The 72089-nt window shown below is 32.7% G+C and overlaps 1 pseudogene; it reads left to right on the top strand.

Moving 5' to 3' along the window:
- The first annotated feature begins 14872 nt into the window (after window positions 1-14872).
- On the top strand, window positions 14873-43147 carry LOC149547587 (dynamin-related protein 4C-like; annotated as a pseudogene).
- Window positions 43148-72089: the final 28942 nt, after the last annotated feature.

Genomic DNA, 72089 nt, shown 5'->3' on the forward strand with positions numbered 1-72089 from the left:
GCTTGAAACATTATTTTCATTTTCCTTTGCATGACCCTTCTATAGAGAAATTGCATTTCTCAGATCATTCATTTTCCATCACCATCGAGCACGTTTGAAATGATGGAGATAGTCCTCATTTTCTACCCGCACGGGCCATACGCAGATCGACTCTCCCGTTGTTACTGTCCGAGTGTAATATCATTTGATGGCATACCTAAACATAGGGAAATTGTCCATATATTGCATGCATGACTATTGATGGTGTGGAGCTTGGCTTTGCACCAGCTAGTCTCACTTTCTCCAGAGGTTTGGAGATTTTTGTTTTACAAAATTATTTCTAATCTACATGCTGCAATCTTTCTTTAAATTCCTTGAAATGATAATGGTTGTGTCTTTTCAATTAGTTTCGGGCATCTATTGTATGTTTCCATGGTCAATTGAAAGCTGATCACGTTTGGTCCATGAGTATGCAAAATTATAATGAAAGTGGCACTGCAATCTCCTCCACCTTCTAACACCATTTTTTCCTTGAATGCTAGCAATCAAGAGGGAAATTTTGTGAAGATAAATATTTCTTGTTGTATGAATAAGCGGCGTAGATGGTGAAATAGTTATGGAAACCATTTATCATCGAGATTCTTTAAAACTTTTAGTGGAGCTTTAAATAATTTTGACAACTTTTAAAAGTTACCAATACAACTTCCTTTTATGAAATTGATTTCTTCACTAAAAGTTCTAAATAATTTTGAGAACTTTCAAAAGTTACCGATACAACTTCCTTTTATGAAATTGATTTCTTCTTTAACAACTATTCTGCATGTATAGATGAGTGAGTGGGATAGAAATTACTTTAACCATTCAATGAATTATCACCATCTACATTCATGAGCCTCATAAATTTATCTCCATCTGATTAGATCCTTTGAAGTTGTCATCAGTTACTTCAAAGACTTATTCAACTTTTATATAATAGCGAAGATTAATGATAATCCGTGTATTCACCAACTTGGCCATTTAGTATTATGGTCGATGTAGTATCCTCATTGGTATCATCCATCTGATTAGATCCTTTGAAGTTGTCATCAGTTACTTCAAAAACTTATTCAACTTTTATATAATAGCGAAGATTAATGATAATCCGTGTATTCACCAACTTGGCCATTTAGTATTATGGTTGATGTAGTATCCTCATTGGTATCATGAAGATTATTTCTATTCTCACACTATTTTAAACTTCCTTGATAATTAGTTTTAGTGTTTTGGATGACTTTAACCAACATGATAAATTGTTAGGGAGTTTATTTGTGTTGGCCTCTTCATGTTGTATTGGCCATTTAAATTTAATTTACAAAGTTCATGAAATCATTGATGAATAGATTGTCAATATGGTGTGATGATTTGAATAAATAGATTTATTTCTTTGGAAGAATTATGGAAAAGATCTTTACAAGAAATCATATGTTGACTAGATTTCTAAAGTAGGTAAACAAAATGTACTCAACTTAGATTAGTTCAATAATGAATTTAAAACAAAATTGCAATTTTTTGATAGTTGAAAAATAGGGTCTTACAGTTTGCTCTAACTGGGGACATGGACCATGAGGGATGCAGATTGAATCCAGAATCTTGGTTAAGGACTAGTTCCTTAGACATTGAGTTTTAGAGTCCCAAAAGAGGAGGTAACATTAGAAGTCATGGAGGAAACCTAAGGAAGCTATAAATGGGACACAACAAAAATTCCAACTATTCAGGAATGAAACTTTATAATGATTACACAAATTTGTTTATCAGTTGGGAGAAGTAGGAACCTTTGTAGAAAAGTAGTATACATTTGACTAATACTTGTAGGCTTAATACTCTTACCAAATACTCACATATGAGATATCAAAACAAATTCAACATTGGACCAAACAACTATATCTCATTGTACATTGGTGATATTTTTTGAATTGCATTGGTATCCTCCTGCATACTACTCGTCATAACATTTGACAACTCACTAATCATTTCAAGGTCACTTTTTTTAAGATCCCCCTAATAGTTTGTATCAAGAGGCATCAAACCAACCATGAATTTGATAGACTTGATATAGCTTGTGATGAGAATAATTTTACACCAACTCAAAATTTGAATCTAGTCATGGAATTTGAACTTCTTTGGAAACACCTATAACAAAGTATTTCTCTACTTCATGAGGGTCCTTTTGATTTTTCTTCTTCATAAAATTGGAATTACAAGACATTGAACATCAAGATGGAACTTTACAAGGTTTTATATTCAAAATAGAAGGTTTCAGTAGTAGGAAAAAATTTTTAATACTTTTTTTCAATTCTTCCTAATTGCAATCTTTATCTATGAACTCAAATTCCACAAATTCAGGTTGCATGCATGAAAAAGAGTGAAAAATGGACCATTCACCTTTTGTCGTTTCAAGTTGATCTTTAAAACTCATATCAACTGAATCAATCATCAAATACTCATAAATATTTTCATTCTCTTGCTTCATTGGCTCTTCTTCAAGACCCTCTTTAAAAATTGGAAAGTTTCATATTGTTCTTACCTGTGACCTTGAAAAAGTTTGAACCATATTTCTCTTTGAGATGATCTTCTACTCTTTTATTGATCATATCACTTTCTAAAAATCTCTCAATATATTCAAATGTAAAGACCTTCATTTCTAAAACTAAGGATTATATCTACAATGTTTTACTTCTTGTTGTTTATCTATTGGTAATAGCACTACATGATTGCACAATAGATCCTTGAGAATTACAATTGTTAGAATGCTTAGAATAACTAAGGGGGGAGGAGGGTGTATCATTTATCCAAGGTCCAAATGTACCAATTAAACAAATTGTTGGTGTAAATAAGTATTTACTATTTACACTTACTTAAGTTTACTTAGGTTAATGCATATTTTATTATTTATTTATTAGTTACCTAGGAGTATGTGCACTCTTGTGAGTTTTCATGTTGACATCACCACACCTCTTTTAAGCACATGTTGTCTACAACACAAGAATCTTCTACACACATATGACACTTATTCATTCTTATCCATTCATCTATAATGTTGGATAAGGTGCTTATTTGTCAATACTTATCTCCTGGTTGTTTCTAGACACATTCTAGGTGCTTCCTAATAGGCCTTTATATATAGGCACTCCTAGTAGCTTTTGTACATTATAGAGAGTTTTCTCAAATTTATATTGATCATACTTTTTTGGTCTATTTCTTGTGCTTGTTCTGAGCCTCTTGATCTTGGAACAATATTTCCCTAAGGAAAATTCTTATACAAATAAATAATTATACAACTTCATATCATAACATTCAATAGCTCATCCTCTATACTAAACTTTTAGCAAACATAAACTAGTAGTTTGTTGTCCTATATATAACAAACTTGCTGAATGTAAACATTAATAGTAAATCACCACAAATAATATCCACACAAGTTTGACATTAGGATTTAACCTAGAAACCCAATTTGGGAAAAAATACTAGTAACATGTCACCAATCTTTTCACTCTTTTGAAGTGAGATATAATAGGACACAACCCTTTTAAAGGTTCCAAAACACATTGTTAAATGTTATCCTATTAAATGATTTAATCACCCTATTAGGAGTGGCCTGGTTAGAGGACTTCAGAAAATTCCATTAGAATGCCACATTGATAAAAGGATTTGCATATGATGGTTAGGTTGACCTTGATAATGGTTAAAAAGTAACAACAAGTTTTGATATGGAAAATACAACTCACTTTGTAAACTCAAATCTCAGTTTGGCTCAAATGTTGATCACCCTGACTAGCCTCCATTTTCATCTCACTCTTTGATTTTCTTAGCAACCCTTCAAGCAATCACACTTCTCCTCTTTTCAACTCTTCACAACCATCTGCTTTAGTTTTTCAGTCAATAGCATCAACAACTTCTTCAACCCTCAACAACTCTTTAACGTTAGCCCTTATACCTCCTTAAATAGGAAATTATGGTCTTTTGTGACTTAAATAGAGCCATAGATTGTAGGATTATGATTACATTCAACACATACAATAAATTTAAATGTTCTAGTTCATCCATCCTTTTCTTCAACACACTTTCCATATTCTAAGAAATTGACTCTATTAGCTAGAAATTATGATTTCTCATAAAGTATCAAATATTATTGCTCAACAAACATTTTCTTCTGACACTCAATCATCATTAGGTTACTCAATTGCTACTGATTTTTTGTTTAGAAAATATATTGATGCTTGGTTAATACAAATTCTTAGTCAACACTTTTTTTTTTAACACATACTGTGGCTTAGTCAACACTAGCATCACTTGACATATACTTCAAGTTCCTTAATCTTTTATTCTATTGTTTGGTCATGCCTATGCATTTGGTGTATATTTAATTGCTTTTTTAGTGGTTTAATACAATTGTCTCCTTCTCTTCTAGTATGATTAAAAAAATCACTTTATCTTATCGAAGTCTAACTAATCAAGTGTCCATTTATAGTTTCCTCTTCATAACTCAACCTTTCCTCTAGGTTTTTTTTCTATGACCAACTTCTCAAATCCTCTTCATCAATCCTATAAATATGACACTTAGATTAGATACAAAACTATCTCATCAATGAGGTTTGACATCAATTACAACATAATAATTATTCTAATTGTAGTTTGCCACAATCTCCCTCTTTGGAAACTTGGCAACACCTTTAGTTACTTTATAATCCAAAACATGTATTGAATCGAGGAAACTCCCTCTTTGTAGAGTATCAGATTTTCATTTATATCCTTAGTTTCTCTTGATCTCTAAATATATGATTGTTGATTAGTGTCCAAACACTTAGTCATTTACTAGTTATGGATGCACAATCATTATTGCAGCCAAGTTATCAAGTGAAGGTCGGGTATATAAGGACTTTCTTTTTTGCATTACATGTTGAGAAAGTTAGTGATTGCCAAGCAACCTTGTTGAGGCCGGGGACATATGTAAACTAAGCTAATATAGTAGAGATGGGGTAAATAGGAAGCTATTTTTTTTCAAGAAAATAACAAGAACCATGTATATGGAAGTCGAGTGCCAATATGAATAATAGAGATGACCAAGTGTCAACACATTCAGATGCTAAGAAGACTAATTTTTTTATATGAGTTTATAATTGCACAAAAAAATATGTAGATCATTTTGGTTTACCTCTATATGATATTTAATTTTTGTATAGATAATTTAGATGGAGATTATGTGTCATTACATAAGGTAATGATCCTAAGGAATGCACATCAGGGAGAATACACAAAGTTGTGGTGCCAAAAAGATGAACCATTTTTTTACTTTAAAATTTCCAATAACACGCACACGGTATGACATGGGCTTAGGTTAGTTGATCCCAGGTCATAGCTACTCCCCACTATAGCACGTATGCACTATGGGATTCTTCATAGCACATACGCTCTATAGTGCCTACGCTTTATTGAAAATCAAATAGAACAATAGAAACCCCTATTCTCTCTTCCCTCCGCTCTCTCACTCCTTCCCCCCCCCTTTTATTCATTCCTCTCTCCATTTCTCCCTCCCTCCTTATCTTCTTCTCTCTCTATCTATCTCTTTTTCTCTCTCTCCCATATCCCTCTCCCATTCTCTACTCTCTCTCTCTCTCTCTCTCTCTCTCTCTCTCTCTCTCTCTCTCTCTCTCTCTCTTATGTCTTATCCAACATACTCTTTGAAGCCCCATACTCTAATCCCTATCATTAAACCCCTACTCTCTCTCTCTCTCTCTCTCTCTCTCTCTCTCTCCATCCTATCCCATACTCTTTCCCCCATCCCCTTTTTCTCTCTCCCTCCCTCTCTCTCCCCCTGCCTTATCTTCTCCCTCCCTCTCTCTCTCTCTCTCTCTCTCTCTCGTGTTCTCTCTCCATCCTTTATCTCACTCTACATCATATCCCCTATACTCTCCCCATCCTCTCTCTCTCTCTCTCTCTCTCTCTCTCTCTCTCTCTCTCTCTCTCTCTCTCTCCCCCCCCCTCCCTCAATCCCACCTTCTCCCATCCCCTAATCTATGTCCCTCTCTCTACTTCTATGCATTCCATCCCATGTACTCTTTGGACCCCCATCCTCTACTCCCTCCCCCCCCCCCCCCCTCCTCTCTAAACTATATCTTTATCATGTTGGGGATCAAGATGTGGGCTTTTCGTTAGTTTCCAATTCAAAGGATAACTAATTTAACATTCCAACAACAATAAAAATTGTCCTCTGCATCAATAATCACACAAAGTCATGAGAAGTTAAATATTCCAAGAGTTCTTCAACCACTAAATAATTGAACAAAAAACAAACTTCTTCTAACTTTAAACTTTAATGATATTTCTTTCTAGCATAATGCATTATAAATGAATTTTTGTTTGCAAAAAAAAATGATTTGGCTTCCATCTCCTTCGAATATTTTTTATGGCTACAGTTCACCTTCCTCACATGTCTTTCTTTTGTTTGATTAAATTATTTTTTGTAGATTCTACAATACATGTGATCTTTATCTTCCTAGGATTTATTCTTACAACTCAGTAATAACACCATTCTTGAAATTAATTTTTATCTATTTCCATTAATTATTCCTACAAAATATTTAAGCTAATCTTTCAATGGTCACCTCAATATTTTAAGGTGTGACTACTAATATCCTTGCATGCAACATTGTTTATATACATACAACTTTGCAAATCATTACTTTTCTTTTAATGTAGTGAGATCTTCAAATGATTGTAAACTTCTACTACTTTAAGTTGTTTAAAATTTCACTAGTGTATTTAATAAATTCCCCATAGGTTGTGTACCTCTTCCATGATACTTTCCTTGAAAATATCCTCTTATAGATAGTAGCTCAATACCTATGGTAGATATACTTTATTTTTCCTCTTGGGGAGACTTCCTTTAAATTTGGTGCAAGAATTTAATAACTTCTAATCCATTCCATATTTATTCTACTCAAATTAGGGACTATAGATTTAAATTAAAAAAATAACATCAACACTAGTTAGAAAATACATGATACAATCTCTTTCTGAGAGAAATCTTATTTTTTAATAAAATGTCAAAATTCTTAAGCTTGGTGATTATTTTCACAATAGAAATAATATTGACCCAGGATCTTTATTTATTTTAGGTATTCCACCTTAATAATATAAGTTTGTTTGGCTTTGATATTGGATCTCTAACTAGGCAGACATTTGTCCCTGTAGGATCTTCCTTAAATCCTTTGTCATTCGTTTTCTTGCACTTAATAGCCTCTTGTTCTTCCTGTTCTTTTTTGTTGTTGAAAAACCCTAAATTTTTTCTTCTATTTTTATTTTGCATAGTGACCATGGTGTTTGATCTTTTGAGTAGTTTATTTGAGATCTATTGAATCTAGTTATAAAAAATTAACTTTCTTTGATACAAAAAATATTTCCATTTATATGAAACTATTTCCATAAAAAAAATGAACTTTCTCTAATACAAAAATATTTAGCAAGTAATTATTTTACTAATGATTGGTTAGCGTTGGAACAAATATTTATTACTTAATTAACAACTTTTAGAAGCAACTAGAAACAAACTTGATTAGGGTTGTTAAGTTCTTTTTAATCTCGATCGTCAATTGAGAATAAGTCTTGATCATTGGTTTTCCAACAATAGTATTTAAGAGTTTCAAGGAGGGCATTTGGAGAACACAAGTTGTAGAAGCATATGTAGTGTTAGCAAATGAGTTTGTAGTGAGAGAAAATAGCCTTTTTTGTTAGCAAGGGCACAATGATGGCGTTGGGGATAGAAGTGAGAAATATCAACAAGAGAAATTGGGAGGTTGTCAAATTTCTACTAGTGAGAGGCAAGCAATTTTGTATCTCTTGATTTGCTGAAGCTAATATAATTCCTCATCTATAGAACTAGTTTTCCTTTAAGGGGTTTTCCAAGGATTATTTGTCCAAAAATATAGTGTTCATTATGTTGCTTGTATATTTTCATATTTTTATAAGTGAAGTTACAATTGTGTTATTTTTTGATATTAGCTGTGAATTAACTTTTGGCAATTTATCAATCATTTAAGATAAGAGATTAATAATCAAGGGCTGCAATAGGATTTTCCACATGGTATGAGAGTAGTGTTGAGGGTAGAATATTTTTTCCCTAGGAAATAAATTAAGGGTTTATTAAAACCTAGATTGATCTCTTTAGACTTATTAATCCCTTGAGATGGTTTTAGCTGATTTGGTAGATCAGGAAAGATTGTATGGTGCTTCAAATTTTGTTGTTTGGAAAGCCTGAATTTCTTTATTGTTGAAGAGAATGGTATCAAGGTTTATGTTACCATAGTTTTTGTTGTTGTACCTACAAATGCAACCCAAATTTCAACATACAAGAAGAAAGATTCCAAGGCAAGGAGGATAATCCTCAAGATGGTATCAAGGATCGTATTTTTCTACATATCTCAAAGCTAGATATAGTGAAGAAGATGTGGGATGTCATTCTGAATCTAGACCAAAATGCTATCAACAATATGAAGATGATTCTTAGAGAGAAGTGGAAGAATACCTGAATGAACTAGGGAGAAGACATTACAAGTTACCTCACCAGGATTAGACTTGTCAAGGATAAGTTATTAGTCGTTAAAGATGGTCCCAATGATGACAAGCTAGTAAGAATAGCAATAAATGGGTTTACTAAAAAATGGACTATCTTTGTTCAGGTTTTCAGTGGATGAGGTACCCTACTGAGTTGGTATCAACTATGGACTGATTTCACTTATGAGGATTTTAGAATAAGTCTTGTCAATGAGGCTAGTGATAATCAGCAAAGTGAGGTGAAATAGGGAGACATTTCCTTTGTGGGGAAAGGGAAAGCAAAGAATGGGTCTAGAAAAGGATCAAATTTACAAAGTGATAAGAAGAAGAAGGACCTTTCTAAGGTCAATTTCTCTAGTTGTCATGAGTATGGTCACTATATCGGTAATTTCCCAAAAAGGAAGAAGGCAAAGAAGTAGGTGGCAGCTTTAGCAAGTGTAGAAGAACTCTCTAGTGTAATGGAAGATGAATTTTCACTCATATGTTGTATGGTTAGCTCAACCTCACAATGTGTTTGGTATATAGATAGTGGGGCATCATTTCATATGACAAGAGTTAGAGATTAATTCTCCAACTATAAGGAGGAGAACAACAATATCCAAATTTCTATTGGAAAGGGTCTATTCAATTTCAGAGGGAGAATGGAAAGAGAATTCCACTTCATGATGTGTTGAATGTGCCAAACTTAGGTATGAATTTGATTTTTGTGTATATTCTATAGGATAGAGGGTATAACATACTCTTTAGAGGGACTCATGTGTTGATTAAGCATAAGGATTGGAAATCACCCATTATTATTGGAGCTAGGAGTGGTCACCTTTATAGGTTGAAGTTTTATACTCCTAATGAACTCATGAACAAGAGTAATCCTAGAGATCTTAGAGAGATATGGCATAGGATGGGTCATATTCATCAAAGAGAACTCAAATTGCTTCATGAGATGACAACACGTATTCCAAAGGTGAGCACAGAGCATGATGATGTATGCAAGGGATGTGAATTGGGGAAGTTTGCAAAAGCATATTTTCTAAGGAGTGATACCAGATCTCAAGGTGTTTTTGATCTAGTACATTTAGACATATGTGGACTGATGTCGACAAATTCTCTCAAAGGATATGAGTACTATATTACTCTTATTGATGATTTCTCTAGGAAGACCTACGTATACTTCTTGAAGACCAAGAATGAGGTTTTTAGTTGATTCTAAGAGTTCAAGGCTCTTATGGAGAACTTGACATGAAGCAAGATAAAGGTTCTTTGGTCATATAATGAAGGTGAGTACAAAGGAAATGTCTTCCAGGAGTTTTGTACTAGGGAAGGAACCAAGAGAGAGTGGATTGTTCCTTACAATCTACAAAAGAATGGAGTTACTGAGAGGAAGAACCATTCTATATCAGAGGTGAAAAGGGTTATGCTACATAACTAGGACATGCCCCTATATTTATGGGCAGAGGTGTGTATTACAATAGTCTACATTCTAGACAAGGTTCCACACAAGGTGGTAGGGAAGATGATACTAGAGGAATCTATCATAGGAAAGAAGCCAGATGTTTGTCACTTAATAATATTTGGGAGTTTGGTATATTATGATATTCCAAGTGATATACATACCAAGTTAGATTAGACTGCAAAGAAGGGGTATTTTTTTGGGTATAGTAAAACCTCAAAGGCATATAGGATTTTTATTCCAAGGACCATAAGAACTATAGGATAGATGTGATGTTAAGTTCATGGAGGACAAGGAATTTAGAAGGTCTTGAGATTTTCCAATAGATGATCAGAGTGTGCAACTAATAGAAGCTCCAAGACCAAGTCAAGGGAATTAAAGATCAAGTATAGTTACTAATACAAGAATAGATCTAGGTGGTGAAGATTCATAGAGTATGGAGAAATAGGTACAATAGGAAGTTCATCTTGAAGACTTAGAAGTTGATATTTCATCCTTTACAGTTGGTAGTAGGGACTGCGAGGTTCAAGGTACAAAAAGGGATACACAATAATTAGTGGGAGCTCCTATGAAGAGTACTAGGTAGTGGAGACAACCAACCAACCTTCTAGCTATAAGGAGGTTGCATAACATCAAGTATGGCACAATGTTATGGTTAAGAAATATAACTCAATTATGAAGAATGATGTGTGGGAAGTAGTTCGTAGACCAATAGATATGGTAGTAGTTGGATCACGCTAGATCTACAAGATAAAGCACAGTGCAGATGGTAGAATCAAGAAATAAAAGAGAAGGTTTGTGACAAAGGGTTTCTCTCAGAAGGAGAGAATAGACTATGAGGAGATATTTTCTCTAGCGGCCAAGTATGCATGTATACTACCTATGATCTCATTTGTAGCATAGATAGGATGCAAGATCCATCCAATGGATGCCAATACAACATTCCTTAATGGTACATTGAAGGAGAAGGTCTACATAGAGCAACAAGAAGGCTTTATAGCACAAAACAAAGAGACTCACATGTGCAGATTGAAGAAAGCCCTATATATAATCAAGGAGGCTCCTAGAGGGTGACACGAGTACTTTGATACATACTTGCAAGAAATGGACTTTGGGAAGAGTGAAGTGGATGCTGACCTCTACTATGTGGTGGTTGGGGGTGAGGTTCTCATTCTTGTTCTTTATGTGAAAAACCTGTTTCTTACATGTGCACTAGGGCTAATAGAGGATTTGAAGAGGGACCTTGCAAATGAGTTCAATATGGAGGATTTGGGACTTATGCACTACTTTCTAGGCATGGAGATATGGCAAATAGATGGAGTGATTTTCCTTGGTCAATGGAAATATTGCATTGAGATCTCGAAGAGATTTAGGATGGATGATTGTAAAGCCATGTCTACACCCATGATCATGAATTGGAGGAAGGTAAACACATCTAGGGGAAAGGATGTAGATACTACCTTATACAGATAGTTGATTGGTTTGCTTATGTATTTGGTCAATAAGAGGCTAGATAGAGCTTTTGTAGTGATCTCTCTTAGTTAGTTCATGGTTGAACCAAAGAAAGTGCATTAGACAGGCCCCAAGCATGTGTTGCATTACTTGTATGGTGCAGTTAAGTATGGGATCATCAGTTGTATCTTGGATCAATTGGAAGTAGAAATTTGTGGCTCTGAGTTGAGCAGAAGCAGAATACATAGTAGTTAGCATGGTGACATGTAAAGCTATATGGCTTCAAAAGTTGTTAGTAGCCTTATTTAGCTAAAAGGTTGAGACTACTGTGCTACACTAGGATAATCAATGTTTTATCAAGTTGTTTGATAATCTAGTATTTCATGATAGGTCCAAACATATAGACATCAGATATCACTTCGTTAGAGATTGTGGATAGTGGGGGGTTGTTTAGTTACAGTACATACCTGTAAAGGAGTAGGAAGAAGACATTCTAACTAAAGCATTAGGGAAGGAAAAATTCATTTTCTTGAGAGATAAATTGGGTGTCATGCAAAAGAAATTCCTCGCTAAGAGGAAGTGTTAGTTTTGATTAGCTTAGACAATTGTTCATCCATATGCTATTATTTTGCAAGTAATCATTTTAGTAACAAATTAGTTAGAGTTTGGAAAAAAATTGTTAATTAATTGACCACTTTTAGAAGCAACTAGAAACTAACTTGGTTAGGGTTGTTAAGTTGTTTTTAATCTTGGATGTTGATTGAGAATCAATCTCAGCCGTTGGTTTTCCACTAGTAGTCGTATAAAGGGGGTTAGGGAGGATTTGAAAAACACAAGTTGTAGAAGCATTTGCATTGTTAGAAAATGAGTTTGCAGTGATAGAAAATAGTCTTGCAATGTTAGCAAGGGCACAATGATAGTGTTGGGGATAGCAGTGAGGATTATTAGCGAGAGAAATTGGGAGGTTGTCAGAGTTTTTCCATTGAGAGGTAAAGAATTGTGTATCTATTGATTCGTTGAAGTAAATATAATTCCTCAATTGTAGAACTAGTTTTCTCTTAGGGGTTTTTCCAGGGACAATTTGTCTGAAAATATTGTGTTCATTGTGTTGCTAATTTCTTCCAATATTTTTATAAGTGAAGTTGCAATTTTGTTATTTTTCAATATTAGTCATGAATTAATTTTTTACAGTTTAATAACTGTTTAAGATAGGAGATTACTAGTGGAGAGGATCCACTACTTGAATGCGTTCCAATAGTTGTGATAGGAGTCGTTCACTTGATACCTACACTTATTGACTTCATGTTCAAATTTTTTGACAACATTGTACCAATACTTGTGACTTTAAAGTTGTTAGTACAATGCTAACTACCCAAAATTGAATAAAATGTACCCTTAGTTATAAAAATTAACCAATGATGTGATGCCACATTAGCTGTTCAACCATGGGTACCCTTTATGCACGACCATTGGTCTCACTTTTTTTTTGGGCTGTATTAGACAACTTGGCAAAAAGTATGCTGATGTGGCATCATAAGGGTGGCGTGGACTTGAAACCTTAGTTATAACTAGACGACTCACCAAATAAGCTGTTGTAAAAGAAAGGAAGTGATTTTAAAAATTTATGTAGGGTTTTGATAAACGCAAACTTAGGGTGTTCAAATAATGAGTCGTCTCCCCTAATCAATATCTGCAATAGAAATTTTCACACAATGAAGGTTAGCCGGTGATGTTTAAGGCAGCTCATTATTTTTCCCTACAACAGTTTTTTTTCATCGAAGATATTGATGTCTCTTCTTCGAGGCAATATTCGCACCACCTTAAAATTTTGTCAATTAAAATAGGCTCTTACCGAAAAAAAAAAACCTAATAGCAAAGCTTGTAACATTACAAATATAAACAAGATAGATTAAATTTGGCGAAACCACACGGACTTGTAGAATATTGTCACTTTTTTGTCAAATAATTACAGAATAATTCTACTTAAGTCTTCGATTGTGTTGTGACTTCAATCGAGATTATCAGTATTTGAGCTCTGCACAATATACCAAACAAATGACACACAAGCTTGCAGGTGGATATTGTGCAGGGTCTTAGCAGGTTACGTGTCACTGCCAAAACAATAGCAAAAATTCTATAAATCTCTGCGCTAGAATTTCATGTGTAAAACTTGTTTGCCTTCGTTCGTTCTCGTATTACCAGGCAGCTTTCCTTCTTGAATTTACAAGAGTAACTAATTTTTTTCCTCTCTTTCTGTTAACGTTTTTTCCCCTCTTCTAATAATTTCAAACCATCTGTTATTGGATTTTTTTATACAATCACCGGGAATTCGTGCTCCCATCGTTCTCTTGCAATTTCTACTAACCGCTTTCTCTTAATTCAGTGTGCTTTAGACCTTGTTTTCTCCAGGCTGATAAGTTTGGACAATTTGCCATTGGGTTCAGATTTAGAAGGATAAGTTATTCTTAACCTTCTGTCAACATTTCCTTTCTCGTGCTAATAATGGCAAACAATATTCATGAATATTGTTTGCCATTAACCACTTCCTTTGTTAATCCTGTAAAGTTTGAACTAAGTATTTTTAAGGCTAAAATGTCTACTTTTTTCTTTTCCTTTTGGTTGATAAACGAGGACACCAATGCAATTCACAATCTAATATGAGGTGCACAAAAGGTGGGCACCAAAATAGCTTAATGATCCAGTAATTTATCAGAGCTGCTCTTGTTACTATTACTAACAACAGAATGTCGCGAAATGTCGGTTGCAATGCTATTTCGGGTTTTATTTGTCTCCCACCTTAGTTGAATTTTTTATATTTTATGGCTTTTGCTATTCTTCTTTTTGGTTGAATTGCCAAATCCTTGAACTGCATGAAATTTGTCTGCAAAATTATATTTCCTTGAACTTGATGAAACTTCGGTGCAAAATTAAAATGTCCGGTTAAACTCTTTTAAGAACGAATACAATCGGAATGTATTTTCGTTGTTATACGTGTTTTCTTGCCACTACCTAACTTAATAACCAATCGCTATTGTTTTACAGCATTAAAAATTGTAGTTCTCTTTTAGGTACTGCAAAATATAATCTAGCCTAGTTTTTCATTTGAGGAGTTTTACAGGTCGCCCAAAAGCCTAGCTTTTAATCTGAAGAGAAAATTGCCCCGAGTTTATAGAAAGTTAAAAACTCAAAGCCTTGAAACATAGAATTGGATCCTCATTGTGCATTTACCAAATTGCTTGTTTCATCGTGACATTTACTATTCTCTTATTTAAACATTTTGTTTATTAGTATGAAGGCCTTTTTAATATTTGTTGTCTATGTTTCTATACCCGATAATGGCATTAGCTGTAGAGGATTTTAAAACATTTTTTTTGTCTAAAAATTGTCTGTTTTGATGCACGTAGAATGGCGCAAACATCGGCTGGAAATCGAGAGGTAATGTCTTCGATACTTGAGAATCTACATATATTTGAGAAGGGGGGAACTCCATCTCTGATTGAAAGTTACAATGAGCGCATTCGCCCCCTGCTGGACGCCGTGGACACATTGCGTGGTCTGGGTGTAACAGAGGAAGGTATTCATCTTCCGACCATTGTTGTTGTTGGAGACCAGTCATCTAGGAAGTCAAATGTTTTCGAATCTCTAGCTGGCATTAGCCTTCCAAGAGGTCAGGGCATTTGTACCAGAGTACCCCTGGTTATGAGGTTGCATAACTGCAGACCGGCAGACGCTAAAATCGTCATTGAATACAATGGAAAGAATCGGAGCATTGCAGAATCGAGCATAACAGAAACCCTCAATTCAGTAACAGAGGAAATTGCAGGAACTGGAAAGAGTATTAACGACACCCCAATAACACTCAATGTGTCGAAGCCCAATGCTCCAGATCTCACCATGGTAGATCTTCCAGGAATCACAAGGGTGCCTGTGAATGGCCAGCCACAAGATATCTACGAGCAAGTATCAAGCATCATAATGCAATACATAGCTCCCAAGGAGAGCATAACATTGAATGTATTGTCTGCTGCTGTGGATTTCAGCACATGTGAGTCGATAAGAATCCAACGAGTAGATGAAAAGGGGGAGAGAACATTGGCTGTTGTCACTAAAGTAGACAAAGCCCCAGAGGGTGTGCTGGAGAAAGGCACAGATAATGCAGTAAAAATAGGTCTCGGGTATGTGTGTGTGTGAGAAACAGGGTAGGGAATGAAAGTATTTCTCAGGCCAGGCAAATAGAACATGAACTCTTCACAACAGATCCCTGCCTTTCTAAAATTGAAAAGAGTATGGTTGGAATCCCTGTGCTGGCCGAAAGGCTTATGAAGATTCAGACAACAAGTATCAGTAAATGCTTACCCGATATAGTCACAAAGATTGACGCCACGCTCTCCAAGAGGCAGTCAGAACTGAATGCTTTGCCTCGAGTTGTCTCTAATTTTGCAGAAGCCATGACAGAGTTCATGAGACTCGTGGGTTCTATCAAAGGTATGCTGCACAGGCTTGTTGTACAGGGGGACATTGAAATGTTTCCAGATGAACCTGAGATGCACTGTATTGCAAGCCTCCACAGGATGTTTGAGAGTTACTTGGAAGGTCTATCAAGTGCATTTACAGAAACCACTGATGAGTTTCTGGTTGAAGAAGTAAAATTGCTGGAGGAAGCTCAAGGCATTAGTCTTTCGAACTATTGAAAATTAAAACTATAAAGAAATATGGTGACAGCAGATAACAAAATTATTTCATCTATCTAAATTATTTCATCTATCTGGCTGCACACAAACAACCAATTACATAACCTCTATAAATTACATAACCTCTATAAATAGATTATTTCATCTATCTGGCTGCACACAAACAACCAATTACATAATCTCTATAAATAGATTATTTCATCTATCTGGCTGCACACAAACAACCAATTACATAACCTCTATAAATAGAGGACTTCTATCTGGCTGCACACAAACAACCAATTACATAACCTCTATAAATAGAGTACTTCTAGCTGTTTAGACCTTACATGTGGATCATCTAATGTGACAGCACAAACACTTCACTTAACAATCCTGCCATGTGTTTGGAGACAAATTCAATTGTCAATCCTGCCATGTGTTTGGAGACAAATTCAATTGTCCATACATGTGGTGGAGTTAACTACAGTCCTACAAAACTGATGACTAGAGAATGGGGAGCAGCAGTCAACTGTTAAACTGTTAAACAGAATAGCAGATTTGGTGCAACAAACTAGTAACTTATTCCAACACGAACTTCTTACCGCATTCCGTTTTAGTAATTCTTTTGCAAAGACGGATCAATTCTGTTTCAGAAAGGAGTAAGGATATAGCCATAAAGGCTTGCGAGTATATAAACAAGGTTGTATGCCGCGTTATTGATATGCAAATAGAATGTTATCCGGCCCTCCATTCAGCATCCCACAGAGCTTTTCAAGATCTTATTGACAAGAAAAGGGAGGAATGTGTGCAGTTTGTGGAAGATACCCTCGATATGCAGAAGACCATTTTCTTTACACTGAATCCTGCGTATTCAGAGTCCCAGTTAAAGTGGCAGGAATGGAAGAATACGTTTAAGGAAGCTATAAAACAGAATCATGACACTGTCAACTTTGGAGCGATGGGCCAATTTATTCTGAAAAATGTGCCAAAAGAAAGTAATCAGCTGGATGCGGCATTTGAGATGAAGATGAGCGTCATGGCTTACTGGAATCTTGTAAAGATGAGGCTTGCGGACGAGATTCCGCTCCATCTTCGCTTTACATTTCATAAAATGGTTCAAACCGAAATTATGAACTTCATCATTCAGGAAGTCGTGAGAAATGTAGAGTCGGCAAAGATAGGTGAAATTCTTCGAGAGCGGCCGAGAACAGCGTGTAAGAGGAGGGACCTCCTCAAGAGGATTTCTATGTTGAGGGAGTCGAAGTCTACGCTTTCAGAACTTGTTGGTAAGCTCGGAGAAGAGTAGACTTCTTTCTGAAGTTTCTTTTGCTTTTTTGATATTTAAATTCTATATTTATTTTTATTGTTCAATTTTTAAAATTTTTTTTTACAAAATTATTTACTATTTAAATTGTGTATTTACTTTTACATTTATTAAAATTCTATTTTTATTGTTTAATTTTTTAAATTTTTTTTATTTTTTATATTTATTAAAATTCTATTTTTATTGTTCAATTTTTTACAAAATTATTTACTATTTAAATTCTATATTTATTTTTATTGTTCAATTTTTTTAGCTATTTTTATTGTTCAATTTTTAAACTTTTTTTTTTCAAAATTATTTAGTATTGTGTATTTATTTTTTACATTTATTAAAATTCTATTAAAATTATATTTTTATTGTTCAATTTTTAAAATTTTTTTTTACAAAATTATTTACTATTTAAATTCTATATTTATTTTTATTGTTCAAGTTTTTAAAAAAAAATTTTAAAATTTACTATTTAAATTGTGTAATTATTTTTTACATTTATTAAAATTATTTTTAATAAACTTATTTGATTTTAAATTGTGTATTTATTTGATTTTAAGGTCTAATCAAGCTTATACCAATATTTCTATTATTGAAATTATTTTTACAAAATTATTTACTATTGAAATTGTGTATTTATTTTTATATTTATTAAAATTATTTTTACAAAACTTACTATTTTAAATTATGTATTTATTTCATTTTAAATTGTGTATTTATTTGATCGTAAGGTCTAATCAATCTTATACCAATACTTCTAATCTCTTTTTGTGATTGCTTCGGAGGCTCTCTTCTATATTCTCAGAGATAATTCTTTATCTCCTAATGTCAGAGGTATCTATTTGCCTAATGATGAAGAGCTCATCAATTGCCAGTTTGCGGATGATACTGCGTTGTTTTTTGAGCTTTCAGAAAGCAATTTTAAGGCTTTGCAATATAAACTTAGTTTCTTTTGTTCTATATCTGGGGCTAAAATATCTCAAGCCAAATCAGTTTGTTTGGGGTGGGATGTGTAGCCCCCGGATTGGTTTCCTCAATACAATTTTCTTTGGGGAGGCCCCAATAAGATCACTAGATATCTTGGTATCCCTTTCTCAGTGGATCCTGCCCTCAAAGACATTTGGTCATGGGTTAAAGAGAAGATTGATAAGAAACTTAACAAATGGCATAATAGGGCATTATCTTTGGCAGGCAGAATTCAAGTTTGCTAGAAGATGTTGTCCTCCTACACCATTTACTATTCCTCTGCATGGTTTTTAAACAATTATCAGATTGCTGAAATTCATAAGTCCATCAGACAATTTCTTTGGTCTGATGGAAAGGGTAATAATAAAATTCATTCTGTTAGGTGGGCTTGGTGCCACACTGACAAGGCCCTTGGGGGTCTTGGGTTGAAGGACTTAAGAATTCAAGGTATTGCCCTATCTGCCAAATGGATTTTTCAATCCATGGAGGGTGATTGTCCTTGGAAAGTGTTGGTTAGAAATAACATTGAAAGGGGTGTGCCTAAGAAAGCCAAATCTTGGACTAATCTCCCCTTTTGCGACCTCATTATTGGTAACTTTCCTGTCATGGTCCAAGGTTCCATAGTTTTTAGATCTATTTGGAAGGCTTGGGACCATGTTAGGAAATTCATCACTAACAAGGATTTTCATTGTAATGATCAACTCCATGGTGAAAGATCAATTTGGTGGAATCTTCACCTAAATGGTAAACCTTTGGCCCTTACCCAAGGGTGTTCTACCAGATTGTGGGCTAAGAAAGGTATTAAATAGTTCATAGATCTCTTTGAGCAGAACCAAATCACTCCTTGGGATGAGCTTAAAGATAAATATGATATCCCTGATTCCCATAAAAGAACTTATAACATGATTGTGCAAGTTGTTAGTGGTCTTCCCACTATATGCCATGTTGATTCTCAAAGGCACCTAAAGTGTAAATGGCTTGGTGGAGTGGTCACGAATCTTCTTAAGGCCAAGAATATATACAAAATCCTAGATTGTAATACTAATATTATTGATCATGTTAATGTTGTTTGGTACTCTTCTTATGATGCTGATGTTTGGAAAAATTACTTTGATATCTTGTCGAAGAATTCTGTTGAGCCTAAAATTAGATGCTTCAGATGGTTAGTCATGTTGGACAAGCTACCTATTAAGAGAGATTTATCTAATTCTGATTTTTGTAATTTATGCAGAGTTCCTGAAACTGGTAGACATATTCTTTTAGATTGTACTTTTGCTAAAGAAATATGGAGAATGTTTGGCATTGTTTATCCTATTGATGTTAATATTCTTGATATTATCACTGGTCATATTAATGGTCTTCCTAAAGATACCAATTTATTTTGGAATATATTGTCATCTAACATTGTCTGGCAGATCTGGAAATGCAGGAACGAGGAAAGATACCAAGGTAAGCCAAGGGACCTTACTGAATTTTTTTTAAAGCTCGCTTATTTTAAAATTTCTTTGCAGGTGCAAGCTACTATGCTGATCGAGCGAGACAAGATGAGACGGTTCCTTCATGATGGGCATGTTGCTTTTAAGCATGGATACCAATGGCGTAGAACCTTGGATGATCTGCAAGATTTTGAGCAAGCTTGCATTGGGCTAAATAGAGAAATCCGTAAGAAAGTGAATGCTAGAAAGGATGATTTATTCAGGCTGATGCAAATTCAAGAATGTAAAAGCGTCATTTGGATGGAGGGTCCCTTAGGTTGGACTACCTGGGTGGTCAATTACTATGATGTTCTTAGTTAGCTAGTCTTTCTCCTCTTTTTGTTATGTTGTACAGCTGAATCTGTTCTTCCTTAGTGAGGCTTGGCCTCCTTGTTGATTTTTGTGGTGGTACTTTGGTTGCTCTTTTTGTTCTAAAACTCTTATATCTAATAGAAAAATAATAATTAAACTTTTATTTTACTACATTAGGAATATAAAAAATACTTCTATACTTCTATTCGACAATTAAACTTTTATTTTTATATAAAATACTTCTTTTACAATAATCAATCTACATTGGGAATATAAAAAATACTTCTTTTATTCAATAGTCTACATTGGGAATATAAAAAATACTTCTATTCAATAATTATACTTCTATTCAATAATTAAACTTTTTTTTTAATATAGAATACTTCTTTTACAATAATCAGTCTACATTGCGAATATAAAAAATACTTCTTTTATTCAATAATCAGTCTACATTGGGAAAAAGTCGCAAATTTATTTGCAAAAAAATAATTTTAAATTATTTTATTGTTCAATTTTTATCTTTATATAAAATACTTCTTTTACAATAATCAATCTACATTGAGAATATAAAAAATACTTCTTTTATTCAATAATCAATAATTAAACTTTTATTTTTATATAAAATACTTCTTTTACAATAATTAGTCTACATTAGGAATATAAAACATACTTCTTTTATTCAATAATGTCTACATTGGGAAAAAGTTGCAAATTTATTTGCAAAAAATTAATTTTAAATTATTTTATTGTTCAATTTTTATTTTTATATAAAATACTTCTTTTACCATAATCAATCTACATTGAAAATATAAAAAATACTTCTTTTATTCAATAATTAGTCTACATGAGAAAAAGTCACAAATTTATATGCAAAAAAAATATTTTTTGTTCAATTTTTATTTTTATTAATTTTTTCCAAAATTATTTAGTATTTTAATAGAAAAAAAGTTGCAAATTTATTTTTAAAAAAATTAATTTTAAATTATTTTATTGTTCAATTTTTATTTTTAGTAAATTTTTGCAAAATTATTTAGTATTTAAATTGTCTATTAAGATTATTTTTACAAAACTTACTATTTCAAATTGTGTATTTATTTTTATATTTATTAAAATTATTTTTACAAAAATTACTATTCTAAATTGTGTATTTATTTGATTTTAAGGTTTACAATTTAATATATCAATCTCAAACCAATCTTATACCAATACTTAAAAATACTTTCCTCTTAATTTGAAAAAATGTTAATCCAAAATTGTTTATTATTTTACAATTGATCACATTAATTTAAAAAGTATCTAAATTATTCAATACCAATACTAGCTTTAATCCTAATTTTAAAAAAATATAATCCAAATTATTTATTATTTAATTATTTTTCAATTAATCACATTAAATTATATTGAAAATTATAATCTAAAATTGTTTATTATTTAATTGTTTTACAATTAATCACATTAAATTCTATTCAATGCCAATACTAGTCTTAATTCTAATTAAAAATATTATATTCCTACTAAAATCCTTAATCGTAATATTAAAAAATATAATCCTCATAATCCTCCTAATTAAAAAAAATCAAAGTCCTCGTAATCCTCGTAAATTGTGTAATTATTTAAATTTTTTATTTAAGTGATTTTAAGGTTTCTTTTATTTTAAAATTTAATACATCAAAATTCTATTTAATCCCAATCTTAATCTTCTTTATTTAAAAATATCTTAACTCCAAATTATGTTCAATATCTCAATTTCAAATTCTATTCAATACTAATCTAAATCCTCCTAATTTAAAAATGTTTTTACTCCAAGTTCTATTCAATACCTATCTCAATCTTAATCCTCCTAAAAATGTCTTAATCCTATCTTAACTTCAAATTCTATTCAATACTAATCTTAATCCTCCTAATTTTAAAAAAGTCTTAACTCCAAATCCTATTCAATACCAATCTTAATCCTCCTAAAAATGTCTTAATCCTCCTAATTAAAAAAAATTCTTAACTCCAAATTCTATTCAATACCAATCTTAATCCTCCTAAAAATGTCTTAATCCTTGTATTGATTTGATTTTAAATTTTATTTTATTTTAGAACTTAACACATCAAACTCTATTCAATCTTATATCAATAATACTCTAAATCCTAATTCAAAATAATTATAATCCTCCTAACTCCTAACTTTAATCATAATCCTCCCCTCCTAACTCAAATCTTGCGTTAAAACTAATTTTAGAAACTCATAATCCAATTGTGTAATAATTTAAATTTTATATTTAAGGTTACTTTTATTTTTAAATTTAATACATTCAAATTCTATTTAATAGCAATTTTAATCCTCCTAATTTAAAAATGTCCAATCCTTATAAATTGTGCATTTAGTTTATTTTAAAGCTTATTTTATTTTACAACTTAACACATCAAACTCTATTCAATCTCATATCAATACTACTCTTAATCCTAATTCAAAATAATTATAATCCTCCTAACTCCTAACTTTAATCATAATCCTCCCCTCCTAACTTCGATCTTGACATTGACCTTAACTCCAAGATCTATTAATCATAATTCAAAATAATTATAATCCTCCTAACTTTAATTATAATCCTCTCCTATAATCCTCCAAACTCCTGTCCACCTAACTCCAATCTTGACATTGATCTTAACTATAAGCTCAAATTTGAAGGTGTATGTTATCCCCTAACTAATATAATTTAACTCCTGCCTGCTAACTCCAATCTTGACATTGACTTTAACTCCAAGCTCTAATTCGAAGGTCTTCCCTCGTAACTCCAATTGTATGACATTGACTTTAACTCCAAGCTCTAATTTTAAGGTGTATATTATCCCCTAACTAATATACTTTAGGAAAGTACTAATTCAAAATAATTATAATCATCTTAAATCTTGACATTGACCTTTAATTCCAATCTCTAATTCAAAGGTTTATGTTATCCCTAACTAATATAATTCACTCTTAATTCTAATCAAAAAGCCCCTCACTAATATAAGGACAAGTACTATTGTGTCATTTTTTGAAAAACTTTACCTAACTAGTGATTAAAATTATATCTATCAACCAATTAAAATTTGTCCCTTTTCTTATTTTCTTGATAATCCACCTAACTTTAATTATAATCCTCCCCTCTTAACTTCTCCCCTCCTAACTCCAATCTTGACATTGACCTTAACTCCAAGCTCTAATTTGAAGGTTTATTTTATCCCCTAACTCATATAATTCAAGCAATTACTAATTCAAAATAATTATAATCCTCCCCTCCTAATTCTAATCTTGATATTGATCTTTAACTCCAAGCTCTAATTTGAAGATGTATGATATCCCTAATGAATATAATTCAATCTTAATTCTAATCAAATATCCCCTAACTAATATAGGGGCAAGTATTGTTGTGTCACTTTTTGAAAAAGTCTACTTAACTAGCGATTAAAATTATATCTATCAACCAATTAGAAGTTGCCCTTTTTCTTATCTATCATAAATTTTATATTTTATATCATGAAATTGATACAACTTTAAGTTTATAATATTGGAAAATGATTATTTCATCATTTGATTGGATGTATAGAATTGTTTTTGCTCCTTCCCAATTAACATTTTCAATAAATATTTGGACCCTTCTTGGGCTCTCGCTTCCCACTCCCTAGCACTACTCTTGGCTTAGGTCTTCTTGTCTCTGTCCAGCCTCATATTGTCCCCCTCCTATACCTCTCTTGGTGGGGCATGGGGATTTCCTTGGATCCCTACTTCTCTCTATTGGATGATTGGACTCCTTTGAAGCCTATGGCGTATATCACTCCTTTGCTTCACATTTTAAGGCCAGCTTCTCATTGGTGGTTCAACCTAGTGGAAGTTCCTTTGTACACAAGGTTTTTCATGCTCCAACAAGGGGGTCATCCCCACCCAAATATTTCAACTCATGCACAGTTAAAGGTAGCACTATCCAAGTTCTTGATGATATTATAGATGACTTAGTGAGAGGTATAATGTTATCCCTACTTGGTTGATTCATTTTCTTTAGGCTAACTATTGATCAACTAGGGAAGTGAGAAGCCTCTTCTTGGTCTCTTAAAGGAATTATTAAGATTAATACTCTCCTTAGTGATTTGTTTGTCTTCTCCTTTACTATTAAGGAGGATCTTCTTTTTGTTCTTACTAATGGTTCGTGATTTCTAGGGTCAAAAAAGAAGAAAATACTAATGTTTGTCAATGGAAACCTAAATTAGACCTAGTTGTTGATCTAGGAGGTTTTGTGCCTTCATGAATCAGAATGCCAGGGTTGCCTTTGGAGTTCTAGAACACTCAAGTTTTTAGAGGAGTAGCGAAAACCTTTCAATCCCTTTTTAAGGTGGATAAATTTATTGGGACAAAATCTCAAATTTTATTTTCTAGAATCTATGTTAGTATCTTGGAACAAGATTCTTCCTGCGTCTTTACCCTAGACTCAAAGCAAGGGTCCTATCTACAATCATTGGTTTTTAAAAAAGGAGATTTTTTTGTTGTGAAATGTAGACATTTTGGTCATGTTGACCTTTATTGTCCTTCCTCTCCCCTAAGACTTGTGGAGGAACCCAAGGAAGTCATCAAGCCCCACGTTTTACCTTTGAAACCCCCTTTGGTTTCAGATTTTCTTTCCGATAGTAAGGAAACTTCTATACTATCGAGTGGAGAGTGGTCTAAAGGTTTTTAATGTAGTTCTGTCTTCCTAAGACTAGCACTCTTCTCACTTGTGCTCAACAAAAAAATATCGATGAATTTATTAGATCCCTCCTTACTTCGACCTCATCTTCTTTAGAGAAGGTTATTAGCCATCCCCCTTTAAATAACATTTTGGGTATTTTGATAATTCTTCCCATTCCTAAATCACTATCATGGGAAAATAGTAATTAGATGACTAAAATCCCTTTGAGATATAATAACCCTACTACTCTTTTGGATGCTAACCTTGTCTTAGAAAATGACATTATCGATGAAAGTCAATGGACCAAGGTTCATAAGAAGAACGAAAGAAAGTATAAAATTGATGTTAAAAAAGGTAAAGCCTATTGGGTGATGTGACGTGCTCCCCTGCCCACAGGTGGTTAATTATGTGGTGTTCCATGTTCACTAACAGTCATGGTTTTTGGTGCAACGGCAAATGGGCCCAACAATTGGTATCAGAGCCTGGTTTTGGCCTGGTCATGGGTTCAAATCTCCCTGGTGCCTTCCCGACCCGTGTAAGCACCTGGTATGCACGTCGAGGGGGAGATTATTGGGTGATGCGACGCCCTCCCCTACCCACAGGTGGTATCAGAGCCATGGTTTTATTGCCATGTTTCCTTACAAGTGGTATCAGAGTTATGGTTTTATTCTTATAAACCTAGATTGAATCCATGGGAATGCATGAGAGGATAAAAGAAAGGGCAAGATATATGAATGATTTATTGCAGATTTGAGGGTTTTGGGTTTGCTGTTATGATGGGATGTTAAAAGATTTGGGCATGTGAAATTGTTGGACAAAAAGATTTTTTCGGATGTTTCATTTAAATGAGGGTTTTGGGGGGTAGCTTGCAGAAATGACCTCCTGGGTAAAAACAGACCTCACCATTGGATTCGGGTCGACATTTTCATAAATTTTGATATATAATATGCCCTAGTTTGGCCATGTTCAAAGGAAATGAAAGAGTTTTTTGGTTTCAACCCATGATGGCCGTCAAATTTAATCCTGTCGAAATTTTCATCACTGAAAAAATTAAAAATTAAAAATCGTACTGAAAATGGTAAAAAGACTGTCTTAGTAAAACGGCCCTAACTTTCTCTCAGAATATCAGATTTCAGAGTTCTTATAGGTATTGGAAAGCTAATTCAGAGCACTACAACATGATATAGGTTTGGTTCTATGATTTTGAGATTTTGTCAAGTTTTAAGAGCCCCAAAGTTAGATGTTGTTTATTTTAAGCATGGATTAGGGCATAAATTGGGCATACGGAGTTGGATTTTGGATTTCAAGTAGTCAACGGAAAGCTCTTGGAGAGCTCTACACATTGGTTCAGATTTGGTGTAGGTTTGGCATGATTTATTTGTTGATATATTGATCTGAACAGTTTATTGATATATTTTGACTATGGTAACATTGTGAGTTTATGGCATTGGAGATTTAAGTTTTGATGTCATTGTATACTCAGTTCATATTTCAGATTGGTCTCATGATGATATGGTTATTAGTTTTTGGTTTGGATATGTGTGATGACTTGTTGGCTCTACAAGTTGTGCAGTGTTGTAAGTGGTCTATACTTACAAGTTGCATTTATAGCTTGGTTATGGGTTTTCTTTTCCCATTGATCTTTCATTATTGATGCATATTCAGATTGGTGGCTTGGATTTGGGTTGTCTATGCCCTAAGTCACATGATTTTATCTTCATGTAGAAGGGATGAGATGTTGTTACCAGGTACAGTCATGGTGGAGGATTGTGGTTGACTATTTTATGCTAACAGGTTGGACACTTTGAGAGCCAGATGCTCAGTTCATGGATGTGATCATGGTGTCATGGATTTTGGCATGACGTGATTGGTTATACAGGTACATCCTTGATGTTCATTAGCTTGGATTCAGTTATGGTGGTATATCTTCTTGGTAGAGGATCATGGTTATTTGGTTTCTTTTGAGGAGCTCATGATGTACACTTTGAGTTCTTTGATGGTTTGATGCCTTGGTTGATTCTCATGGTTAGAAGATGCTATTTTCATCATTATGTCATGGATAGCTTGGGTACATTGTTTAGTGAGAGCTTGTGATAGTGATAGGGTGGCAGTGCAGGATTAGTTCCTGGTTTGGTTTATATCTTCTTGGTTTGGAGAGGATGGATTTTATGATGCCATAGGTGACTTGGTACCACAGTTGAGTGGGAGTTGTTGGCATTGATATATTTATTGAGTGTTTACAGATGTTGGAGGTTTGTCTTAGATCCTGTTGCTGCAGAAGCGTCTTTGACATTTGCATGGTGCACTTGTTATCTTCATGGTGTGTGAAGATGGTTAGATCTTGAGGACTCATGGAGTTCTTGGTTATCTTCATGGTGTGTGGAGATGGTTCTCCCTGGTATGTGGAGATGGTTTTCTTCATGGTATATGAAGATGGTTGCATCTTGAGGACTCACAGGGTTCTTGGTAAAGGTGTGGTTTATGCTTTTATTTGGCATGTTATCCTTGGTATGAGGATGGTTTCATTATTATGTCATGGTATACTCTTAATATTTGTTTAGAGTTGTGACATGTTATAGTATGTTCATGTGGAGCATGTTATCTCTTTGGTTGAGATGGTAAGATCATGTTGTCATGTTTATGTTCCTGAGGCCATGGTTGGAACTTTGACATTGATCTTGGTTTAGTTTCTTGGTATTGAGTACACTAATCATAAGCTGGATACTTCATGATATTGTTATGTTGCATTTGGAGTTGGCATGGATTGATTGGTTACAGGTGCTCATGGATACTTAGAGATGGTGGTGATGCTGATTTCTCTTGGATTAGAGAAGTATTTGTTGGGACAGTTGATGGTTTCAGTAGGAAGTCCAAGGGGTAGTCACCTGATATGGACTTGAGAGGAGATTGTTCTTAGATGAGTCTTGGTTGGAGACTTGGGTATCTTGATGAGCATTCTCATTCCCCACTCTTGGTCTACTCGGCGGTTTGCTACTTGAGAGGTATAGCCCATTGTTTCTCTCAGTTGCATTATATTTATGCTTGTCTTTCATGGATATGGATCTTGAGCTATGGTACGAGTTAGTTCTGGAGGATTCATTTGAGAGATGGTTTAGCATTGGTTATCTCCATGTGCATATGTTGTTATGCTAGTTGAGTTTGGGAGATGGTTTTATATTGGGCATATTCCTTGGATTAGGAATGGTTTTATTGAGTTTGATCTTCTTGTGAGAGGCTTACATCCATGATGAGTTATATGGTATGGTTTGGGTGTTTTTGAGGCTTCTTGTTGGGGTTTTATGGAGGAGATCATACTTGCACAGTTTACATCTAGAGGTGTGTGTAGAAGGACATGATACATGTTATGATTTGCATGGTTTCTCCGGTCTTGGTTATCTTCTTGGATGTTTAGTTTTTCCTACATTGGATTTGAGATTGGTTGGAGATTGTGATCACTATTTTGTGCTCATGTATGTCATGTGAGAGATGACATGGTTATTCCTTTATCTCTTTCCTCTATTGGTTGTGGTGAACTTGGGAGAGCATTGGAGACTTGTTATGAGAGTTGTTCTTGCAGGATATTAGTTTATGTATTGTGGATGTCCTTGATACTACATGGATTCACTTCTTTGAGATGTGTTTAGTGGATTGGTTATAGATTTGACATTATCTTTTGCAGTGAGAGCTTCTTGGTAAATATGTGGCAGGTATTGCTCTTGAGGCTTGTGATTGCAGGTTGCAGATTGGATATGTCAGTGATATGAGATTCACTTGTTATACCTTTGAGGTATGGATAGTTGGATGGTTTTGGCACTTGGTGTGGGTGCTATTTCAGCTATGGATATTTTGACAACTACGAATACATGTGATTACCTTTGGATCAAATTTTTTTGTGCTTGAAATTTTAGTTGGTACAGGATTTTATGATCTTCTAATGTGACAGGTTGGGTGGTTTTCTCTTTGGATGGCTTCTATGTATGTCCAGTGGGAGTGGCATAATAGGAGGTGAGATCATTCATGTTCGAGATGCTGGATACTTTGATTTTGTTGTGGGTACCAGGATGGAGCACTTGGTGTATTTTGATCCATGATGGTGAATGTGCTAGGAGGGATTGTTCCCCTGTTCATTTATGTCGCTACGGATTGACCCTATGCAATGTATACAACAAGTGGGAGATTGTTGAGATAATGGGTGTTGCACACATTGCATAATATTTTTATTTTATGATTTTATTTTATTATGTAATGTTGTGCCTAGATGGACGTGCAACATGTAAAGATTCCCATGGAATATTCTTGATGAGTTGTATTGTAACATTGTGATAATATTTCATGTAATTATTTAATATTGGGGAAAAGAATTAAATGCCCAATATTAAATGTGGGGTCAGTGGGTTAGGTAGCACATGGTTTTAGCACATGGTTTATGTAATACCACTTGGTAGTTTTGTGGGACTTGCTACTGTATAAGCAGCCACAAGGGTAGTTGTTGTAGAGAGAGAGATAGAGAGAGTGACAAGGAGAAGACAAAAGGCAAGAGTCGAGCAGGACAAGGCTTGACAAGTTAGCCAAGGGAGCATTTGTGAAGGTTGGAAGCATGGCATGGGACGTGTGGATTCATGCTTGTTCACATAGTTTTCTCGATTGTGGCTATGGCCATGAAGGCTTCCATGGTTGTATGGCAATGGTATTTTTGCTTAATAATACATGGTGATGGATGCTTTTGGAGACTGGGTTTTTCCCTCAATGAGGGTTTCCCAGGGCATATCTTGTGTCACAATTTTGTGGGTATGTTGTCTATTCTCTTGCATGTGGATTTTAATTCCGTGTTTATTTCATATTTATTATGGGTTATGTGGAAACAATTATATTTTTTATTGCCAAGTTTCCTTACAAGTGGTATCAGAGCCTGGTTTTGGCCTGGTCATGGGTTCAAATCTCCCTGGTGCCTTCCTGACCTGTGTAAGCACCTGGTATGCGTGTCGAGGGGGAGATTTTTGGGTGATGCGACGTGCTCCCCTGCCCATAGGTGGTTAATTATGTGGTGTTCCATGTTCACTAACAGTCATGGCTTTTGGTGCAACGGCAAGTGGGCCCAACAAAGCCAACATGCCAGTATGTAAGGAAGGAGTACCACCACCCAAGGAATTTTGAAGGCAAACCTATAGGCCCCTATTATTAATTTTTTTCATCATGTGGAGGTCAACCCTAATTTGTATGGTTGGATGTAGCTTTAGAAGGTTGTTATTTAGTACTATATTATATTTTAGAATAGTTAGAATACTATCTTGGAATCTTAGGGTGTGAATAGTCACTTGAAGTAGCATATGTTGAAGAGTTCTCTTTAGGATATCAAAGTGGATATTCTTCTCATATAGGAAACTAAAATTAATAGAGATATTATGGAAAAGGAAGTGAATTTTTTTTGGCCAGATGTCTCTTGGGTATCCCAATATTCTCAATGAGCTTTGAGAGGTTGAGATGTCATCTAGAATGTGAGTAATTTTTTATGTACTCTCCTCAATTTCTCTAGTAACACAATTATTACTATGTTCCATGATCTTTCTTCTAGATGCTTATGGAATTTAGTTTATGTTTATGCCTTAAATAACGAAGGACAAATAAAAATTCAATGGAACAGCCTTGTGAATCTTATCAATACTAGCAACTCTAAGGCTCCATTTGGTTCATGGAAGATGATAGGAATTGGATTTTTTGAAATTTGGATTTGAAAATATTTTTGTTTGTATAAAAATTGGAAAAATGGAATTAGAATACTAAACTTCTAATTTTGTGTCAAAACCAAGCTTTCAGTCTTCCTACTAGAAAGTAGGAATCAAAAATCAAAACATGGTAATTTTTTTTGAGGAGTGTAAAAATAATAGATTGGAATACTTTTTGAAGTCTACCTACAACTTCGTGCTTGTACATAAAAATGTGTCTTCTCATTCATCTTTTGATTCAAACAAACAGTTCAAGTAAAATCCCAAAAATAGTAATGAAATTTTTCAAAACCTTGATATGGCTAAATTGAGAATTGTAGAAATCTCAATTTTTAAAATTAAAAAAACCAAATGAACCCTAAATGGGTGGTAATTGGTGATTTAAATTCTCCCTTCCATCCTTCTAAAAATATTTGTGGCACTAAAGACTTCTCAAAAAGTATGCAGTATTTAGGATAATTATTTCTAGATTTGGGCCTCAATGATATAGATCTAAGAGGGGGTAATTTTACTCGAGATAGCCTTATCCATGTTATACTTGACATGAAATCTCTCTCTTCAAACTAGACTAATACAAATGATGTTTTTTTCCCAAAAGCCAAACCCTAACTAGGTCAGATCATAATGCTCTTCTCCTAGAATGGACAATTGGTAAGAGGGTCATTGGTCCCTTTAGATTTTAGAATATGTGGCTTTCTAATCACAACCTAAGAGATTTTATTATTTCTTGGTGGAATAAGCTAGTTAAGTCTTCCTTGATAATTAACATTGAGTTGAATCTGAGGGAAGTAAGGGTTAAAGTTAGAAAGTAGAACAAGATTTCCTTAGGAAACATCTTTGATACTAAAAGGACCTTAGAGAGAAAGTTTACAAAGGTTCAAGGGCTTTTAAAAATAAATTATTCTCATTATTTCCTAAGGATGCAAGACAGGTTCCTCGGAGACAAATAGATAATAGATATCTATATCCATCCAAGAAGAGACTTTTGGAAACAAAAGTCCTATACAATGGCTAAATGAGGGAGACAAAAACACTCAGTTTTTCACCAAACTAAAATGAAATATAGAAGCAAAAATCATATTAGATGCCTTATTTTCTCTAATGGCATGCAGGTCAAAGAAGATGAAGATATCAACACCGAAGTTTTAAATTTTTTTTACTCATAATAGTCCTAGGGATCAAGGTTCAGATAACCCCAATGACCTCTTTTAGTGTATCCCCATATCTCTGATGGAGGAAGACAATGTTATGCCAACTTCTTGTATGAAAAAATAAGAAGTAAAAGTTGTTTCTTTTTATTTTCATTCTTTCAAATCCCAGGGTCTAGATGGGTTTCCTCCTACCTTCTTTCAATAGTATTGGGGTGTCATTAGGGAAAATGTTTTTAAGGTTATTTGCCACTTCTTTAGAATGGGTGTTACAAAAGAGTTAACCATCCAAAATTATATTTCCCTTTATCCTAAATCAAGAGACCCCTCCTCCATAAATGAATATAGGCCCATAAGCCTATGCAACACTACTCATAAGATTATTGCTAAAGTACCAGTGAACAAAATGAAACCTTTTTTTTGGATTAAATGGTCTCTAAATTTTAGAAAGGCTTTGTTGGAGGTAGAAACATAATGTATGATATTATATGTATTCATGAACTTATACACTCAATGAATTCTAATAATAAGGCATCGATTTCTCTCAAACTAGACATATCCAAAGCTTATGATAGAGCTAAATGGTTTTTATTGGAAAATTTAATAACTAGATTTGGGTTTAAAGGTAAATTTTACAAAATGATCATGAGTTGTGTGACCACCACTAAATAAATTATCTTGGTTAATGGTAATCCTATTGGTTTCTTTACTACAAGAAAGGGTTGAGGCAAGGTGACCTCCTTTCTCCTTATCTTTTTATCCTAGTGGCTAAACTTCTAGATAGGAACCTATCTAGACTTTTCCATGCTAATGTTATCTCAGGTATTAAGTAGCCTCTACACTTTCTCAATCTACCCATCAATAGTTTTTGGATGACACAGTTCTCGTTGGAGAAGCTTTTCTATAGGAAGTTGCTACTTGGAAAACTTTACTAAATGAATATTGCTATATTGGGATAGAATATTAGCTTTCATAAAAGTAAACTATTCTTCTTTAACACTAGTGGAGAGGTCCAGCTGAGTATTTTGATACTTCTAGGATGTAGTATTGCTACCATGCTTGATAATTATCTTGGTCACCCTTTATCTCTGGTTGAATCATGCCAACCTTACTCAAATAGCATTATTGAGAAACTCCAAAGAATATTAGCCCATTGGAAAGGAAAACTTCTAATTATGGGAAGGATACTTCTTCTCTTAAAAGCATGCTTGCAAAGTATTATTGATTATTTTATGAATTTTTCCTTATGCCTACTAAGGTGGATGACACCATTGAAATTTTTTAAAAAGATCTTCCTCTGGTCTGGAACAAAAGATAAAAGGAAAACATCCCTCATCAACTAGAATCAAGTTTTTAAACCTAAGAAGAAAGGTGGTCTAGGGATTAGAAATTGCAGGAAGATGAATAAAGCATTACTTGAAAAGTTGGTTTGGATGGTCTTGGAGGGTTCAAAATATTAGACAAATATCATTAGAGCTAAATACTTGGAAAATGGATCATCTTTCTAACTCTTATCAGTGGAATTTTTTAATGAAACCTCTACTTTATGGAAAAACTTTATGAAATCCATGGGGATTGTTTAGAGAGGAGGCAAGAAAAATATTCAGAATGGAAGAAATGCTCTATTATAGTATGACTCTTGAGCTAATGACACCCCACTTTGAGATTTGAGTTTTAACCAAGACCTTAAGAATTGGCTCACTACTAGTATAGCTATCAAACAAGAAAACTACTTTGTTTTGAGAAATGGAAAGGCTAGAGGGTTAAACCTAGAAAGTATTTAGCTAAGACAAAGGGAGGTAGGGAGAATTGCAGGCATTAGAAGAGAGGAAATTTGTTCTCTAAAAGGTTGGCTTCCATATCCTTCTCTATTTTTTCAACATGAAGGAGGAAAAATGGATTTGGAAACATAATAGCAATAGACTCTTCTTGGTTAATTCTGCTTATGCCATGATGGAGCAAGTGGAAGAAAACACACATTTCTAGAAAGAGGTATGGATTATTAACCTTGTCCTAAGATTAATTTTTGGTGGGTAATTTCTCATAAGAAGATCTTGACTTTAGATAACCTTAACAAAATTTCATTCAATTTAGCTAATAGATCTTATTTAAGTGACAAGGATGTTGAAACTATAGACCACTTATTCATTCACTATTCTTCACTAGAGAACTTTGGATCCTTTTTTGGTAGGACATCAAGGTTAATATAGTGATGTCAAGATTGATCAAACTTCATATACTTAAATGGAGAAAATCCTTTAGACTCCGCCATGTTCTTAACAAACTTTAGCTTCTTATTCCTCCCATTATAGACTAGTCTGTTTTAAAGGAAAGAAACAAAAAAAATATTTAGATGAGAGAAAAAATGGAAATTCTCCCCATTTTCTGTATTACTAAGAGAATTATTAGGGAAATCATTAATAATGAAAGCTTCCTCAAATAGAATTTCTATCTTGGATTGATGGACTTAAGAATCAAACAAAAATGGAATGTAATACAAAGCTTGATAAATTTAAATTTGAATAACATATGAAAAAGAAAATATCTTAAATGGAAATCTCCAAAGGAAGATTGGATTAAGTGTAATCTAGATGGTTTCTCAAAGGAAACCCATGCTTAGCTAGGGTAAGTGGTATCATAAGAAATAGAAATGCTTTTCTTATTACAGGATTTGCTAAGAACCTTGAATTTAACTTGAATAACTATCCTAAGGGAGTTGCTATGTGGTATTGAATTAAACTCTTAAAGTATTATGGAGTTGTAAATATAGAAATGGAAGGGACTCAAAACTCATCACCTGTGTCCTTTGAAATAAGGCTAGCTTCCTTTGGCACATCTAGAGTCTCATGTGTGACTATAAAAGATGCCTCGGTATTTTCACAATGTTAGAATCTAACATACCTTAATAAAAAGAAAAAAAATTATGGGCTATATGGCTAATTGGATTCTTAATATTCAGAATTTGAGACACGTTTCTAATTTTGAATTCCCAAAGGAGCTTAAAACTATAGTATTAAGTGATCAAAGGTATGCTTAAGTGAAAAAGAGATATGATGGAAAAGAGTACTCTTCTGCCATCAATGGTAGTGTTAAAGGAAATCAAAGGTTTTTTGTCTTCATTTTATCATTAAATATCTTGAGGATATCAAAATTCATAAGAAGTCCTAATAAAGTATTGAGAGGGAGGCAAGAATTATTATTTTCTAACTACCAATCTTCATAAAGTTTGTATTGATAAAACTAGTGAAGCCGCCTTTATCATATTAATCATGAAACTTTTTGCATATAAAGTTATAATGTTGAAGACTATGACACATTATATTTCAATCATTTCCAAAGCTAAGAATATCTCAGTGAATCACTAAAAGTACATCCCCTATTTATGGAAGAGGGAATGTGGCATAGTGTACTATAATGACCCTTATCATTTAAAAGGCCCAAAAGTTGTTAGATTCAAAGTCAAAGCTCTCTCGATAATACTTAAAGCTTGTGTGACAAGTACAATCTCTTTTAAAAGCAATTTGAAAGAAAATCTTTACTACCTTTCTCATTTTATTCATTGTCTCTCTACTATTATAAACTCTTACTATCTAGTTTTCTTAGGTGGTTCAAGGAGGAAAGTTATAATGTAGAAAGACATTGTCAATCAAGGTACTATAAGGTTTAACAGTCTTCTTCAAAAAGGTTTAACAATCCTCTTTTTGAAGAATCGTTACCTTTTGAAAAGGAATATACTATGGGCTCCTTAGAAGTGAGCTGAATTGAGAATTTATAAATTTTTGTTGGATAATGAGGAAATATGGAACTACTTTGTGAGGGTGGGGATGATTAGTTACATTACAAAAATGAAAGTTCATAATTCCATGTTTTCTACTAAGTTTTCTAACTGTTGGTATAGAGATGAGGTCACCATTGGTAGTGTTAAGTTTGTTGTGACACCCCAGCTGATTGGTGAGGCAATAGGCATGAAATTCAAAGGAGATGAGGTTGAGAGGAAGGGGATAGGAGATTATAGTAAATTCAAGTATAAGTTTTTTGAAGGCACATAACAATTAGATTAAGTCTGAAAGCAAGTATGATCATACTTCCCTCCCTTCACCACTTTGGTATTGTTTTCCTTTGGTTTATGTGTTACTTTACCTTGGAAGTTAGTTTATCACTTATCATAGTTACAACTTCTCACTTTTTAATATGTAAAGACATGGTTAAAAGACTATCATTCCTTTTTTTTTGTACCCTCCTTGGTCAATAGTATTAAAAAAGGACAACCCACCCATACTCTAGGGTTTGATTTTTTATCTCTACCACCATGTGTTTTCCAATCACCTAGGTTTTGGTAGGTGTCTTACTAGTAAAGAGAGCTCTCTAGAGCCCCCTACAAACTCAGTTCTAATTCAAGAAAGTATGCTATAAAATCACTTATAAGCCCTTCCTATTAAGCCTAGAGATTTTAGTAATCCCAAGAAAAAACACAAAAAATCCTAATGGAAAAATCAAATCTCTATAAGATTCTTTACTATTGGAAACCCTAGCTAAACATAAAAAAGGATTCCAACAAAACTAGCCCAGTCAAAACCCCTAAGAAGAGAAAAATCCAAAAGGAAATTCTAGCTAAACATAAAAAAGGATTCCAACAAAACTAGCCTAGTTAGAACCCCAAAGAAGAGAAAAATCCAAAGGGAAATTCTTGAGGTGGATAAACAAGAATAACAAAAGTCTGACAAGGATGAAGGAGATGAGAAATTGAGGGATCAAGATTATCCTATAGATTAGAAAGTAGATTAGAAAGATTAATGGTTTAAAAAGATTAACAAAAAGAAGGAAGAAAGTAGAGAGAAAACCCAGGATGAAAATGAAGAGGATAACTATTGTAGTAAGGTCAAAAAAATTCTAGAGAAGCCAAGAATAGCACCACTGAAGATGAATTTGAAGCCAAAGTGGATGGGAAAGAGTAAGAGGAGGTTAATCAGGAGTCCTCCAAAGCTTGTATTGAGGTTGTTATAGGGCATGATGTTGAGGTCCCCAATGTCGACAACCATGTTGAGAAGCCAATAAAATCCCCAAATAATATGATAACTAATGAGGAAAGTAAGGATAAAAAGATCAAAAAGGACTTGGAAGATTATATCAAGGTCCTGAATGAAAAGGTGGCATCTCTGAAAACAAGTTTGATAATGATAATACTACTATTCAGCTTGGTGTGGCCAACTTGACTATATACATGATCCAAAAAGAGATAATAAGGAAGGTCATCTTTGGAACAATCATAGGTCATAGTAAACTCAAGAAAGTTTGCATGTATAACAAAAATGTTCATGTGGAAATGAAGAGCATGAAGGATGTTCACAAGTGGATAGAGGATCTTAGGTACCTGGTCAAGGAACGGGAGAACATAAAATAGGCCTAGCCTTTCCACACCTTGGCTTTCCTTTTTTGCCTCTTTAATGATCAATACATTTACTATTGTACTTTTATAGGTTATTATGCTCCTGCTTGTAATTTTGGGACATAGTTTACATATTGTTATGTTTAAACTAGTTTATGTTAATTCCTAGTATCTCAAGACTCGGTTATCTTTTGTGATTATCACAAAGTTTATGCTAATAAGTTAGACTCTAGTATTAGTAGTACTTACTCTGGATTTTTATTAAGTTTTGGTTTGTGGAGGTTCTCTAATTGTTTGTATTAGTGATATGGTCTTTTCTTTCACTTGGTTGTATTGGACTAGAGAAGACAAGTTCTTTGTTCTTTCTCTTCCTGGGGTTCAAGATCTTTTCCATGCGTCCTTCAATCAAAAACATTTTCAATAAGGTTTTAGTTTTATATTAGTGTATAATATTTTTTAAATAATATAATATGAATAAAAAATATTATAAATATGAGTCATAATATGACATATATTTATTTTCATGTATATTTAAAAACTCAATAGTTTTATTATATATTAATTATGCATTAATAAAAAAACTATTTTATTATAATAATGAATATTATAGAAATAATTTGATATTTAAGATATTAAAGTAAAATGATTCAATATTTTTTTAGATAATTCATGTACTTAATAGTATAATTAATATTTTAACTCTAAATAAAATGTATAATAAATTACTTATATTAAACTAAAATGTTCTAATGGTTATATTTAAGTTTGAATTTTATAATTATCATTCTTTAAAGTAAATACATTATTATATATTAAATATAATTTTAACAATAAGATATAACATATTTATTAAATTAAAACTAAAATTATATTTCAATTAATTTATAAATTTCTATATATTATTACTTCTACCTAGTTTTTCTTATAAAGGAAAGTACTTAGTCGAACACTTTTCTAATCTAACTTTAAATTAATCCTCATCTAAAATAATTATAATCCTCCCCTACTAACTCCAAATCCTTCCTTCCCAACTCTAATCTTGACATTGGGCTTAACTCTAAGATCTGACACCCCACTTTGAAATCTAAATTTTATCCAAGACCTTAAGAACTGGCTCACGAATACTATAGGTATCAAATAGGAAAACTACTTTGTTTTGAGAAGTGGAAAGGTTGGATGGTTAGACCTAGAAAGTATTTAGCTAAGACAAAGGGAGGCAAGGAGAATTTTAGGCATTAGAAGAGATGAATTGTGTTCTCTAGATGGTTGGCTTCCATATCCTTCTCTATTTTTATATCATGAAGGAGGAAAAATGCATTTGGAAACATAATAGGAATGGACTCTTCTTGGTCAAGTCTGCTTATGCCATGATGGAGCTAGTGGAAGAAAAGACTCATTTCTAGAAAGAGGTATGGATTACTAACCTCCTCCTAATATTAATTTCTTTTGGTGGGTAATTTCTCATGAGAAGATCTTGACTTTAGATAACCTTGACAAAAGATAGTTCAATATAGCTTATAGATCTTCTTTAAGTGAGAATGATGTTGAAATTGTAAAGCACTTATTCATTCTCTATTCCTTCACTAGAGAAATTTGGAGCCTTATTTTGCATGACATCAAGGTTAATATAGTGATATTGAGCTTGATCAAACTTCATATACTTCAATGGAGAAAATCCTGTAGACTCTTCCATGTTCTTGACAACCTCTGGCTTATTGTTCCTCCCATTATAGCCTGTTCTATTTGGAAGGAAAGAAACAACAATATATTTAGAGAAGAAAAAAATGGAAGTTCTCCCCATTTTTTGTATTACTAATAGAATTATAATCCAAAAAATTAGTAATGAAAGCTTCCTCAAATGAAAGTTCTATCTTGGATTAATGGACTTAAAATCACATAAACATGGAATGTCATACAAAGCTTGATAAATTTATACTAGAATAACATCTGGAAAAGAAAACAGTGTAACTAGAAACCTCCCAAGGAAGATTGGATTAAGTGTAATGTAGATGGTTTCTCTAAAGAAACCCAGGCTTAGCTAGAGTAGGTTCTATTATAAGAAATAGAAATCATCTTCTTATCATGGGATTTGCTAAGAACCTTGGATTTAACTCTAATAACTATGCTAAGGGAGTTGCTATGTGGTATTGAGTTAAACTCTTACAAGAGTATGGAGTTAAAAATATAGAAATGGAAGGGGACTCAAAACTCATTAGCGATGTCCTTTTAAATAAGGCTAGCTTCCCTTGGCATGAGTGACTATAAAAGATGCCTCTGGTATTTTTCACAATGTTAGAATCTAACATACCTTAAGAGAAGGAAACAAAATACTGGACTATATGGACAATTGGATTCTTAATAGTCAAAATTTGGGACATGTTTCTAATTTTGAATTACCAAAGGAGCTTAAAACTATAGTATTATGTGATCAAAGGTATGCTTCACTGAAAAAGAGATATGATGAAAAAGAGCACTCTTCTACCATCAATAGTAGTGTAAAAGGAAATAAAAAAAATTTCATGATTTTGTCATGTTAAATATCTCAAGGATGTTAAAATTCATAAGAAGTCCCAATAAAGTGTTCAGAGGGAGCCAAGAATTATTATTTTCTAACTACCGATCTTCATAAAGTTTGCATTGATAAAATTAGCGAAGCCACCTTTTTCAGATTAATCATGAAATTTTTTGCATATAAAGTTATAATGTTGAAGACTATGACACATTATATTTCAATCATTTCCAAAGCTAATAACATCTCAGTGAATCATCAAAAGTGCATCCCCTATTTATGGAAGAGGGAATGTGGCATAGTGTATTATAATGACCCTTATCATTTTAAGGGCACAAAAGCTGCAAGTTATAAAGTCAAGGCTCTCTTGATAATACATAAAGCTTGTGTGACAAGTACAATCTCTTTTAGAAGCAATTTGAAAGAAAATCTTTATTACCATCTCATTTTGTTCATTGTCTCCCTACTAATATAAACTTATACTATCTAGTTTTCTTAGGTGGTTCAAGGAGGAAAGTTATAATTTAGAAAGACATTGTCATTCAAGGTACTATTAGGTTTAACACTCCTCTTTTTGAAGAATGTTGGAAATGATTGAAAAGATCCTTGAATGAAGAATGATGGAACTAGTAAAGAATGTTTTCAATCATTGTTTTGTCATTGATGTCAAACTTGCTAACTACAAGGATGACAATTGCTTAAGTGATCCAAATACTATCAATTAGTTGATTGACAAGGAGGTGTTAATCAATAAGGTGTAACTAGAGCACCTAGGAGAAAGGTTGAAGTTATGTTGTTGTAATGAAGTGTAAGGATCGGATAAGATAGTGATGAAATAGTGTATTGATGGCATACTCCAAGACACAGGGGATGGACACACTCAGATATATTCAAAGTGCAAAGTCTAACTAAGTTATTTGCAAAGCCTAAACTATGTTCATATGTGAGTGGCAAGTAAGCTAGTTGAAGCCAAGAAAAATATCAGTGGGAGCCAAGCTAAGTTCAATTTCAGTGTGTGTCAAGCAATCCTTCAGGTGCTAAGCAAGTTCCCAATAACACGGGAAATCCTTTAGGAGTTGAGCATCAGGAAAAGGTAGTGGATGCCGAGTAAGTCTTCAAGTGCTGACAAAAGTAGTAAATCCTCAAGTGCCAAGCAAAGCAGAAATGCTACAGGTGTCAAGCACCAGTAAAACAACAACAGAAGCTGAGCAACCCAATTAATGCCAAGCATCAGTAAACCAATGATGCCAAGTTGTTGCATTATTGATAAGTCAAAAGATTTGCTAGCTTAGAAACAACAAGTTTGTTATATTGAATTTTGTGAATCAATTGAATGATAAGAATGATGAGTAGATGTCACAAAGTTTCATGTAAGCCATGCAAATCAGTTTTGAGTGAATAACTGATGAATTTATCATGAAGTTTTTGAAAGAAATAATTTGGAGGGAAAGCAAGATCATTTTCTCAAATCAGTTCAAATTAATGAGTAGGAAGATTTGAGTGGGAAATGAAGAACAAAAATTCTTTATAAGGAGGTACAAGCCAGAGATCAAAGTGGTGGTTGCATTAATAAGCCAAGAGAAGGCTAGTGAGAAGTGTCAAAGAAGAGGACATAAGTGAGGAGTAAGTACAGAGCATCAAGACTCTGAGTTGATCAAGTGACCATAGAGTGCATTGGAAAATTGAGTGGAAGAACTCAAGGAGACAGATCTTGAAGGGTGGACAAGCTGTCAGCACTGCAAGGAAGGAAAGTTAAGCAAGAAAAAGAATTGAAGAGTGATATGAAATCTGCAAGGTTAGAGTTGCAATCTATATTAGGTCAAAAACCTTTCTAATACTTTCTTACCATTGTATTAAACATTAAAATCCTACATTGCTAGGTTAGCTTAACGGCTAGGTGGATAAGCCTCATGAAAAGGATAGGAGATCCCCAGGAGAAGGACAAGAGATCCTTAGGAGAAGGATAGGAGATCCTTAGAGAGGGATAAAAGATTCTTTTGAGAAGGTGACTGAAAATCTAATGGATTTGGGTGGGCCTAACATCTCTATGTAAATCCTTTAATAGGGTGACATTCCAAGTTGAATGATCATAAGTCCAATAACAGAGCACACTCCTAATAGGGTGTAGAAATCCTTTAATAGGGTCACATTTAATAGTGTGTTGTAGCCTTTAATAGGGCAGGCCTTTAATAGGGCATCACTTCAGAAGAGTGAGAAAAGAAGGTAGCATGTTACTGGTGGTTTTCTCAAATTGAATTTCCACATAAATCTTTGTGTTATGTGTTGATTCTTTGTGTTTCATTACTGCATATTGATTTATAGTAGCTTGCTAAGATAAAGTATTAAAGCTTGGATGAATAATAGAATGCATGGGCCTATTACAGTTTTGTTAAAATTTTGAATTGGAAATTATTGGACCTTGAATAACTGATTCACCCCGCCCCCGCCCCCCCCATCCTCTCAATTATTCTAAAAAATTCTAAAAAATAATCCTAGCCTTGTGAAAAGGATTATACTATAGGGGTCCTTAGTGTTAGAGTAAATAATTAATTATTAATAATTTATTCTATTTACTTAAGCTTACTTAGGTAAATGCATTTCATTTATTAGTTGTAGTCTAAGAGTTTGTTATAAGTTGTTGACAATATGGAAGTTTTTTCTCTCCTAAATCATACTTATCCTCTCACATTGTTTGAGGACTTTCCACCTCATGTGGATGTATGCTTAGTTGTCACACTTATCTCTTAGCATCTTCTAGCTTCTTCTAGGAGATTCCTTGAGCTCTTTATATCCAAGCTCTCTCATTGTATTTCATAAGACATGAAGACATTTTCCATATTGTAAATACATATTTTCTTGTGTTTTCATATTGTGTCTCTCATGTCCATTTAGGGTTTTTCCCTAGCTCCTCACTCTCCCCTTCTTAGCTTCCCTTTGATAGGTCTTTTTCATTTAGGTGATCCTAGGCATCTTCAAAGTTGGCTTTCATCAACTCCAACATGGTATTTGAGCCCTCCTGTTGCTGCCTTGTTGAAGGAATTTTCAAGCCATGATTTGAAGGCACAAACCCTAGTTTGTTTGTGCAATTTTTCTTCAAATTGAGGGAACAAAAATTTTTTGGAGCACTTTGGGCCCAAATAGACACCACCATTGGATTCAAAAGGCATTTTTCAGCTAGGATCCATATAAAACTTTTTGATTTAGGTGACAGGGCTCCAGGAGGCAAAAAAAATTAGTCCAGGCCCTTTCGTACGGTCATATGGATGATTTTGAATTTAAAAAATAAAAATCTGGGTCGCAGCCACCACCGCACCATCGTGGCCCCACTAGCACGCCGACTACTCCATTGTGAAGACGTCGTAGCTCAGCTGCTGCCGCTGGGCCTCCTTCCGGCCATTGCAGCCCAGTGGCACCACCTAATCCTACCTCCTTTGCCACCTATGAGAGCTCTGTCCAGTCCATGTCACCGCCAACTACATTGTTAGCAACAGCTCAACATCAATAGCCAGTGACTATAGCTAGTCCATGCATGACACGTGGTAGGTCTGCCATGTGGCACTCTGTTGCATGGCCCCTGCCACATCATCCTGTCTGCCACGTGGTGTCCACGTGGCTTCTTTTTTATGCTGATAGTTGCTTGGCCAAAAAATTTAGGCCAATGAATTGCTGACATCAGCATGATGTCATCACTACATCATCCTTCTTCTTGCACTCTCTAGGTTCTATTTTGGAGCTACTTATGGTTTTTTGGCCACAACTTTTCTATACAAAGGTATTTTTTTGATTTGAAAGAAGTGCTAAAAAGCTAGTTCCAAGATGGAGACATTGGTGTAGGTTTTTTTAGGTTTTGATGCAGTCTTTTACTATTTTTTTAGTCAAAGTTTGAAGTCCCTTTTTTGACTCCAGCAAGCTTTTCTTTTGCATCCCTTTGCCCTTTTTTGAAAACGTTATATTTCTGGAAAGCTAATTGTGTCTACTTTTCAGAAATGCTATCATTTCTTTCAGATTTTGCCCCATGCTCTTTCTATCATTATTTTGGCATTTTTGCTTCTTGGTGGATATCTTTAGTGTTTCAGGTCTGAGGGTCATTTTCTTGGTATGGGATCCTTTTTTTTGAGCTGTACTATGTTTTGTTACAACTTGTTTTCTTTTTTATCATTGTAGCTATCATCTTGAAGCACTTTTATGTATCGCAATGAGATAAAGTGCCACTCTTGCATTCCAAGGGTCATGAATGTTGTTTTGAGACAGATGTACTTGCACTATTTTTTATAAAGCACCATGGGGGATAAGTTTTTCCATTTTTGTGCCCTTTACTTTGTCAAGTGAGTTTCCCTTCCATGACATTAGCCCATGCAGTGTCTGTTTAACCGTGTCTTTATGGGTGTTTTGTACCTCTTCATCTTTCTCCTCGTTCTTGGTTCATTTGCAGGAGTTCTTTGGCTAACCTTTTTAGTTGCCTATCATCTCACCTCGTCTTCATTAAGGGGGGGTTGTTCTGTTGTTCTAATGATTTTGTGGTTCAATGGTTTGTTAGTGTGAGCTATGTATTTAGTGGTTGATCCTATATACAAGGCAATTGCAGTGGCTGGCTACCTATGCATTTCGGTGAGATGGATCATCTACCATATAGACACACTCAGTTCGTGTCATGTTCTTCCTTGGTGGTTCTTCAGATAAGCAATTTTTCATTCTGATAGAAGATTTGTAGCTTCTACATGCTTCAGTGATGCTCTTTCATGATCACTTTTTTGTTCCTGTTTGCAGTGACATTTTCTCTAGTTGGAGGCTTCTTCAATCCTTCACTGGATTTTCCTATCTCTTTTTGGAGAGGGGTTTTTCCGACTGGGTTTTCTCCTTTGCTCTAGTTACAGAGATTGCATTGTACATGGGTACCTAAAATGGCCTCATTGCTGGGACCCATTCCATTTTGCATTTCTTAGTTTTGTGAGCTTAAGGCATTTCCCTGAGTTGCACTTAAGGGGGGGTGTTAGAGTAAATAATTAATTATTAATTATTTACTCTATTTACTTAAGCTTACTTAGGTAAATGCATTTCATTTATTAGTTGTAGTCTAGGAGTTTGTTATATGTTGTTGACAATATGGGAGTTTGTTCTCTCTTAAATCATACTTATCCTCTCACGTTGTTCGAGGACTTTCCACCTCATGTGGATGTATACTTAGCTGTCACACTTATCTCCTAGCATCTTCTAGCTTCTTCTAGGAGATTCCTTGAGCTCTTTATATTCGAGCACTCTCATTGTATTTCATAAGACATTAAGACATTTTCCATATTGTAAATACATATTTTCTTTTGTTTTCATATTGTGTCTCTCATGTCCATTTAGGGTTTTTCCCCAACTCCTCGCTCTCCCCTTCTTGGCTTCCCTTTGACAGGTCTTTGCATGCAGGTGATCTAGGCATCTTCGGAGTTGGCTTTCATCAATTCCAACACTTAGAAGTGAGTTCAGTTGAGAATTTGTAAATATTTGTTGCAAAATGAAGAAATATGGAACTACTTTGTGAGGGCACATATGAGTATTTACACTGCAAAAATGAAAGTCCATAATTCCATATTTTTTGCTAAGCTTTCTAACTCTTAGTACAGAGGTGAAGTCACCATTGGTAGTGTTATGTTTGTTGCGACACCCCAGTTGATTGATGAGGAAATATGAAGGAGATAAGGTTAAGAGGAAGGGGATGAGAGATTATAGTAATTTCTAGCATAATTTTTTTGAAGGCACATAACAATTAGTCAAGATTAAGTTTGCAAATAGGTATGATCGTACTTCCCTCCCTCACCCCTATGTAATTTTTAACCTTTGGGTTATGTGTTACTTTACCTTGGAAGGAAGTTTACCAGTTATCATGGTTACAAATTCTCGCTTCTTAATATGTAAAGACATGGTTAAAAAATTGACATTCCCTTTTTTATACTCTTCTTGGTCAATAGTATTAAAAATAGGGACAACCCACCTAATCACTAGGTTTGATTTTTGATCTCTACTACCATGTGTTTTCACATCACCTAGGTTTTGGTAGGTGTCTTAGTAGTAAAGAGACCTCTTTGGAACCCCCTAGTAATTCATTTTTCATTGAAGAAAGTATGCTATAAAATCACATATAAGCCCCTCTTATTGTGCCTGGAGATTTTTGTAATCTCAAGGTAAAACCCAAAAAACCTAAGGGAAAAATCAAATTTCTAGAAGAGTCATTATTGTTGGAAACCCTAGCTAAATGTTAAAAAGGCTTCCAACAAAACTAGCCCAGTGAGAACCCCTAAGAAGAGAAAAATCTAAAAGAAAATTCTTGAGGTGGATAAACAAGAATAAGAAAAGTTTGACGAGGATGAATGATACAAGAAATTGAGGGATATCTTATAGAGTCTAACTATGGAGAAAGGAGATTATAAAGATTCAAGGTTTAAAAATTAAAGAAATAGAAGGAAGAAAGTAGAGAGTAAACCTAGAACCAAAATGAGGAGGACAACTATGATACCGAGGTTGAGAATAACACCACTAAAGAGTAAGTGGATGGTAAAGAGTAAGAGGAGGTTGATCAAGAGTCTTAGGAAGCTTGTATTGAGGTTGTGATAGTGAATGATGTTGAGGTCCTCAATACTGATAATCATGTTGAGGAACAATTCAAATCCCCAAATAATATGATACTTAATGAGGAAAGTAAGGTTGAAAAGATAAAAAGGGACCTGGAAGATCAGATCAAAGTCCTGGATGAAATGGTGGCATCTCTAAACAACATGTTTTATAATGACAATATTTCTATTTAGCTAGGTGTGGCCAACTTGACTATATGCAAGGTCCAAAAAGAGATAATGAGGAAGGTCATCTTTGGAACAATCAAAGGTCATAATAAAGTCAAGAAAGTTTTCATGCATAACAACAAGTTTCATTTGGAAATGAAGAGTGTGAGGGATGTTATCAACTGGGCAAAGGATCTTAGGTACCTAGTCAAGGAATGGGAGAACATTAAATAGGCCTAGCCTTTCCACACCTTGGATCTTGTTTTTTGTTTTTTTAATGATCAGAAGATTTACTATAGTATGTGTATAGGTTATTGCACTCTTGCTTGTAATTTTGGGACTTAGTTTAGATATTGTTATGTTTAAACTAGTTTATGTTAATCCCTCGTACTCCAAGACTCAGTTATCTTTTGTCATTATGAGATAGTTTATGTTGATAAGTTAGACTCTAGTATTAATAGTACTTACTTTAGCTTTTTATTAAGTTTTGGTCTATGTAGGTTCTCTAACAATTTGTGTTTGTGATCTAGTCTTTTCTTTCGCTTGGTTGTAATGGCCTAGAGCAGAATAGTTCTTTTCTCTTGCTCTTCCTAGGTTCAAGATCTTTTTCATTCCTCCTTCAATAAATAAAAAATCAATAAGTTTTTTACTTTAGATTACTGTACAATATTTTTTATATAATATAACGTGAATAAAAATTATTATAAATATATATTATAATATGACATATATTTATTTTCATTCATAGTTAAAAAGTTAATAGTTTAATTATATATTAATTATGCATTAACACAAACTATTTTATAATAATAATTATTATTATACAAATAGTTTGATATAAGATATTAAAGTAAAATAATTTAAATATTCTTCTAGATAATTCATGTACTTAATCATATAATTAATATTTTAAATTTAAATAAAATATATAATATATTTTTATTTTTATTTTAAAATAAAATATAATAAGGCTAAAAGAATAGATATGTGTCACCCTTGGGGGTATTCGGCAGGGTTATGGCTAAAAGGATTACAGCCAAAACACCTTCGGCCATATAGATGTGGTAATTTCCAATGCCAATGTGGCAAGGGAGGTTACAGCCAAAACCCTTTCAGCCAAAAGGTTTTTAGCCATAACCCTAGTGGATTTATAAAATCCAAAAAATTGCCAAAAAATCTCTTGTCGGCGGTCATATTATTGTCACAATTTTCACAATGGTTAGAGTGTTTCAGCCGTATTAGGTAAGTGAGGGTTTTTTTTTTTTTAGTTATTAAAGTTAACATTAGTTATTAACTATTTTAAAGTGTTTTAGTAATTAAATTAATTATATTTTAAGTGTTTTAGTAGTTGATTATTTAGACTAGTTAATTTTCTTTATATAGTTAGATCAATATGCTAGATAAAGAACTATATAGTATTTTTTAATTAAATATCTATTTAATCATAAATGTAGATTTTATATCAAACATAGAAAATTCAAGTTGAGACTTAGATAACTAAAGTAATTACATTTGATAAAACATTAGCATCTAGTACAAAATTATATAGATAACTAACATGTAACTTGAAACATTAGGTAGAACTAAACTATAATAAGTTCTAACTTTGTTCAAACTTGAAAACTTAAAATTTAACCAACTTCAAACTTAGAAAACTTGGAAACTATAATAACATGTACATGAAACTTTCAAAAACTTGTTAAGACTTCAAGATAGCTAAAAATTAGTTACATTTTAGAAAACATTAACATAGTAAACCTATGTACTAAACAAAAAAAAATGCATATTTTGTTCACATACATGAGCTAGATGTGCATATTTGAGCTTTGATGTTCACATAAATGAGCTAGATGTACTAAATAACATGTGCATATTTTTAGTTACATTCAAGTTTGTACATATTTATATACATACATGTTTTAAATTAAATTTAACTTTTAGTTTTATATGTACTTACATGTATATCTTAACTTTGCATTTATAGGTAGAGATCTTTGCATATATCATTATGGCATCTAGTACTAGTGGAGTACCTACATCCTCAAGGGAGGCTAGTGTTCAGGGAGGGGGTCATAGTGCTGAGTTAGGCACAACACATAGACTGATATCATCCTCTGAGGAGAGATAGCATTTTTTTGTAGATACTATTGTTAGGTTATCTCGTGTTATAAAGTATCTTGATTCTACATTTTTGGCTTCTACCACTCTCCCTAATAGGGAGAAGATTATTTCTATGAGAGATGAGTTATGCCATATGATTGAGATGATCTCTACATACAACCCATTTGATGATATTTGTATTGAGACTTTTTACTCTTCACTTTTTCATTATGTCACTGGCACTGTAAAATATACACAGATTGATGGTGAGGTCTACACTGCTATGGTGAAGGATATGTTTCCACTTTATATAGATCTTGAGATTGACATTGACCTTAACTTTAAGATCTTAATCTAACTTCAAATCAACCCTAATCTAAAATAATTATAATCCTCTGTTCCCAGCTCCAATCTTGACATTGACCTTAACTCTAAAATATAATTTGAAGATGTATATTATTCCCTAACTAATATGTGTCAATCTTAATTCTAAGAAAACGTACACTCTTTTCTAATTTAGCTTCAAATCAACCCTTATCAAACCAAATTGAAATTGAATCCTATTCTAGCTTAGCAATTTCTATACAAAATTTAAATTGAATCATATCCTTACTTAACAACTTCAAACCAAATTGACCTTAACTCCAAGCTCTTATTCAAAGGTGAATGTCATCCCCTAACTAATATAATTCAATCTTAACTCTAATCAAACATTCACCTTTATCTAATCTAACTTAAAATCAAACTTGGTCTAATCTAACTTCAAATGAAATCAAAATTAAATCCTATCCCGACTTAACACCTTTTATACAAAATTGAAATTGAATCCTATCCTAACTTAACACCTTCTATACAAAATCAAAATTGAATCATATCCTAACTTAGCACCTTCTATATAGAAATACTTTGAACCAAGTTATAAGCTAATCCTATTTTAACATAAATCCTATTTACAACCTATCTTAACTTAAATCCTAGAATCCTATCCAAAAAACATTGTAATTGAATCCTATCTTAATTTGAATCTTGTCCTAATATAAGACCTATCTCTATACATAAATGCTAAGTTTTAATTGAATCACATCTACACTAAATTGTAATTGAATCCTACCCTAGCTAGACCCTAACAAAAATGCTACCTATAATTTGAACATTTTTATTTAATGTCATCTTTGCTTGACCTTAACACCTAATGCTATATAAAAAATGTTACTTATATTTATAACCCCATTTTTTGTCTTACAACCCTTATAGCTTTACCTTAATACCAATTTCTATATAGGAATTTGAGCTTTAAATAACTTGACCATTTTAGTGGAATCCTATCTTAACTTTACCTTAACACTTGTAAATTAATCCTATCTTAACTTGACCTTAGCACCTAATTCTATATAGTAATGTTGATTGTATCTGACAACCCTTACAACTTTGACCTTAACATATATCTTTAAACCAATAACCATAATGCTAATTTCAATTCTAATTAAAACCCTACCTAATCTAAAAGTCTCTATTAAAAAATTTATCTAATCTCTAAGTAGAATCCCTTAGTAGATTAAATTAAAACCATAATGATAATATAATCATGTAACCATGCAATGAATTCATTGAATTCCTCAGGTGATTTTTTTAAAATTTATATTTAATTTCAACCATATTTGATCCCTCATTCAAACCCTAACTTATGGTTACTACTAACTCTTAAACCTACTCTAAATCCTATGCTAATTAGGTATGTAATGGATTCATTAAATTTGTTAGGTGGTGATTATTTTAATGTAGCCCTAATTTTAACCATATTTAATCCCTCATTCTACCATAATTTATGGCTAGCAAAAACTCTAAATCCTAAGCTAATTAGCTATGCAATAGATTTTTTGAATTCCTTAGGTATGTAATTGATATGAGAACGTATCACTTTACTAATTGAATCATATATTAACTTGACATTAACCCTAGTTCCATATAGAAATGTTATTTAGCTTCTTCTTAAAAACCCTTATAACTTTGATCTTGATCTTTATCATTGAATTAATAACCATAATCCTAACTAAAACCCTAACAAACATTTAATCAGAAAACCTTACCCATTTAAATAATAACCATAATGCTAATCTAACTATTTTACTATGCAATGAATTCATTGAATTCCTTAGGTGATAATTTTTTAATGTAAACCTATTTTCAACCATATTTGAACCCTCATTCTAACCCTAACCTATAGCTAACACCAAATCCAAATCCTAAGATAATTAGGTATTTAGAGGCTAACACTAACTCTGAATCCTAAGTTAATTAGGTATGTAATGGATTCATTAAATTCCTTAGGTGATAATTTTCTAATGCAATCCCAATCTTAACCATGTTTTAACCCTTGTTCTTACCATAACTAATGGCTAACATTAACTCTAAATCCTAAGATAATCTTCATCTTACTATAGTTTTATAAGCTTAATACTAAGATTAAATTAATTTTAACTTTATCTCAAATGTAACGCCCCACCAAGGGATCCAAAATAATTAACCTAAAGTTTTACTAAGTTTGCTAAACATTTTTTTTTTAAAGTAAGAAAGTATAACATACACATCAAACACATAGTAGTGGAAGCAATAACATGTAATCATCAACAAACATACATAACAAGTTACATTCCTTAAGGATCCCAAGACGTTGAGTCACATTTAAATTTAATTAATTCTAAGTCTAACAACTACCACATCCACATGAAAGAATAATAAGAAAGTCCAATGTCCATTTAATATACATTTGTTCCGAATGCCTCGTGGAAAATTAATTCGGAATGCTCAATCATCCACTATACATGTCACAGGGTATGAAAGGCTAAAGGAATATACATATGAAGAAATATAAAATAAAACATCCTCCTTGGATCCATGATACAAGTACAATAAAATTAATGAAACTAATAACATACATGATACATCCATCCATCATAAAAGATATAAACATCCAACATAAAATACAACTATCCATCATAAAACATAACTAACTAAGTGTGTGGTTCCTCCCAACCATCAATAGCATCATTAGACCATCATGGGACCTAGCCATCCCCCACACGTAACATCTTAAGTCATCGATAAGATCATGGGTAGTATAGTAATATGGATGTCACACCCAAAACATGCTACATCATATGTATAAAGAAATATAACATACTAGAATAAATCATAGATATACAACATCATCTAAACATGATAAACAATCATACCAAGAAGCTCCAGCCACGATAGCAATGGACAAATCTCAAATAGTAAGAGTAAAAAGCACTACCACCCGTCCACGTGGAACCTAAATGGTCCACTCCCACCACACTGAGGAGATAGTCTCAAGTCCCAAACAAGATATCAAAACACACATAACACAAATACTCTCTAAGTCCAAGAAATCCTAAAAGTATTCTAACTCAAGGGTTCCAACACATAGATCGACATCTAGACCCAGAGGCACAACAAAGACACATAGGAAACCTACTATGCAAGTGGGAAAGTGTCATCGCACGAATCACATTGGAAGTTAACCAAGAAATCTCCTAGGAATCTCAGGTCCCCTATGTTCCTGCGGCCACTAGTATCCTCTCATACTGATGAGGCATACTACGAAATGCAAGGTCGTAACCAAGCGTTCTCTCTACCCCATCCTAGTCTGTACTAGCACTCAAGGCATGGGAGAGAACATACAATTATCTTATTAGGTTCATTTTAATCCCCATTTAGTGTAAATGTTATCACTTATTAAAACAACTTACACTGGGTTTCTCCAAGCAGCCTCTTAGGGCCCTAACCCCATTGCAAGCCACTTCTCGACACTACACATAGATAACCTACCCTAGGCTCATGAAATCTCAAATCAAAGATTCATAATAAAATCACCTTAGTCCTATATAAGTGACTAAAAACATCATAAATATAATCCACAATAACCACATCAGTTCTCCACGGGCAACTGAATAGCATCAAATAATAATCATATGATCACAATAGATCTCTATCAGCATCTTAAGGCATCCATGATAAATCATATTATCCAATGGTTCTCTAATGAACAACCAGAAAGTGTCCCAAAATAAATCACAATACTGATCGAAGACTCCAAAATGGTCAAGTCAAAACATGTCACACAATGACATCATCAAGAACAAATCATACACTTTAGTCCTCCCAAAGTGATTGGAAAGAAAATCAAATATAACTGATCGATAACTCAAAAATGGTTAAGTCAAGTATCTCATCTACATACACCTCAGCTTCACACTAGAAGATTGGAAACAATAACAAGTAGTAAATACAACCATATCATAGAGCACTCCATCACATTACCATGGTCAGGTTAAGAAATATCAAAACCAAATCATCATAACATCACATTCACAAAACCCCTAAGCCTTTGGTAACAACCTAAATGGGTCAACACTAGGGAAAATCCCGAACATCCCATAGTATAGATAATACATAGAAAAAATAGAATAGTCTCACAATTTGGTTTATTCTTGATAAAACAATGTTAATTCAAATGTAAGGGTTTCTATTCTTGTTTCCAGTGAATAATTTAGGTACTTATGATTTACAGTATATCCCTTAACTTGTTCTTATATTTGATTAGAATCAAACTATTACCATAGTTCGATTTTAAATCAATTTTCTAAAATGCTCTAAAGACAAGTTACTTATCAAAATAAATAAGTAGATTAAAAAGATATATATCTATATATCTATATCTATATATATATATATATATATATATATATATATATATATATATATATATATATATTTACAATTTTCATTTAACTATATACATCATTAATCAATTTTAATTAAACTAATTTTTAATTAATTTAACTAATGATATCCAACTAAGTACCAACTCAATGATTATGAATTATTAATAATTAATAAACATTACTAACAACGTCATTAATTAAAGATAAACAATATTTAAATAAATTATTATTTAAATTAACAAATAATAATAAAACTTTATTAATATCTATTATTCAAATAATAATTAAGAATTATTAAAAATCTTATTAAAATTATTATTAAATAATAATTAATTATATTATTCAAACCCTTTTAATAAATATTTTTAATTAAAATAGTAAAAAAATAAAAATTACTATTATTAAAAATTATTAACAAATTTATTAATTTAAAATTTATCATAAAATTGAATTTGCATTCATATTAAAAAGGGATAATACAATAAAATTTATTTTAAACACTTAACAAGCAGTTAATAACCACTACCTCCATTGTACGCAGTGCAAGACTGTTATTGCAGTCATCCTGCGTCAGCAGGTACAACTACGTACAACAGTTGCCTGCTGTACTATGTATGGTAAAGGGGCAGAGGGTGGTTAAGCCGCCCCTCCCCTATTCACTTATTATTATTATTATTAATTTATTTATTTTTTATAAAAACTTTCTTACATGTTAATATTTATTAAACAATTTCTTAAATATATACTTTATTTATTTTATAAAATTTATTATGTTATAAATTTTATAATTGTATAAAATTAATTAAATACCCTTTCTTCTTCTTCTTTTGATATATAAATATTTTTTGAAAAAAAATTGATCTTCACATTGTTCAAATAGAAGAAATACTACTAACCATCCATTCTTTTCTTTATTTTTAATCTAGAATTTTCAATTTAAAATTCAACCCCATCTCGAATATATCCTATTTATATAGAAGTTAATTGACAAGGATCTAATAAATTCCAATATTGAAATGTTTAAACATTCATCATAGAGAATTCAGGTCTACAATCCACAGACACGAAGAAGACATGAAATAGGAAAATTGCGTAAATAATCAGCAATCGAACACAAGACCCTACCTGATCCTGATGCTAATGTGAAATCCCTAAAAACTGTGAGAGACTTTTCTCCCCTTCAATAACTTTCCTCTGATAATATTTCCTAGAATTCTCCTTCTAAAATTTTCTTCCAAAATTCGTCTCCCAAAATTCGTGTCTCCAAAATTCGTGGTCCCTTAAAATGAACCCCAAAGTTGTGATAAGGAGTTTTCTCCTCAAGTCAGGGCACTAATAGTGCATTCACCCCAGAGAACTCTTTGCTCCCAAGACTCAAACTCTAAATTAACTTTTATTAATCTTTGCTTTATCTTTTTATGCACATTACCCAGATTATTAAATAACTTTATTTAATTTGCCACTTGACTTCAATTTTTAATTAATTTATTACTTTTAATCCCATGTGCACTTTACGAAATTAAAAATAACCTTATTACTTTCTTTTTAATTAATTTCTTTCATTTTCAACTCATGCTCACATCATGCGATCTAGAATCTTTTAATAGTTTAATATCTTTTTTTTTTAATTTTAATTTATTTTGGAAACTTAATTGATAAAATATTTATTAACTTAAATAAAAATAATATTTAGCATTTATTTAAAAATAAACTCTAAATATATTATTATTAAATTAATTAAATATTATCATGTTCTAAATTTAAACTTATACTTTTATCTTGAAATTTAATTCTTTTTATTTAATTAATTTCTCAACTAATTAAATATATTAAAATGTCATAATAATTTTTTATTAAATTAAATCATTAATTAATCTTTTAATTAGACTTAATTAATAGAAAATACACCAAAGACTCATAAAAACAACATACAAAAACCCATCATTGCAAAACACATACTAAATCAAACAAAAGGGTTATAATCATGAATTAACATCATTCGATGCATTCGGAGGGTACTAACTCAAATACTTGTCCTAAATTTCAATTAGGCTAAATGGCTTAAAGGTTTGAGATTTGGACTTAAGAATTTATCTCCCCCTCTCTTACCATTGAGATAATACGATAGGGTACACTCATCTTGGAAATTCAAGGAAATCGATACCCGGTACCTACAACCTACATAAAATCCATGCATGTACAGACACAATATTCGAAGCTAAACAGGAAATGGCAGGAAGTGGTGCATTGTGTAGATCTTGACTAGCAGGTGACTACGACTCCCTTCCTTAACCACATCAGAAATGCCATACATAAAGAAAACAAACACACACACCATACACATGTAAGTATGGGGTAAGTATTCATAAAAAAACACATACAATAACCATCTAACTAATCATCATCAATAACTGCAAACACTGTGATAATCATCATACACACATCAAGTATAGAGTATCAAGTAATCGCATCATATAATCAACTAAATGTAAAACAATATCTGATAATCTTAAAACAATGCTTCTAATCATAAGCATAAAACTAACCTAAAAGAGTTCAGTATTGATAACGAAAATGTGAACTAGGGGCAGACACTACATCAAAACTCAATACTAATCCTTAACCATGTAATGGGTTAATTGAAATCCTTGGGTATATAATGAATTAACTAACCCTAAGATTTATCTTATAACTCCCATGTATCAATTTAAATTACAACCATAAAGATTGACCCCAATATTTAACTTAGAATCCTCTAGTACCAATTTGAATAACAATGATAAAGATAATCTAAACATGTAATGCAACATTCCAACCTTTAACACTAAGATTAATCTTAGCAATAAGATAATCTTGATTTGACTTTATCTCTAAACCTAATATTAAAATAATTTGACTTTATCTCCAAACTTAATTGTATAAACTAAATTTACAATGAAATTATAATAGGAATAATTTGGTAATCTTCTAGGCATACTTATGCATGTAGGTAATCATCAAAAGTTACACCATTCAAACTAAACTTAAATATTCTCTCACCCATAGATTAAAGATGAGAACTAAACCTCAAAACAAGTTTTCAATTAACAAACAATATCAACCTCTTCCCTCATACGTGCTAACAATCCAAAAGAACTATTGTGTTTAATAATTTTTTTCACTCTAAGAAGATCTCAGAGAGAGTAAAATGAAAGAGAAGATGAATCCTTTCAATTTAAAAAATTACTCTCCTTCCTAGTTCTTAGGCTCTAACACCATGTAGTTTTTTTGCAGCTAAATATTCATAACACAAGATGGTATGGTAGAAGAATACATGTATTAATATAAAACTGACTAGCTAAGAATGAAATTGAATTGATTGTACTATTTTCAATAATCATATAAAATATGCATTAGTTATAAAATGTTGAAAATGCCATATTAAAAAAAATTTATAATTAAATTAATTAGATAAAACTAATCCTTAATGCATGAGAAGTTAAAACATAAAGCAATAAACAAGTTTACATGCAATGTATTTACAAAGGAAATAATAGTTTGCATGTAATGCATAGTTAATCATTGATAATCTTTAGTTTTCTTACACAATCTATTATTTATAGAGAGATGCAAAGAAAGCTAATGTTGATACCTTCCATTATGTCTAACTAAAGATATAGAAAAGAGGAAAGAGCATAAACCAAGTAGAAGTAACCCCAACCCCATGGCCACCCCCATGCCCCCGCCCCCCTCACTAGAATAAATAAATAGAAATTTTATGCTACATTTTATTTCACCACAAGAAGGATGCACAAAATGTAAAATGAAAGAGATGGTGTATCCCTCCACTATGTGTATTCAGTAGTAGATGTAGAAGGTCACCCTTGATGTATAAAATAAAAATTTCCTCTATGGTGGAATCGAGGCCAAAGATGTATAAATGAAGTTTCCCTAATTCATTAAAAAAATATGTAGGAGGAAAAGTCAAACTAAATACTATATCCAAATTATGCTTAGTGGTCTCCATGTTCATATATTATGTATTTGTAACCAAATTAGACATTATTGAAAATGATGAGCTAGAATATCCTAGAAATTAATGTAGATAACAATCAAAAGACTCATGTATCTCCTTAAAAAGAACTAAATCTTCTTATAATATTGTCCAAATGTATCCAAACTTGTATCAATATATGAGTGATGATCATGTAGACAATGAAGGGGATCATCCTTCATAACAACTAAAGAAGAATCAACCTTTTGAAAGAGAAGACCTATGAAAAGAATATCATAATCTAGAACTCCAATGGTACCAAAAAAAGTCTAAAACACCTATCACTAATTTATCCAACAAAGTCATATCTAAAAAATGATGTACATAGGAATCATTAGAAGCTCTTGATTAAGAAAATCTAAATTTAAAAGAAACAACAGGTGCATATGAGTTATCAATAATATGATCATTCAAGAAAAATGTGCTCACATAAAATGAGGCACAAAAATATTAGTATTGTCCATAGAAGTATGGCTATACAAGGAAACATCATTATAAGATGAAGAATCAATGTCTGCATACAATTTTTGGAAGATGGTCTAAGCAATAAAAGGCTACATATAGTGTTATCTATGTGATGTAGGGTCTCATCTAGAATATTAATGCATGTTAACTCATACATGATGTGATTATTATTCCACCATTCAATTTTTTGTTCATAGTCACTTGGATAAAGAACATGTCCATAAAGATAGTATAGTAGTGTTCAAACAATAGTTAGCACTTTCCTTTGGATTTGTGACAAGGGACTAACTATCTCATGTGGATTCTAGAAGTCTAGTGGTTGTATCGGGCATTATAGGTCAATCTTTTTGTGCAAAGGACACCATCCCTCTAACAATGTTTGAATTCACAAATAGGAAGATTACTTCTGAGGTGGGGTGAATCAGAAGTAACATACTTTAACCTTTAAAACTTTTAGCTGAAATTAATTACATGCATGTAAACATATCAAAGAAACATAAAGTAAGCACATGCATGAAAACACATAACACAAGATTTTGGTCACCCAGAAACCCACCAGAATGAGAAGGTAAAACTGGGGTGGGGATGACATCCACAACTTATCACTATAGCAATATATAACCGATTAGTGTTACAATGTTTTGACCATCATTGATGATCTGCCCTATGAGAGGCTTGCCCTATTAAAGGCTTTACACCCTGTTAAAAGTGACATGTCTAAACGTTTTGCAAACACTCACTTGGAATGTTACCCTGTTAAAGGATTTAACACCTTGTTAAAGGCTCTACAAAATAGTTGTTAAGACAACCTATCATTAAAGGATATTCATTCTCCTAATACAATGGTTAGAATGTATATGGTAGAATGTATTGATCTAATGACTTACAACCTTCAATTGTTGATTCTAGATCCTTGTTCTGCTCCCTCTATTCTAATCCTTCCTGATCTGATCTCTGTGTAAAGTGTTGATGCTCTATTTTGATCAACTGAATTCTACAATGTTGTTCAACTTCTAAGTCTATGCACCCCTTTTAACTTTTTTAGCATTCTTTCATGTAGATATCTTACTCCATCACTTTTGAATAATGGGGTCTTGATCTCCTTATAAAGATTGCAAAGACTTAGGGTTAGGTATGAATCTACGATCGAGATTCATCCATCTTTCCCACTTATTTCTTTACATTTTTCTTATTGGATGCATGCAGATCACAAAGGGAATGTAATAGATTTGATCTTATCTTCTAGAGCTCAAAATTCATCTCTTAGCTGGCATGCATGATGATTAGCAACTAAGTTTGTAAATGCACAAAGTCACATGTTAAAATAGTGTCACTCAACACTCACTATTTCCTGATGCTCAACACATATTGTTTACTAGTGCTTAGTATATACTGTATTTCAATCTTGCTTGGTACCTATACTTTACTCAGCATCAATACTAGCTTGGCATCAATTGTGGCTCGGTACATATAGTTCACTCAGCATTATCTATTTTCTCGGCATCTGAATAGCTCGACACCTATTGGATTTTTGACTCAGCACATACTGTATCTCAACACTTGTATTATACTCAACATCAACTTAGAGATTTGTTAAGTGTGTTGACACTCAATTTTCAAAACCAATCTGAGACCAACAATCTCTCCCTTTGACATGAGTGTCAAAAACACTTAACTAACATTGTAAATCTGATCTCTATGAGTATAATACATACTTTATTGAGCATATGTACAAAGTTTCAAAATAGTTCAAAATTTTGTAAAGAACTTGTACCTTCAAAATTTGAAACTTCCCCTAAGCTAATATGCCTTACTGTATCCAAAACCTTTCACTTAGCGCTGGATCTATCTCATGTAGATACTCTTTGTCTCTACCTTGTTTGTTGTGCCTTTTCTATCCTGGTCTATTTTTTTCTCTATTTTCACCTTTTCTGCACTAACTCCCCAATTTATTTAGTGTCTCCCTTTATTATGTCTCCCCCTTTTTGGTTATCAAAAGGGTATCTCCCTCAAAGATATACTATCTCCCCCTTAGATTTATTCTCCCCAAAAAGAATGTAAGAATATATTGTCTACTTTTATTATGTCTCCCCCTTTTTGGCACTAATGTTAAAGGGTTCTATGGGGTAGTAGAATATTTGGCCAAAAATGTTTTATTTACCTCCATAATAATTTTGAGAGTAGCATCCCAATAATCTAAAGTAATCTCTAATGCTTTGAGCTAGATGGTTGTCTATGCTACAAGGTTTACTAGGCCTTCTAATGTTGAAAGGTTGGCATCTTTCTTCAAAAGATTTTTAGCATAGGCTAGCTCCTTGTGAAGTACCTCTATATGGATTTTTATAGCTGACTAAATTTGCATTAATTTGGCCTTAATTTTTGCCTCATATGTTGCTAGTACAACTAACTCACTTTATGTGTGAAGCATTGTTGCCAAATACTTCTCACTCTGAGTTGGATCCCTTGGTAATTGCATACTTGATATCTTCAAGTTCCTCTCCAAGCTTAGTATTATTTGGCTAGTCTCTTGTGTGAAAAGTTATGAATCACACAATTTGGAGTACAGTGAGAAAATGTTCTCAAGTACTACTTTGACCTTTTCAATTTTCTTAGCCAATTCAACTTGTGTTAGTGCTATCTCACCTGATATCTTTTCATTCACCTTCATTTGAAATTTTCTTTCAGACCATTCTAATGTTGAAAGGTTGGGGTCTTTCTTCAAAATTTTTTTAGCATAGGTCAATTCCTTGTGAAGTACCTCCATATGGAGGGTTATAGCTGATTGAATCTACATTAATTTGGCCTTAATTTTTGCCTCATCTATTGTTAGTACAACTAACTCCCTTTGTGTGTGAAGCATTTTTGCAAAATGCTTCTCACTCTGAGTTGGATCCCTTGGTAATTGCATGCTTGATATCTTCAAGTTCCTCTCCAAGCTCAGTATTCTTTGGCTAGCCTCTTGTGTGAACAGTGATGAATCACACAATTTGGAGTACAGTGAGAAAATGTTCTCAAGTACTACTTTGACCTTTTCAATTTTCTTATCCAATTCAATTTGTGTCAGTGCTATCTCACCTGATATCTTTTCATTCACCTTCATTTTAAATTTTCTTTTAGACCATTCTAATAATTTAACATTAGTATCTAGGTCTTCACTTTGTACCTAGTCCACTATGTTGGATAGTTGCTCCATGATGGGCTTTGATTCATTAGGTACTTTCAAGATGAATGCATCTAAAAAGATGTCTTTAATCTCAATTAGTGCTTGCTTTTTTTTATACTCACCTTTGATTATTTCTTGTTTCTTCTTCCTTTCAAATTCCTATTGCACTTCATTTATCTGATCAATGCTCATTGTTTTATAGTCAAAACTTGGTATGACTATGTCTTCATCAAGTGCAGGGTCTCCATAGTGAAGTACCCTTGCTACCTTGGTAGAGCTCGAGCCTGGTGCTGATATCTATAGTGGTACTCCCTCAGTGCTTGGTTTTTGTTGTGTTGTTGTGGGGGTCCTTGTTGTAGGCAAATTGATTAAGGTCTGAATTGCCTCTTGCTCTTTTTCTTTTGGGCTCTCCTCCTTAGTCTCTTTAGTTTTTCCTTGATCTATTATTGTGATTAGAGAAGTTGCACCTTGCCTTTGTGTTGTAGTGATAGACGTATTCTTTTGTCCTATTTTCTCCTTTGCTTGCTCCTCGATACCTAAAGTGTCTGACTTTGTGGAATTAACCTTAGCAATTGTGACATTTACTGCTTGCTCTTGTGATTGTCCACTTGTAGCTATTGGAATGTGAGAAGGTGGTTCTTTTGGATTCATCTTCTCCTTGTTAATCTGAGCTATAGCTTTTTGGGGTTCCTCCACACTCACCAAAATAGGATTTGCACATAATTATGCTTATAGGTAGGTTTGGTGAAGGATCTTCTTGAGATCCTCTACAGTCAATGTGTTAATATTCTGACTAGATTAAGCATTTTGAATAGGCATTTGGAACAATTGTGTAATATGGACATTGGACTTTCTATTTATTCTTTCATGTGGATGTGATAGTTGTTAAACTTAGTATTAATTAGAATAAACGTGACTCAACATTAAGGGATCCTTAAGGAATGTAACCTGTTATGTATGCTTACAGTTGAATGTATGTTATTACTTCTGCTACTATGTGTATGTTGTGAATGGTTTAATTTTCCTGATTTTAAAAAAAAAAATTGGTTGGAAAACTTAGTAAAATTTTAGGTTAATTCTTTTGGATACCTTGGTGAGGTGTTACATCTGGTATCAGAGCCTGAGTTTTAACATTGGGAGCTCTGGGTATTTTGGAACAAAACTGGGACTTTGAACTATTATGCGTATCTATTTCAAATTGAAACTTATTCCATTTTCAAAACATGTATCTTTTATCTATGTTTTAAGGTAGTATGTCTTTGATTATCTTTGCGAGCATTGTGTTTCTCTTGTTTAGAGTGTTTAGGGAATTTGTTTCAGTAGTTGTTAAAAGAACGAATGTTGGATCAATGTGGTTTTCGATTTACTATTAAACCAGAATCATATTACTCTAAGTGTGTTGTAGTTTACTCAGTGGAATCATATCCTCCTACAAGGGGAAAGGGTTCAATGGAACCCACACAGTGAGTTCTTCAGTATTTCCATTCTTGCAGGCTTCCAGGAGTAAGCCTAATTCTAGTGGGGTGGATGTAGTGCCTGCCCTAGTTTGCATTTTTGCCACTGTTGCCAAACTCTTTTAGGATAGTTTTATGTTGATGATTATTAGTGATATTATTTTGAGATTATCAGATATTGTCTCAGATTCAGCTTATTATATGATGAGATTACGTAGACTCTACATTTCATGTATGAATGATGATTGTTACATTACTTTTAGTTATTTATGATGATTAGTTAGATGGTTTATTATCACATGTGCTTTCTTATAGATACTTACCCCATTCTTGCATGTGTATGGTGTGCATGTTTGTTTTCCTATTTGTATGGCATTTCTGATGTGGTTAAGGAAGGGAGTCGTAGTCACCTACTAGTCGGGATCTACACGATGCACCACATTTCTTGCCATTGCTTGTTTAGCTTAGTATATATATATATATATATATATATATATATATATATATATATATATATATATATATATATATATATATATATATATATATATATATATATATATATATATTGTGCTTGTACATGCATGGGTTTTATGCAAGTTGTAGGTACCAAGTATTGACTTCCCTGAAATGCCAGGATGAGCGTACCCTATCACATTATCTCAATGGTAAGAGAGGGGAGATAAATTCTCAAGTCCAAATCCCAACCCTTTAAGCCATTTGTTCTAATTAAAATTTAGGACAAGTATCTAAGTTGAGTACCCTCTGAATACGTCGAATGACGTATTTCATGATTTTAACCCTTTTGGTTTGATTTTGTATGTGTTTTGCTATGATGGGTTTTCGTATTTTATTTTATGAGTCTTTGGGGTATGTTTACTAATTAAGTCTAATTAAAAGATTTAACTAAATGGAAAATTAATATCATATTTTAATATTTATTTTTATTTAATTAATTGAGAAATTAATTAAATAAAAATAATTAAATTTGAAGATAAAAGTTATAAGTTTAAATTTGGAATGTGATAGTATTTATTTAATTTAATAATAATATATTTAGAGTTCATTTTTAAATAAATTCTAAATAATAATATTATTTAAGTTAGTAAATATTTTATCAATTAAGTTTCAAAAATAAATTTAAAAGTCGAAAAGATATTAAAATTATTAAAAGATTCTAGATTACATGATGTGTGCATGTGATTAAAATATAAATATATTAAGATAAAATAAGTGGATTTATTAAAGTGAGTGCATGAGATTTAAAAATTAATAAATTAAATTGAAGAGTAAAAGTGAATATTAAATTAAATAATGTGCATTATTTTAATATTCATTCACATAGGAGTATGCGAACTCTTGTGAGTTGTCATGTTGACAACACAGGAGTTTGCACTCTAATTATGCACGTGTTGTCAACAACATAGGAGTTAGCGCACAAATTAAACACATGGTGTCTACAACCTTGTGACTCATCTAGAAGGTTAGAAAAGACTCATGCTTAGTTGTCAACGCCTTCTGGTTGTTTCTAGAGACATTCTAGGTGCTTCCTAAGAGTTCTTTATATTCAGGCACTCCTAGAAGCTTAGAGAGCATGTTTGGAGGACCGAAGAACGTTGGAGAAGGAAGGAGCTTTCTTTGCAAAATTCTAAGGAGAAGTAAAATTGCATCAGAGTCCAAGTAGAGACTTGTGAATTTTTCAAATGACATTTTGCTTCTGCACTTCCTGTCTTCTTTGTGTCTTCTGAATGCTTACTAAGGACTTAATGTGTTGAATATCTTGGTTGTATGCATTCTTGTTATGTGTAGTTAAATTCTATATGGAAAAATTCCACATGCATACATCTGAGGAATCTATGGGGCAAAGGTTTTCAGATGTGTACGGACAAACCTATTTGATGGATTAATGGGTAAATTTAGAGAATAATTATTTTTAAAAAGAAATTCTTAATTTATAGTATTAGAAAACCTTGTTTGTTTAAAAAACTATGTATATGTTCTCTTTTCAAATTGTGCAAATCTGCATACCTATATACTTATATATATATACACATATATATACATACATACATATATATATATATATATATATATACATATATATATATATATATATATATATATATATATATGTATGTATGTATATATGTATATATGTATATATGTATATATGTATATATATGTATATATATATATGTATATATATATATATATGTTTATTATTAAAAATGTTGTAATACTCAGTAATATTTTGCGTGTATATATATATATATATGTGCATATATACATATGTATATATACATATACATATACATACATATATATATACATATATGTATAGATATATATATATATATACATATATATGTACATATATATATATATATATATATATATATATATATATATATGTACATATATATGTACATATATATATATGTATATATGTTAAAATGCTCGTTAAAGTCGTAGTGGAAATATATATATATATATATATATATATATATATATATATATATATATATATATATATATATAAATCCGAATTGCATATGGTAAAAACATTTTTTTTTTAAATTGTTATAATTTAAAATTTTAAAAAGTACATATAGGAGGGCAGGGGTTTCACCTCTCCCCACTCCTTTTAATATTGCACTGGCTACGGACTGCTGACGCAGTCATATCTGCAACTGCGGTCGCAAGGCCGATTGCGGCAGCAGTTGTCAGAGCACGGCCCTGCGTATGTGTAGGTAGGGAAGGGTGTGTAAAACATTTTTTTTAATATATATTAAATGTTATAAAGTTTAACAATATTAATGTTATAAAATATTATAGAGTTATACTATATAAAATTTAATATTATATATATTATTTAATATGATTTAAAATATATATATTCATTGACTAATATTAATATTTGTTATTTTATATGTTATTTAATATATATGTGTCAACAATTGTTATTATTATGATGATAAATATAGAGTATTAATTTAATAATAGTTTGTTAATTATTATTAAATTAAAAAGAGATATTAGATTGTCTAAATTTAATTAATAAAGGATATGGTTTGGAGATTTAATAATTGATCATATAATTGTTAATTAACTTATTTTGAATGCAATTTCAATCATGATCAATCGACTAAAGATGTTGAATCTTGAATGAAATTGTGATTAATGAAGTTGGCAATTATTATATCTTTAAAATCAACAAAGATTACTTTAGACAAATGATTGTCCTTGAGGTGCTTAAAGGAAATTATAAATTATTTATTTGATTATTGATAGGACTTATGCTAATGACTCGTATAATGGAAGAAGCTTCTTAAGGAAGTTATTTTTAATTATTAGTGATGTTGTTGTTAGCAAAATAATGAAATGATTTTATTAAAAGTCAATGGGATTTAGTTTAATGATTTAAATAAGTAAATAGTTATCTTTTGATTATTTTAGTAAATTGTTTTAAAATAATGAAGGGATAATTCTATGTTTTATTCAAAGAGATAAATGGGTTGACTTGGAAATTAAATGTAGAATCTTATACACTTGAAGTATACTTGCAAATAGAAACTGAAACCTTCACACTTAATTTGATTATGTAATTTTAGCAAACCAAAACATGTGTTTGCATTGTGTTTTCTCTATGCTATTTGTTTTGGGATTTGGGTTGACTAGTTGTTGACCAGTTATAGGATGTCTACTAGAGGCTCGGGGGTTATGATTGTGATGTCAAGATGATGTCTTTTGATCTAAATTTTTTTATAAACCCAACCATGGTAATGTGATGGTATTCTCTATGAGATGTTTGTATTTATCGCTTGTTATTGCTTTTCAGTCTTCATGTGTGAAGCTGAGATATATGTGTATGAGACACTTGAACTAATCATTTTTGAGTCATCGATCAGTTATCCTTAGACTACTTTTCAATCGCCATTGTGGGACTAAAGTGTTTGTTTTGATCTTGATGATGTCATATTTTGACATTTTTTAACTCGACCATTTTTGGAGTCTTCGATCATTATTACTTTGAGATGTTTTTTGGTTGGTTGTTAAGAACCAATCCAGATATTGTGATTATCAGTGATACCTTCAGTTGCCAATAGAGAACTTTTGTGGTCATGATTATTAATGGATGCTTTTTAGTTGCTCATGGAGATTTGATTCTTTTATTGTGGATTATCTCTTGGTATTTTCCCAGTCGCTTGTATAGGACTGTAGTGATTTTGAGATTTATGATTCCATGAGCTTAGGGTAGGTTATCTACTTGTAGTGTCGAGAAGTGGCTTGCAATGGGGGTCGGGGCCCTAGGTGGCTGCCAAGGTAACTCATTGTAAGTTATTTAATAAGTGAAAACATTTACACTATATTACGATTAAATGAACCTAATAAGATAATTGTTTGTTCTTGCCCATGCCTTGAGTGCTAGTATAGACTAGGATGGGAGTAGAGAGAATGCTTGGTTGTGACCTTGCATTCTGTAGTATGCCTCGTCAATATGAGAGGATACTAGTGGCCACATAGGGATCACTAGGGGGCCAGGGTCTATTGAGAGACTACCAGGGTAGCTCTAGCGTGATCTGTGTAATGACACTTTCCCGCCTGTATAGTAGATTTCCTACATGTCTTTGTGTGCCTCTGGGATTAGATGTCAGTTTGTGTTGGAACCCTTGAGTTAGTATACTTTTAGGATTCATGGACTTGGAGAGTATTTGTGTTATGTGATTTGATATCTTGCTTGGGACTTGAGATTATCTCCTCAGCATGGTGGGAGTGGACCATTTAGGTTCCACGCAGTTGAGTGGTAGTGCTTTTTCACTCTTACCATTTGAGATCCATCTAAGACACTGTGGCTGAAGCATTCCTTGTTGGCATCTATCTTCATTCTGTTCTTAGGTTATGATGGTGGACATGTATCCTTATATTGATGACTAGCATATGATAGATGATGTTGTTTACTTATCTTATGCTTTATTCTTGCATGTTAGATTTCTTTATGCATATGTTGTAGCATGTTTAGGAGTGACATCCCTATTACTATAATACCAATGATCTTTTCGGTGACTTGGGATGCTATGCATGGAGGGATAGCTAGGACCCACGATGGTGTAATGATGCTATTTACGGTTGGGAGGAACTATGCACTTAGTTAGTTGTGTTTATGATGTATGGTATACTTTACGATGGATGTTTAGATCTTCTATGTTGATGTATCATGTATGGAATTTGGTTTCATTTACTTTATTGCACTTGCATCATGGATTAGTATAGGATGATGTATCTTTATTTCTACATATGTTTAATATTTTAATCTTTTCATACCCTGTAACATGTATAGTGGATGATTAAGCATTTTGAATAGACATTTGGAACAATTGTGTAATATGGACATTGGACTTTCTATTTATTATTTCATGTGGATGTGGTAGTTGGTAGAATTAGTATTAATTAGATTAAACATGACTCAACGTCAAGGGATCCTTAAGGAATGTAACCTGTTATGTATGCTTACAGTTGAATATATGTTATTACTTCTGCTACTATGTGTATGTTGTGAATGGTTTAACTTTCATGATTTAAAAAAAAAATTGGTTGGAAAACTTAGTAAAATTTTAGGTTAATTCTTTTGGATCCCTTGGCGGGGCATTACACACCAACTATCAAGTCTTGTTGAGTGCAAGGTCCCTGACATCTAAAAGGGATAATGTCATGATTGTGCCTTGAGTAAATTTGGCAAAATGGATACCTCTCATTCCTTGGCTCTTAACTAAAGAAGCTAGGTGAAAAATGTTGAATCTTCATCGAAAATAATATTATAAATTCCTTTTAAATAGAATATTATCTTTCTATTAAAACATTAAAACCAAAACCTTTGTCTATAGAAAATTTAAGTTAGATTGTGTAATGAATTTGTAAATAGAAATTTTAATTTTTGATGTACATAAATTTATTAAATTGTGTTCTAGCATTGCCCTATTTTCCTTTATTTTTGAAGGTTCTTGTGACAATTTAAGTTAAGAAAAGAATTTTTCTAGACTATTGTTAGATATATGTGCACCACTTTTAAACCCTTGCTACTTTTGCGTGAGTTGAATAGAGGATAGAAATGAGTTTTATTGGTTTCAAATATGCCAAAATGGAACTCATCCTCACTCCCTGCCTTCTAATTCTCATTGAAAACTAAATAAATATGTGTCTCAATTGTTCTTCTAGGCCCTTTGGTATTAGAAAAAACATGCTTGATGAGATTGTTGTTGTGTGGTGTGGAAACCTTAATATTTCTCTGTAGACTAGCATTACTTGATACACTCTTAATGTTTTCCATCATAGGAAGAAGATATGAAAAGCATTACCAACTTGAAAAGCTTCATTTCCCACTAATGAAGGAGGTGGATAGAGTGGATCAAAGACAAACATGAATGTAATGACAAACATTAGAATCAATAAGAAAAACACAAAGACATCAAGCTGTGCTATAGCACTTAATACATAAATATAACTAAAATCTTTTATAAGTCTTTAGAATGCTATGACATTCTTTCCACTCACAATTGACAATGAGAAACCCAAAATGGGCTCTACTGATTACAAGCCTAGTTCATTATATTCATAATCAAATGCATATTTAATGCTATAGGAAAGTGTTGATAATATAATTAATGTTGGATGGTGAGGATGGCTTGTTGGCCAATGCTTGGCTGGCTAAGGACAGCTTTGGATGGCTACTTGTTTATTGTTGATGGCTATTTGTCTGTGGCTATGGACGGCTGTGTGGCGATGGACAGTGGGAGAAATTAATACTGCCAACACTCCCCCTTAATTTCTATCATTAATGCTACTGCATTTATATTGTTTTCCCTTATCATAATCACTTTGGATTTTCTCCTTCTGACCTACATCAAACTAGTTATTGAGTCCATATAAAAAGAAATCCATCTACCGAGATACATGGGCGCGTAGCCAGTGTACTTGCCAATTCTGTAGGAATTATTTTTACATACATGGTTCATCAATATGTCAGACCAAAAAATTTTAGGGTGTCGGGCACAACCAATAATGCACCCTATACATTCACGTAGCCCATTAAAAATCATTACTAATTCAATTTTCATCACTTGGTTAGGGAATATCAATTTAACCAACTCCTATGACATGATGGTGCTATCAAGTACATCATATCCTTCACAATTAGACAAAAAAATTCTCACTACCAATCCTAAAACTTTTATCCAATCAGCACACACATAGACCTTTGAATCATGACAACTAACTCACCACCAATCCGACCTACTTTCACTTACTATTCTATAACATCAAACACGCATACTTCAAATACAAAGACATAATAAACATTTTCATGATGAATATCTTCCATGCCATTTGTATGCATTCTCTGGCACTCCTGCTTACACAAAGATGCTCCACATGCTTCTAATCTATGAATGATAGTGTCACACAATGCTAACTCAAACACATTTCAACTTTGACTTCCTTCTTTTCATGACTTCTCTGTTTCTCATAGTAGTCTCTTGATTTGTTCTTCGCTTTATTCTTGCAGAAGATAACTTCAAATGTTGTTGTCTGTTAGGCTATGATGCCACAACTTTAATGAAAAAATACTCAATGACTGAAACTTTTCATTTGCCAAAAAGAACTTTAAGATCATCAACTACTCCATGATCTCCAAGATCATCTCCCATTAGCTCTGATACCACTAAAGGAGGTGGATAGAGTGGATCAAAGACAAACATGAATGCAAAGATAAACATTTGAATCAATAAGAAAAACACAAAGACATCAAGCTGTGCTACAACACTTAATACATAAATATAACTAAAATCTTTTACAAGTCTTTAGAATGCTATAGCATTCTTTACATTCACCATCCACAATGAGAAACCCAAAATGGGCTCTACTGATTATAAGCCTAATTCATTATATTTATAAGAAAATGCATATTTAATGTTGTAGGAAAGTGTTGATAATATAATTAATGCTGGACAGTGAGGATGGTTTGTTGGCTGGTGCTTGGACAGCTAAGGATAGCTTTGGACAGCTACTTGTTTATTGCTGATGGTTGTTTGTCTATGGCTATGGACGGCTGTGTGGCTATGGATGGTGGGAGAAATTAATACTGCCAACAACTAATGTATTTGATTTTGATAGAAGGATAAAAAGCTTTAATATTGTCTATCACCCATTTGTTTGCTTCTTCCTGGTCACTTGCAATCTTCTCAAGCTCAACGTTTCCAACTCCCACAATAACTTTGATTCCCAAATTCTTCAGGGCCTGCAACACAGAATGATTTGGTTTGTATAATCTAACCCTTCTTATGTTGTTTGACTGCAACAGATTCACCACCTCATTGGAAGAAGGCAAGCTGTCTAAATTCATTCTATAACATACTCTTATCTTTTCAGCATTTGCTGGACATAAAAATGAAAATATTTTTCTAGCTATTGGAAGATTTATCGACATCAAATCAATACAATTTACTTTTAAATTTTAATATATATATTTTTAGTTTAATTCAATTAATTTTTATTTTTTTGGGTAAAAGTAAATTCTAGTAAAAAAACTGATAGTAGGCGCACAAGAAGAAAAGCACTACCAAAGTACACTAGGGCGATTGTGAAAAGGTAGTTGGAGCTATCAATCAGTGATTAAAGTCCAATATAAGCTTTGTTCATCAAAACTGCAACAAATTCCATTAAGGGAACCCATGCCTCATCCATCGCCATGAAATCTAAATTCCTGTTCCCCTTCTCTCCTCACACTACCCTAACCAATCTATCATTTTGTAATAGAGGCATTACATATTATTTATCAGTAAGTTCTAATAGTCCTTGTACCCTTTTTCCCTTGTAACTACACAAATGTTGTAGTGCCTCTCATGTTTGTAGTCTATGTCTTGTCTATTTTGATTCGAGAGATACTTGATACTCTTATTATTTTGTACCTTATGATGACCCGAGGGTTGGATGTTATACTTGGATTCAGTACCATAGATGCTTTACTGCTATACTGTTCAGTTTATCACATTTGCATGTGGATGCCATTTTGAGATGATAGTAGATCTATGATGATATCTAGTTATATGATGTATTGGACCTATTTGTTGATTATGTTATGAGATGGATTCTATGCTTTGGTTATTTACTTCATTCTTGTATCTTCACGCTTTCTGCGAATGTGAGTGATGTAAATGGATTAAATAGGTATTTTAATACATGTTGCTTCGGCTATGATATTATTTGCCATTGCACTTGATCGTGTGTTTTAGTGTGCAGGAATTATATCCCTGGCAGTGGCACATGGAGTTAGTGATTCAGCTATTCATATTTACCCATATCGCTCCTATATGTTCAACGTACCCTTATTGTTATTGTTTAGATCAAAACCTTTCAGTGATTAGTAAATCCAAACTCATTTGCATTATGTGATTAGACCAGTGAGTGTGTCTGTGCATTTAGAAGTTCGCATTTGTCGTGAAAGTGTTAAGTGTTTTTCTATGTTTTTGGGGTTTTCGAATTTTAATCTTTTCAAATTTAATTTCTGGAAGCTTTGCCTTAGGTGAAATCATGTTGCGGATAATAACCTATTTTTGTTTGGGTCAATTCGGAGTTTAACTACTCCAACTAGCTATTTTCCAAAATTGACTATTCACCTAAAAAGTGAATAAGTATTGGAAAAGTGATTTCATAA

The sequence above is a fragment of the Cupressus sempervirens genome, chromosome 7 (genome assembly GCF_028749045.1).
Source record: "Cupressus sempervirens isolate cs-2001-9-10 chromosome 7, ASM2874904v1, whole genome shotgun sequence".
NCBI lineage: Eukaryota > Viridiplantae > Streptophyta > Pinopsida > Cupressales > Cupressaceae > Cupressus > Cupressus sempervirens.